This window comes from Sceloporus occidentalis, unplaced genomic scaffold (genome assembly GCF_023333645.1).
Source record: "Sceloporus occidentalis isolate IW3139 unplaced genomic scaffold, rSceOcc1.0.p SCAF_3, whole genome shotgun sequence".
NCBI lineage: Eukaryota > Metazoa > Chordata > Lepidosauria > Squamata > Phrynosomatidae > Sceloporus > Sceloporus occidentalis.
This window is the reverse complement of record NW_028316983.1, coordinates 212,395,520-212,467,608: the sequence shown is the minus strand read 5'-3', so window position 1 is coordinate 212,467,608 and position 72,089 is coordinate 212,395,520. Positions and strand designations below refer to the sequence as shown.

The following is a 72,089-nucleotide window of genomic DNA, read 5'->3' as shown; positions in this document are numbered from 1 at the left end:
GGCCCATGCTCCTTATTCCATTCATTCATTAGGGCAACAATTTTAAATCAATTAATTGAGTAATGATTTTTATTTTTAATTAACTAAAATGTGCCCCTCACTAACCAAGATGCAAATATTTTAAGGCTATATTAAATTAAATGAATGATATTCTTGTTAATAACATGTTATTGCTCATAAAACTAGTATCTTTAAAAAGCAGCCTATTAAGGGAGGCACCTTCCCTTCTCTCTTCTTCTAATCATGGTGACTGCTACAGTGTTTAAAAGCAAACTACACTTCTTTCTTGAGAATTACTGTTTCCATATGCACATATATGCAAACTGAATTTTCCAAGTACAATTCTATATGTGCCTCCTAAAAAAAGAGGAAGCCGTTCATATGGTGTTTGTTTGTGTGTGCCTTCAAGTTGCCTGTTGGCACATGGCTACCCCATGAATTTCACAGGGCTTTCTTAGGCAAAGAACACTCAGAGGTGATTTTGTCAGTTCTTTCCACTAAATGATTCCCAAACTTTGGTTCTCTTGTGTTTTGGACTTCAGTGTCCAGAAGCTCCAGCCAGCTTGGTCAAAGTCAGGAATTCTGGGAGCTGAAATCCAAAATATCAGGAGCTGTCAAATATAATCAACAGCACTTAGAATTCACTAACGATCTCCTGTCAACCTGCTAACTAGGGCTGACCCTGCTTAGCATCCAAGGTCAGACAGGACACAGTGCCTTTACTGCCAGGTAAGTGTGCAGAAACCTACAGACTAAAAGCTATGAATTTGGGGCCAGTATAGACTGCCCCAAAAGGATGGGCTGGCCCCTCGGAAGGACACTGCAGCTGCCAAACTTCGCGGCGTCCCTGTGCAGTAAAAAGAACCCAGTTCTTCTGGGTTCTTTTTGCAGCACCCGGCTTAAGTCACAAGCGTGCTCTCTTGATGTAAGTGATGTGCAGCAATATGCAGACACTGCGCGGTGGCGACGTCATCATGGCAGTGCCTGTGTGGATGGGATGCTGCCATGAAGCTGTCACCATGACATACTAGGGTTAGGGACTGTGCAATTGGTGCATAGTTCCTAACCCTAGAATCACTGCTGCCATGCCACAAAGCGCCCGTCTGTATTGGGCCTTAGTCAAGTAAGGTTTCTTAACAGAATGACAGTTCAATGCCTTAAAAATAATTACCTCCTTGTTTTGTACTAATAATTGCTAAAGTGTATGAATTCATATTTACCTATAAACATCTCTTGAACAGATGGGGAATTCTCTCTCTCTCTCTCTCTCTCTCTTTAATACACTGTTTCAGAACCAATCAAGACATTTAGGAGATTACAGAGGTGATGTTGCTGTGAAATAGCACAACTACTGCAACCTCAATAATGCAACTGAAACAAGTTTTTCTGCATTACTGTATCAATCCAGATTTGCACTTGGTTGCTAACAGTTGCATAACTCATGTCCACTTTGTGGAAGAGGGTGAATTGTGAATTGTGAATTGGAATTGAAAGTTCTTTGAAAGTTGCAAAAGGAATGGGAAATGCAGAGAAAAGAAAAAACATAAGGTGGCTGAGTGGGCAGAGATTTGGAAACCTTACAAATAGCAAACCTACATATTTCTGAGGAAGAGTTTCCTCAGAAACAGAGGCACATACAGTTCAAGAATTCACCCTCTATTATAATTCAGAATAAGTGCCAATGGTTTTCATTCATCTAAAACTGCACTCTTTGAGGAATTGTGCATAAGTAGATTAAGTGGTGGGCAGACCAAGTCATCTTTCAGATTTCTTCCATGAACTTTTTTTGATGACTGAATTTGCATTCAAGCAGAATTGATAGTGTACTCTTCATGGAACAAGGCTAACTAAAAATTGTTGGGATGATTTATCACAGAGGTGGACAACCTCTGTGTTGGACTTAACTCCTCTCATCCCTTGAATGCTGGTTAGGGTGGATGGGAGTTACTATCCAAGAATGACTGAAAGGCCTCACATTCCACCCATGTGTCCACACATTGCTTACCCTTGGTTTAGCAGCTGATAATTACAGTAAGCCCTTGGTATATGCTGGGATTTGGTTCCAGGACACCTGTGAACACCAAAATCCATGGATTCTCGAGTCCCATTAAATGCAAGGTGTAGGAAAACGTTGTCCCTTAAATCCAGTTATCATTATCAAGTTTATTCTACATAAACCAATCAGGCTTTTGCATACAATGATAAAACAATCCAATACCATATTAAAGTTAAATTGATAATAAAACATTCAAAATAAGGCTGAGCTTATAGTTACTAGACAATTTTAAAGTTTCTCTTTTTGTCAGAGCTAACTTGATGTTCTTGGTTATTTGATAGGACACATAGGGCGCATTCCCACTTACATTTAAACCAGTTTCTGATTTGCCTTCGATCTGTAATGGTAAATCGATTCCAAAAGGTCTGTCATTCCCACTATGAAAGCATTTTTTTCATTATCCCCTTGTAATCATTTCCTTTTTGGCACGATTGTCATCCCCACTGATTTGTGCCACTTCAAAATGCATGTCAATCATTTGTGCACCATCAGTGATGTAAGTGGTAGCCCGGGCAGCCCAGCTTGGGAACTCTTTCTCTCTACATATATATTTATTTAAATAAATTGATAGAAGATTCAATTCATTGGTTTTACAACTACTTGCCTCACTGACTGCAGGTAGTTGCAAAATCAATGAATTGAATCTTCTATCAATTTTATTTAAAAAATCATAACAATAACCATGCTCCCATCGGTCACAGTAATCATTTCTTATTATTAAAAAATGTCAGGTTTTTTTTGGAGGGAACAGAGTCTCTGATATGAATAATAGGAGGATGGAGGTACTGAGTCAAAATACAAAGAACATTCCAGAAAAAAATGATACAAATCTTCTGTCTGTCTACACGGACACATATGGGCACTGTCTATTGTTGTTAAGTATGCCACCATATTGCCCTGTAACTTCCATTAGATGCAAAGTATTTAATCTGCACTTAGTTAGAAGGATCTTGAGGTTGCATAGGCAAGAAAAGGCAAAACAAGGGGGCTTGCCTCTTATATAAAATGGTGAAAATCAAGGTTTGCTTTTTTGAATATATATATATATATATATATATATATAGAAATATTTTCAAGCTGTGGATGACTGAATTTGTGGATAAAGAATCCATCAGTAGAAAGGGTCGACTGCACTTAACTTCAGTATATCAGGTTCTGAAATCTTGTTTCATGTATTTCTTTTGTTTGACTGGCTGATCGACTGTTTGACCAAATTTATATAGCCTAAAAGTATAATGGCATGACTGCTGGACTCTAGAGACCAGTGTTCGATTCCCTGCTCAACCATGAAACCTACTGGATGACCTTGGGCAAGTCACACATTCAGAGTCTCAGGGGAACACAATGTCAAATCTCCTCTGACCAAATCTTGCTAAGAAAACCCCATGATAGGGTCACCATAAGTCAAAAATGACTTGAAGGCACACAACAACAATAACAACAACAAACATTTTCAGCCACTATTTCAAGTAACAGAATGCTCCAGCTACCTTTGTTATAATAAGACATCATAATGCAGGAGCCCTTTCAGATTATAGCACTACAATTTGACTTAAACTGCTATGGCCTCAAACTATAGAATTCATGAATTTGAAGTCTGGTGCAGCACTGGAGAATTCTATTATTGTTGTTGTTATTATTATTATTTTCTTATATCCTGCCTTTCTCCCAATATAGGGACTCAATTTAAAAATTGTCTGAGAATTTTACATATCCCTCCCTGAACTACAGATCCCAAGATTCCATAGGAATCATGCCAATTAAAGTATAATTGTAGCACTATAGTTTTGTAGTGTGAAAGGGCCCCAGATCTCAAGAGCATCGCATATCCTCCTCGGACCAATTTGACAGGAACAGTCCCAATTAATCCTCTGTCATCCCACTTTTGAGATGCTTTTAAAGGAGTTTTTCTCTCATCCTCCCACTTTCCCCTTTTGTCCTTGGCTTGCTTCAATTGCTGCAAAGTGGGTTCAAAGGACAAAAGTAGTTTGCACATATGGAAGTGGGAGTGAGGGGCAGAATCTTGCCCTTCCCGGGAGGCTCAGACAAATGCAAACTATTGCAGCCTTTCCTTGCTTGTGTGTTCCTATTTATTAATAATTTTTGCCATGTTGACTATACTCTGATGTTTTCATCTGTGAAATGTTGGAGGGTATGACACACACACCCAACAGCCCCGCTCAAATTAATGAATTACATACAGGAATTTGAACACATAATCTGCAGAGTAGCATCATGGCAACATATTTGTGAAATATGCATAGAAATGAAATTCTAAGTACTGTAGCTATAACCTCAAAGAGAAGGCCAAAATTGAACTTTGTGGTGTAATATGGATTAAAAGGTCTCTTTTATTGCTAGTGCATTAATATGCTTTAAGATCTGTAAAGACAGTAATGCCTATATTATGTTTGGATTAATTTCAGCAGTAAACCCCCCCCCCCCCCTTTGGAAGCATTATAAAACAAACAACTTGAATTGAAACAACCATTCATTCCTTTGGTTTTTCCATGAAAAGCATTTTTCAAAACATAATTTGCTATTCGGCTCATATACTCCATGGCTTATACAGTATATTTATGCTTAGGAACCTAGGGGATTATTTTATACTGAGTCACACCATTAGCTCAGTATTGTCAACTGGCAGCAGCTCTCCAGAATTTCAGGTAGGATTTTTTTTTGTCGCCTTACCTGTAGACCCCTGTTATTTGTTGGTAGTTTCCCAAGGAAGTATTAACCAGGTGTATGGTTAACATAGTCTCTACAGACTGGTGTTATATGCTGGCGTGCGGGTGTGGCGTATGTACCCTGGCTGCCCCCATACTGGTGTCATGTTACATGCCCAACTGTATGGTGAGGGGTGGTCATAGCACTCCATTGGTGCAGCATTTAAATGTGCTGCCCCAAAGAAGCACTGAAAAGCCATTGCTACAGTGGCTAAAGCATCCTTTCCACAGCATGAAAAGGACCCTCTTTATGCAGCTTCTTTTTGCACCGCGGAAAGGTGAGATCAGGGCCGTGGTATGTAGTTGCCGTGTCCCCGATCTGGTGAGGAAAGGGGTGGATGCAAGCCACTCCAAAAGGGGAGGGGTTTTTTGAGTTCCTTCAGGCCCTTCCACACAACATAATTACAGCACTTTGATGCCACTGTAACTGCCATGGTTCTATTCTGTGGAATGCTGGGATTTGTAGCTTAGGCATAGATATTTAGAATTCTCAGCCAGAAAGCTCTCATGCTTCAAGCAATAAACCCCATAATTCCATAGGATGTACCAATGCCAGTTAAAATGGAATCAAAGTACTATAATTGTGTAGTGCCAAAGGACCCACAGATTGAGACAGATGTGCACATTATGTGTGACATTGACAGTACAGTGGACTCTTCACATGTGTTGGGATACAGTTCCAGGGAGTCCTGCAGATTGGGGGGGGGGGGGGAATGGACCCTCAAGGGTCATATTATTCAATGGGAGGCAATGTGCATGTGTCCACATTAGTGCATCCCTGTGCATGTGCCACCACTGAATAATATGGGCTGTCATGAGTCACAAACTCTCCAATCCATGATGAGGCAGATCCACTACCTAAACCATCTCTGCACGGAATAGTGCAATGAAGAATTCTCAGACAAAGCAGAACAAGACTGCCCAGATGGTTGATTAATCCTACTACAGGAAAGAATATCCAAACAAACATAGAATTTCCATCCATAGATGATTTACCAAGGAATCTGAATCTGGCAGCCATGTTGGCACATTTCTCTCTTCAACCACCTAGAGAAATAAAGCTAAAAACAACCATGGGTTACTCCTGTGGCCTCTTATAAGAAAGACAAACCTGGCCACAAAGTTCTACTGGGTTTGAGTAACATAGTAAACACACTGCAAATGGAACCACATAGGCTTGTCCAAAAATCCAAACATTTCTTGTATTGTATTGTATTGATTTTATTTCTATGTGCCCTTTCTCTCAAAACACACTGGGCCCTTGTTATCTGCTGGGGTTTGGTTCGAGGATCCACCCAACTCGGAAAACAAAATCTGTGGCTGCTCAAGCTCCATTAAATACAATGGCATACTAAAATGGTGTCCATTATACAAAATGGAAAAATCAAGGTTTGCTTTTCCAAATGTATATATATTTAAAATATTTTCAAACCGTGGATGCTTAAATCTGTGGATAAACAAAAATCCATGGATATTGAGGGCTGACTGTATGACACAAGGTGGTTCCCAGAAATAATCACTTAAAATCAGAACAATAATTTTTAAGAAAAAATTAAAATCATTACATAAAATAACATAAAATTATTTAACAGACATACAAAGCTTTAAAAGAAAGGTAAAGCACTCTAATTAAAAAGCTTCCCTGCTTATAAATTAAAATCCTGCTGAAACAAAGGGGTCTTTGCTTGCTGATAAAAGGAAAGCAGAGAGGAGGCCAGCATAGCCTCTCATGTAAGGGAGTCCCAGAGGGTGGGAGCAGCTACCAAGAAGGCTCTTTTTTGTGTCCTCACCAAACAAACCTGTGATGGTGGTGGGACTTAGAGAATGCCTTTCCCTGAAGATCTTAGCATCCTTGCAAGTTTGTATGGGGAGATACCATCTTTCAGATAGTATGGACCTAAGCCATATAGGGCTTTATAGAACATGACAAACACTTTGAATTCTGCCCAGAAAGAAACCAGTAGTTGTGAAGCTGTTTTAACAAGGGGTTTATATGCTGTCTGCAGCATTCAAACCTGCTGAAGTTTCTGAAGAGTTTCCAAAGGCAGCTTCATGTAGAGTGTGTTGCAATGATCCAAATGGAATATAATCAAAGCATGTGTCACCATGGCAAGATCAGACATCTCAAGGAATGAATGCAGCTGCTGCACTAGTTTTAGCTATGCAAATGCCCTCCTGATCACTGCTGAAACATGGACATCCAGGTTCAGAGGTGAGTCGAGGAGAACATCCAAGTTGCGATCTTGAGATTTCAGCACAGGCAGAGTCCCTATTCCCTGATCTGCCTTACAACTAACATGTGTATGACCACCACTTAGCACAATTCTCCCTTTCTACTTTTTGTTGTTAAGAGTACAAGATTGTTCAAATTGATTATATATACAGTTGTAAACATAAAAACATCTTTGCATTTTTAATAATAATAATAATAATAATAATAATAATAAACAATTTTTTTAATTGTTCTGTGCCTCAGGTTGTTTTTGACTTATGGTAACTCTACGGCATACCTATCAAAAACAAGGTTGTTGTGGGAGGTTTTGCAAGATTTGTTCAGAAGGGTTTTACCATTGCATTCCTCTGTGGCTGATAGTGTATGATGTACCCAAAGTCACCCAATGGGTTTCCATGGCTGGGGCAGGATTACTAACCATGATCTTCTGCAGTCCTAGTCAAATGTTCAAACCACTACACCATGCTGGCTCACTTGCATATAATCTCTAGCCTTTTCCCCTCTTTAGTGGTAGCAGCATTTTTCAAATACAGAAGCAAAATGCAAAAAAGAGTACTTTACATGTGGAAATATATTCTCAAGTGTATTTGGCTACAGCCAGCATGTGATTTAAATGTCTATTAACATTTGTTCCTCCCAAGAGTATTTCTAGTAGTCCAGAATGGCATTGCTTCCCTGAAATATTTAGGACACAGACTAAACATTTCTCAGGCTTTGTGAAACTCATGCAGCCTCTTGTTGCTTAGTTTCCAGCTATGTCTTTTTCTTTACTTAACTCTCATCTTCCTGTTTATAGTTATCTGGAGGACCTGATCCAGTCATGTTCTACTCAACTAAGGTAAAAAAAACCCCCACATTTCTACAAATTATAACTTTATTGATGACAAATAGATGAACAAAGGGTGGCAGTAACAAACCACAGAAACTATTCTCATATCCCTTCAGCTGAATTCTGATGTATCCTCAAGGGCATCAGATGCTCTTAAGGTCCAGATGCAGACCTGCCAGCATCACACAGATGAAAACCAAATTCAGATCCACATTAGCAAAGAAATCAATATCGACCTCAATTCCACTGCTGTAGGAACACATGTCATACTGTACTACCATTTTCATAGGGTACTTCAATGTGATTTTTAAAAAAGCTTCCTTTTAATTCTGTAGTTTCCAGGAAATACTGGTTTTCCCTTGTTGTTTGAAAGGTGTGTTCTTCTGAATCAGTGTGTCATTGGAGGGCAGGGTGTAGTTGGGGGGAAGGACAGATTGGTGAGTGGCATCCTTCCTGACCTTCTGGCAAATGTGTTCTGCTTGTGAATGCCTGGAGATGCTGGCTTGGCTGGCTTGGTATTTAGGTAATCTGAAGGTAATTGCCTGTGAAGAAATAACATGGCACGATCTTCCAACTGCTAATAGATGAAAGGGAAATGTGTTTCTCATTATTCAGCTATAGATCAACCTGAAGACTTTCCAAATTTGCAGAAAATTTCTTTTCTACTGTTGTAACCAACTTTACATTTCTTGCCCACCTCTTTCTATGCCCCCCTCCACCTTTTTCCTGTTCCTCACCCCCTTGAAATTTGAGAACCCTTGAGAAATATGGAACTGGTGTTTCTGATCTCGCAGCAACAGTCCTGCATGTTGATCTACCTCAAGTTCAGCCTCAACACCCTACCTAAATATTAAACCAATGGATTGATTAATGTGTGTGTGTGTGTGTGGGGGGGGGGGTTGTGTAGACATTTTCAAAGTTCCCTCGCCTATTCATAATCACTCACTGGGGTGCAAAGGGTGGAATTGGACTGGATGGGGTAGCCATTGAACGAGAGAGCAAGGTGGGAGGTTCAATTGGCAGACCAATAAGAAAAGCTATTGGCTGATAGGTGTCATGCATACGAGGAAAGAAAAATGAAGAAGACACTGTAAATGTGTGGCCAAAAATAAGTCAATGCAGTGATCACATGGAACTGGTGGGACATTCCCTTTTGTTCTAAAGTGAGTTGGGGTGGGAGAGATGATATGACTATCAGTACACATTTGGTATATATAATAATGGTTGAATATGACACTGAAAGGAGTCAAACTGGTACAGAATGATACATAGGGGAGCTGAATTATTTGGCTAATGTGGATCTGGATAGGACACATGTGACCAAGCAACATCACACTGTGGTCAAGATGGGAAAAGTTATTAATGAGAAGAACACAAAAGCTAGAAGAGGTTGCAACAGTGTGCTTTTGCCTGAGCTTAGAGTGAAGGGCAAGATAGCAATAGCAAGTGCAAACACCTGACAGTAAGAGCTGTTTGACAGTTTAACACACTCCCTCAGAGAGTGGTGGAATCTCCTTCTTTGGAGGTCTGGATGGCCATCTGTTGGGGAAGCTTTAATTGTGGTTTTCTGCATGGCAGAGGTTGGACTGGATGGCCCTTGTAATCTCTTCCATCTCTATGATTCTATGATTTCTGTACTGCTTATCAGTGCACTTAAGCACTCCCTGAGCAGTTTACAATGTATAAGCTAATTGCCCCCAACAAGCTGGGTACTCATTTTACCAACCAATGGAAGGGTGCAAGGCTGAGTGGACCCTGGAGCCCTGCCTGGGATCGAACTCACAACCTTGTGGCTGTGAATGGCTGTAGTGCCAGCATTTAACCACTGCACTATCAGATCCCACCCCTCCCATGCTAAGTTCATTGCGTGTGAACTACTTTTTCACTTTGAACTCATTTTTCAGCAGCTGAATTAAGCTGAGAACAAAGGGAGAAAGTGGGAGAAGGAAAGAGAAAGTAAGGCATTTTAAAAGCAGCTGAAAAAATTGATTGGCAGAGGGTTAATTGGTAGTGTCCCTGCCAAAATAGGCTTTTCAAGTTCTCAAAGAAAGCGCCAGTGTTCCCCACCCTGACCTTGGGGGGGGGGGAAGAAACAAAGGTCTCATAGTTGGGCATTATATACCCTAATAGTTCTGGATTTGTAGAAGTTATGGTGACACAGGTTTGAGAAAGTAGATAGATCCCCCTCTTCCTTCCCTTTTCCACACAAGACTGAGTAGGAAGATTCCTGCTCACAGTGCTTTCTATTAGTACAGAAGTCAAAAGAGCCTCACAGCAGCTGCATTTCTGTTTACATTTATACTTAATCTCTCTTTACTGAATACACAGAAGTCAAGTAGGGTGCAATAAAGCTTTGACCCCACTAAAGTGGGCCTTAAGCCTTAAGCAAGCTAAAATATACACACTTGGTTGTATTACAACAAATGTGTATGTATGGATGAGAAGCTCAACTAGAAAACGTCTAGCCAGTCTTCCACAAATGCAATACACTACACCATTTTCTTTGCAATTCCCCCTGCACACATACTAATAAAAGACATCTCTACATAGGGCTAATGTATCAGGAGCTAGAAATATTTATTGCCATTTACTTTTAAAAGTAAATGAATTTTTGTTGTTCCAGACCACTTTCTAGTAATTCCAGCATCAAATGCAGCATTTTCCTTCCATCTTTGAATTGCTTTATTTCAAATTTCAAGGCATTTCAGAACAAATAAAATCTCATCTTCTCCTCCTTTCTCTATTTATATATTTTGTCTTACAGCATACAGTATCACAAAAATAATGCTACCTTTGCACTGTAAGTCACATGGGGGGGGGGGGAATTAAAATTCAGAGAGGAGAAAATTTGCCCTTCAAACTAATTAACAAATTGTAAGCCACTCTGATAGCCTTGGCTGAAGAGCGGGGTATGAATAAATAAGTATTATTATTATTATTATTATTATTATTATTATTATTATTGGCTCATCTTTGGCAAAACATGCTCCTGGTTTATTTTATTTTTTTAAAGAACCCTAATGCAGATCCAAGAAAATTGCTACAAAAAGAATGCAGGGGTGGCAACAATAGGCAAAACCCAAGCAGCTATATTGTGAGAATTCACGTTTCTTTAGACCAGTGGTCCCCAAACATTTGGGGGGACTTTGGCGACAAACCTAGTGCCTCTCAATGCCTATTTATTTATATTAGGTATACTGTTCTACTGCACATTCAAAACAACCAATCTCAGTTGCTGCTCTCTTTGCACCTGGTCAACTAAACTAAACATCTGGCTGAACAGCAACCAAGAAGCTTCTCACCCATGCCATCATTTGCAATTAAAGGATTTGTACAGTGGTTTTAAGGCACCTGAAAAGAGAGGTTTCATGTAAGCCTAATCCCCTCCATGATCCTAAAAGCTTCTGGTTCCCCTTGCCTTTTTTGCATGACAGTACTTTGAATGAAGCCCCCGCTGCCACCTCCTTTCCCCTCACTGCAACCTGCTGTCCCCTTGGACCTTTCTACCACCCCTTAGGGGGTCAGTACCACCCACTTTGGGAATAACTGCTTTAGATCAATCTGGGAGAGCCTGAAGCTGAACCCCCACCCCAAACACATACACTTTCTCCCTATTATTCAAACCATTTTCATTTTATTTTGCCAGGCATTTTAAAGCCCCCCCCCCCTTTTTTTTTAAAAAACATTGACATCATCTGGCCTGCTTCATCAGTGACCTCATTGACAGTTTCTGTCCCATCTGTTGTAGGGCTCTTGTTTTAACTTGTACCCTATAGAGGAAATCCAGATGTGAGCAGCAAAGTGGGAGGTATCGGTATGCTGTATTGTCTTGCTGTCTCAGATTTCTTCAAGTGATATGAAGAAATCTCTGGCTCCGCAACAAGTTTGCAAAATAGTGGACTGACTCCTGTATGAACAGCTAGATGGTTTTGAAGTTGCATATGCAGGATATACATTTAACTGATGGATAGATAAATTGAAAGATAACAGTAACCAGACATGCAGAAACTGCTTAAGCAATGCATTTCCCCATCATCTTATCTCCATACTTTTTTTAAAAAAAGCACCATCTGCTTAGTAACTTGAGGTCATGATGTTGCCATAAAAGGCTACTGGAGAAGGAGAAATTTTAAAAATATATTGGCAAAGTTACTTGCTACCTGCTTTCTTCATGACTTACCAGTAACATGTTTCGGGATTTGCAAAGTGAAATTAAAGAGGGGGGAAATTATAAAGCAAATAATTCAGATGTCACCTAAATTGGCTATTCTGTCTATAAACTCCATTTGTAAAAAACTTTGCTCAATTTCCTATACCTTGCACATGACTTTCACTGTCTATAGCTAATATCTATAGACATGAGTAGAGTCTGCCTGGGATCTTTGCAAACTCTCATCTGATGACACCCTTGAAGCGGGAACTGCACTGCTTACAAGATAAGTTGGAGATTGATTTTGGTGGTGGCACTCTCAGAACAGAACTGTACAACAATCATAAATGTGAATTGCGATGCCGCAATTCTGACGTACACCATTATTGTTCACTCACAGGATGCCAGCCTATGTGGTAGTCAAGAGTTTTATGGGGCATCAGCACCCTTTGGCAGAGAAGGCTAAAGACCTTGTAAAGTTACAATCCCAGGATCCCATAAGCCATTAAAGGGCAGGGAAGAGATGTACAGTTAGAGCACCTACATTGAAGGAAGCCTATTTAAAACAAACAAAAACACACACAAAAAAAAATCTTGTGATTATTGTTACTTTCCTTGGCATTTATCAAGGACCCTGTGTACAGCCAGCTATATTTTACTCTCTGACATGAATGCCAACTTGAAGTCTATGGTGCTAAAGCAATTTTACTTAATTGACATTGGGATAAATGTAATTTTTAAAAAAGACATAGAGCCCAAACAGACAGGCCAAAATAAAGCTGCTTTGGGTCACTTTAGAGGTATGCTGTTTAAATTACACACACACCTTAAAAGGCCAGAAGCTGCACCAAAGCTGCGATCCAGTCCTTAGGACTGTAGCAGGGCTTTGGCATGGCTTCCAGCCTCTTAGGATGCATGCATCATTTAAACAACAAACACTCCAAAGTGACTCGAAGCAGCTTTATTTTGGTCTGCCTATCAGGCCCATAGTAACAGGTTTCTTATTTCTGTTTTAGCTTTATGGAGTAGAAATGAAAAACAGTTTTCAAATTATAATAACAGAAGAAAAATAGTAGTCTCTACTTTGATGTTGCATTTCTTTGGGATTTTTAATATAATTTGTAAGAATAGTTTGGTTTTCTGCTATGTCCCCTGGACTTTTCATCAGTATGTCCATTAAGGATTTCCAATATCACCATATTAAGGTGTTGCAGGGATCTGAAAAATAAACGTACACAAAATTTCTTTAATCTTTAATCAGAGTATTCACTTGGTATTTTGGTGCTGACATTTAAATCAATGATATTGAGTAGTCCTGACATCTAGTGGCTACAACGAAACATCACACAGGATTTTAAAGAATAGTATAATGTGATGTAGTGATTTGAGTATTGGACTACGATTCTGGAGACCAGGGTTCAATTCCCAGCTCAGCCATGAAACCCACTGGGTGACCTGGGATAAGCCACATGCTCTCAGCCTTAGGGAAAGGCAATGGCAAACCTCCTCGAAACAAATCTTGCCAAATGAACCCCATGATAAGTTCACCTTAGCATTACCATGGCGGGTTACAGACCGCCCGTTTGGGGCGGCGTGCACCCGCCCCTTTCCCCGCTGTATCGGGGCCTCAGCTGCCAGACCGGCAGCCTCCAAGGCCTCGATCCGCCGCTTTCCAGGCTGTGGGGAGGCTGCAAAAGGCCGCTTCCAGACTGCCTGGAAAGGGGTGTCCTTGGGGCTTCAAGCCCCAAGGACACCTGGCCATGGCGGGGAGGAGGAGAAAGGGGCCGCTTGGCCCCTTTCTCCTCTGCGTCACTGGCGCAGCCGTCTGAAGGCTGCACTCAGCGACGCAAACCCAGAAGGAGCTCCGAAACGGAGCTCCTTACGAGGTCACGGAAAGGGCACCCTAGGCGCCCTGGCGCAGCCCCAATAGGTCACAACCACGCCGCCTCATTTGGAGGCGGCGCGGTTGTGACGTAGTGATGGCGGCGGCCGTGTGGAACGGCCGCTGCCATTTTCTACGTGCGGAGCATGTACAAGGGTTAGGGGGGTGCGGAAGCACCGCCCCTTCCTAACCCTAGTACGCGCTCTGTGCGTACTTTCTGGCAGTCTGTAACCCGCCCATAAGTCAGAAATAACTTGTAGACATGCAACGACAACAAAGCAGAAAACGTTGATCTGGTGTTAAAAGAAAGAAAGAAAGAAAATTAGCAACAAAATATGGCATAAGAGGAAAAGAGGATGGTTACCTCAAAAGGGGAATAAATTTGAGGTTTCCTCTGCAATATAGAGAAACAAAATGATTGGTTTGAATGATTTGCTGTGTGACCCTATATATTTCCGCACTTTTGTAATTTGAGAAGTCCAGGTCAAACTACATTTGTCACATTTTTTACGGAAGCACTCCTTAAAGTGGTGTAAGATGTTCTTTCTTTCATAGGAGGTAATGTTCCTTGCCTATATGTTTGCATTTAATTTTATGAATGGTCAGTGAAAGGTAAACATGGACTTAATTTTCACGAGTATTATCACATTACAATAGTATGCCAGCATGCTGGCATGGCAGTACCGGCAGCAAGCTCCCTGTACTGCATGATGCTTTATGTGTCCTGGTATCATACCATCCTTGTACCATTGTGTCAAATCCACATTTTTGCTAATAACGATGTATAGCATTATAGACTGTTTAGAATATTATATAAATGTTATAATAATCCTTATAACAAATGTTTAATTAGTAATAATGGTTATTGTAGTCACAGCTCAAACAAGATACCATAGAAGTTAGAAAAAGAAAAGAAAGCAAAAAGATAATCCATTAATACAGTAACAAGTTTAATAAAAGGTCAGGTTATTTACTTTTCCTACTCCTAATCTTCATTGAGTTGAGCAAAAAAAAACCTCTGGCTACACTCTTCAAAAATAAAGGAAGATAGATTGTCAAGACAGTAGGAGGCAATATTTACAAAGGAACATCCAGAAAAAGCTACTAACAGAGGAGAGATTAACCAATCTGTGCAATTATTATACAAAATACAGTGGGGGAAAAAACATGCTCAGCTGTTTCCAGTACTCTTGCTCCACACAGACATTTTCACTCATTAGCTGCAATTCCATTAAATCAACTATCTAATAATGCTGATGGTAACACATTGAAGTGACAAACCTTTAAGGTAGGCCTATGTTATTCTCCTTTCTTTGCCTAAGATTACCTTGCAGCTAAGGTGAGACCTGAACTCTACTCACAACTCACTCGCTCTTGGTAATTATTGTTGTCCACATGAATTCCCCATCATCACTAATGGAAGTAAATATGTTGAAATGAAACAGATACAGGAAACGCTTTTTGTTTGCTTGCTTGTTTGTTTGTTTAATGGAAACCTGAAGGGGTTAGACAATAAGAGTCACTAATGTAATTTCTTTCAGAATTGTTTTCATTTTGAATTTGCTCCACTGGCTCTGGAATAAAATCTAACTATGCATCAGTGTGTTTGGAATAAGTATAACCAAAGAAAAAACAGTTACTAATTTTCAACATTCTTGGATAAATGTGGGTTCTTTAAATGGAATGATAGGAATTAGTTTTTTGTGGGTTTTTCGGGCTATGTGGCCACGTTCTAGCAGAGTTTCTTTCTGACGTTTCGCCAGCATCTGTGGCTGGCATCTTCAGAGAAACGTCAGAAAGAAACTCTGCTAGAACATGGCCACATAGCCCGAAAAACTCACAGAAAACTATGGATGCCGGCCATGAAAGCCTTCGACTTTACAATGATAGGAATTGTTTATCTGTACTAATAGGAATTTGGAACTTTTCAAATATCCCATTCCAGACACACCTCACCATTCTATTGGAAGGTATAAAACAACATCAGAGATCTATTACAACAACTTTCCTCAAGCCTCTGCCCTACAGATGTGTTCGCCTACAACCCTCATCATCACCAGGCAGCGCTGATGTCTGGTTGATGATAGTTGCAGTCCAATACATGTAAAGGGCAGGAAGTTGGAAGAGGCTGCAATATAATATTGTGGTTTCTATGCATTCATTTTCTGTGTCTTTTTTTTTAATTGAAGGTGGGTGCCACTGAGAAATCAACTGCAAGGTTCCACAAGTCACCACCAGTCTCTAGCTTTGAAATTTTAAATGTTAAATCAGTAGTTTAACATTACAGCTTTTAACCCAAGGCTTTGTGTGCTGATCGTGGTAGCAGACAGAACACAACAGCAAGTGTGCAAACATATGCTGTCTATTCCATTGCTGATGACAATGAGCAATATTGAGGGGCGTCTGGAAGTGCCACCCCAAGGCAACCCTAGCATGTGACTTGTATGACTTGCCCAAGGTCACCCAGTGGGTTTTATGACTGAGCTGGGGATCAAACCCTATCTCCAGAGTCATAGTCCAGCACTCAAACCACTACAACACTACCTTGTGCTGGATCGGGATTCCAGGAACTGTAATCCAAATAAGTAACCTTCCCTAGCTTTGATATGAGTAATACATTGCTTGTATTCTGTTCTCTGAACACCTAAATACATAAAAACATGAATATAAATATGGGCTACTTTCCATTTCCAAGTTGGATTCCTTTAAAATGGAGTCAGTGGGTAAAGGAGTTCAGGAGCTGATAGATGAGACAAAAACACTACAATTTAGATTACAGTGAATGTTTCCTAGTTCTTTTTTTTTAAGTAGGTGGTGTCCTATTTTCATCACTATTAAAGAATGCTTTATTTTAGTCTATACAGCCCTTGAAAAGCTACACCTGTGCCTTTATGACAAGACCTGAGGAAAGGGATATAACAAATGAGGGCTGTGTAAATATTGTAAAACCTCTGAAATGGTGTTGGCCCTCATCCAAGTGGTATTCTGGTTCATTTTTTCAAAGTTTTTCCTTAAGTAGAACTATAATTACTGAATGATACTGGGACAAAACAATCATTCAGAATCTTGTGTGTACGTGTCAAGCATAAGGACACAAAAATGACCACTTAGCCTGACTTCCTTTCCTGGAACATTATGTCACATAGCAACAGAAGCAATGTACCTTTCAAAGAGAACAAAAAGAGTAGTCTAAAAGGATGGCTGTTTTCTGAAACCAGAGGCAGTGGAGGGAGGCTTTGTCTAATGGCCACCTTTCTCCAAATTCTGGCCATTTCACCCATAGGATATGGCAGCCGTCATCACTCTTCCCATTTCTGGCTTTGTTTCTGTATTCAGAAAGTCATTGCTAAAATGAGCTGCCTCTTGTCAGCATATGTTCAATTATTTTTATTTATTTTAATTACATTTACTCTAGTTATCTAAGCAATGAAATGTTCCATTGTTGTTGTGTGTAATGTCATTTCCAACTTATGGCAATTCTAAGGCAATTCTGTCAAAGTATTTTCTTGATAGATTTGTTGGGGGGGGGTTACTATTGCCTCTCTCTGAGGGTGAGAGAGTGTGACTTGTCTAATGTCATCCAGTAGTTTTTCATGGTCAAGCAGATTCAAATCCTAGTCTCCTAGAGTTCTAGTCAAACGCTCAAACCCCTATACCACGATGATTCACTTGTATATTTTCTCTCTCATTTCCTCCCTTTTAGTGGTAGCAGAACTTTCAAAAGAGGTATCCCTTAGATGTGGCAACAAAAACCTTGTTAATTGTTTGGTTTAAAAGCTCTCTACCATTTGTGCTAGATTTTTGTTAGAATGTGGGAACATTTTTTTTAAACGATGCCTCCCATACTCCCTCAACTTCTCATTGGAGATGGTCATAAAAGTGTATCTTTTGTTGAACTGATTTTTCCAGCTTGGGGGGAAAAAAAACATTTTTATGACATCTCCTGTGAGAAGAGAACTGAAGTACTGTGATGTCATGCAGTAAGGCATGGAGAAAGCCACTACTCTTCGGCTCCATTTCCACTTTGGAGATTATTGCATATCGTTCTCAGAACGTTCTGCATCGTAATGTGATGAGAACGTTCCTGGAATGGATATTACCGCATTGAGTAAACTGGAACGTAATCAGAACATGATTGGAACACATTTTACCGCACAGCTCTTTCTTTTTCTTGAAACCGTTCCCAGAACATATTCCACCAAGGTCCATTCAAGCTGAGAGAAATCCATTCTCTCATTCCTCCGTCTCCTGATTGGCTGAAAGAATGACAGGAAGGGAGGCAGGGAGGCGAATGACTGCAGTGAGGGAAGGGGTGTGTGTGTGTGTGTGTGAAAGGGAAAGAAGGAGGGAGGGAAGGTAGGGAAGTTGGGACAAGGGAGAGAAGAGGAAAGGAGGGAAAGATAGAGAAAGAGAGAGGGAAAGAGGGGACCAGGGCAGAGAACAAGAGGGAGAGGGTCTGGCTCTTTGCTATGGAATTCTGGGAGTTTGCTTGTTTTTGTGTGGTGCTCCAAACAGAGGAGCTTTTGTGGGTTCCTTCCTGGAGGGAAGGAGGAGAAGGTCCTGGGCATCCCTGCCATCCCTGCCTCCTGGAGGCTGCCAGCACAGGAGCCCCGCTGGACATGACACCAGAGGCACCCGCAGAAGCAGCCAGACCCTCTCCCTCTTGCTCTCTTTTCCCCATCACACACACACACACACACACACACACACACACACACTGATTGGCTGAAAGAATGACAGGCAGGGAGGCGAGCGACTGCAGTGAGGGAAGGTGTGTGTGTGTGAGGGGGGAAAGAAGGAGGGAGGGAAGGGAGGGAAATTGGGACAAGGGAGAGAAGAGGAAAGGAGGAAAAGAGAGAGAAAGAGAGAGGGAAAGAGGGGACCAGGGCAGAGAACAAGAGGGAGAGGGTCTGGCTCTTTGCTATGGAATTCTGGGAGTTTGCTTGCTTTTGTGTGGTGCTCCAAACAGAGGAGCTTTTGTGGGTTCCTTCCTGGAGGGAAGGAGGAGAAGGCTCACCTGCCTGCCTCCCTGCCTCCCTGCCTGTCATTCTTTCAGCCAATCAGGAGACGGAGGAATGAGAGAACGGATTTGAGAACAGATAAGAATACCGCACAGACCTCTGTTGGAACGTTCTCAGAACGTTACAGCTCGCTGGGAACACATTTAATCCGTCCCCTCCTGGAACACATGTAGAACACATTTAGAACGTTCTGAGAACCCGATTGGAACACATACGTGCCGTATTCTTAAATGTGTTCCGTTCTCATCGCGTTCTCAGAACGTTCTGAGAACGCAGTGCGGTATTCTCCTTTGTTTTCTTGTGTGATAAGACTCTCACTAATGAATGGGTAACCTAGAGTTACACGTTAATAACCAAATCATATTCATAATCCTTATGTGTTCAGTAGTGTAAAGAAAACACAGGAATCGTAAATGTCCCCGAGTCCTATCTTACTGGGCATTATTGTTGTAATATGTATGTGTCTCATTTGTTCTTTTAAATTAATGTATGTTTGAACTGATGTGTTTTCAACTGATGTTGTGTATTTGTTAATCAGTTGTTGTTCCCCATCTTGATCCAAGGGGAGAGGTGGGTAAGAAATAATAATAAAAATTATTGGGATTTTGTTGTTGTTGTTATATTGGCCAACATTCTAGATCACTACTTAACTAACTACTTAACTAAGTAGCTGTTCTAAAGTCTCAGACACTATCTACATTTAAATAAATAAATAAATAAATAAATAAATAAATAATTTCTCACAGAACCCCTAGTGACCGCTTAGTCAACACTGGTTGAGAAGCCATGCCCTAGCCTGTCCCATTGGCAGAACATGCTTAAAGGCCCACCTAATATTAATAGTAACTTTCTTTTGAGAACGTAAACCATTAAAAGATACCAAGATGTGCCAGAATTATAGCAAAGGCAAACATTCCATAAAGGTGGAAAGGAGACAGACTTGAGTCACATGCGACAAAGGAACTACTAGAGGAAGTGAGGGCTATGATGAGTGATTTATTACATTTGGCAGTCTTTCTTTGGCTAGTATATCAAACAAGCATCAATTTGTATTTTAAGAAGTGGCAGTAACCACTACTGGGTTCTATTCTTGTAGCAATCTAAAGAGTCGGCTATAACAATAACATAACAAAGGAACTGCGTCAACAGCTCTGTGTTTTAATAAACAAAGTCTGTATTTTGTTTGTGATAGTGTCCAATTTATTAAATGAAGGGTGGAATATGTACAGCTTTTCTTTGGGAAAAATGTTTAAAACAAAGAATGATAAATCCTACTAGCCATGCAATAAAGAACATCCATAAGCAATATGCCATTTGAATTTCCACTTTGGTAAGATAGAAATTATGATGCTACGTTTTGACTCCTTTGCTAAACTTAATGAAACCAAGTGCTTCCCTTGCTTCTCCCCAAAACCTAAACACGTCTACCATCTCTGACTCAGTGCAGTTCTCTAGAAGAAATAAGAACTGCATCTAAAGATGATCTCTTTATCAGTAGAAAAGCCCAAGCTGTTTCTGTGGATTCCATTGGATGCGCTACAATTTTTGCTTCTGTAGTTAATCTAGGATTTTTGTTGGAGTTTTTTTTTTTTTTTTGGGGGGGGGGGGCGTTGCCAGCTCTGTTTGTTAACCCTTGAAATAAGGTGAGGCTTACCTAGCTGTGAGTGAACCTACTGTAGAGCTGAACTCAAGAGAACATTAGAAGTCATTACAGGTCTTAGAACTTTTAACCAATGATGCATCACCAGATAGACCCCTTTCAGTGGGTTATGGGACTGCAGAAAAATCTCTAGGGATGGCTGTTGGTGATGTCACAGAGCAGAAGGGAAGGAGCTAACTAAATAAATATATAATCCCCCTGGAGTGTTTGCTAGCTGGAACTTTATTGACATCAATTAAGCTTTGCAAACTGAAGCAAACTGTATAACTAGCTAGAAGAGCATTTCTTTTCTAAGAAAAGATAAATACAGACACATGGCTTGTGTCAAACCCTTGCTTCTGGCCTAATGCTAACCACACAAGAACTAGAGAATTTGCATTCTTAAATCCGCCCTGGAGATTTAAGTGGCTTCTTGAAATCTGGTAGCCTTATAGTACATGTAAAAGGGATCTAGGAGCCACATGGTAGATCACATGCTGAACATGAGTCAGCAGTGTGATGTGGCAGTTTAAAAAGCCAATATGATTCCAGCCTACATCAATAAAGTGTTCTAGATCAAGGGAAGTAACAATGGCGCAGTACAGACCACTGAGAAATGGCAGCTTGCCGACGCCTGTTTTTACTCCAGAGGGACGGCACAGCTCCGAAACTGCGTGCCGTCACTCCAGAGTAAAAAGAATGTGGAAAAACTGGGTTCTTTTTGCACCGCCAGAGTTACATCACAAGTGTGCCAATGGCGCACTTGTGACATAACTGGCGTAGTGTGACGTGCAGACGCTATGCATCCATTACATCATAATGGTGGCACCCGTGTACACAGGATGTCACCATTACTGTGCTGCCGGCATGTATTAGGGTTAGGGACCATGCCAATGTTACTCTATTCTGCTTTGGTTAGCCCTCACCTGGAATACTATTTCTTGTTTTGGGCACGACAATTCAAGAAAGACGTTGACAAGTTGGAATGTGTCCAGGGAAGGGCAACCAAAATGGTAAAAGTTTTGGAAACCATGTCCAGTGAGGAGAGCTGATTATGTGTAGCCTGGAAAAGACAAGGTTAAGAGGTGACATTATGATCATGTTTAAATATTTGAAGGGATCTCATATTGAAGATGGAACAAGCCTGTTTTCTGCTGCTCCAGAGTCCAGAGACTAGTAGTAGGACACAGAAAAATGGATTCAAACTTCAGGAAAAGGATTACGCGTAACCATTAGGAAGAACTTTTTGACAGTAAGGGCTGTTTGACAGTGGAATATGCTACCTGGGAGTGTGGTGGAGTCCTCTTGTTTGGAGATTTTTGAACAAAGGCTGGATGACCATCTGTTGGGAATGCTTTGATGATGTCTTCCTGCATGGTTGGACTGGATGGCCTTTGAGGTCTCTTCCAACTCTATGATTCTATTATTCTCTCTGTTTTGCTCTTCGCAGCATGCTCAGCTGCTGTTTACCTCAAATCATCCCACTGAAATTGGTACAAAATGTGTGGGGAAAGTGTTAGCTCCAGAGTTTGATCAATTCAGGGCCTGAACAGACAGGCCAAAATAAAGCTGCTTCAGGTCACTTTGGAAGTATGCGATTTAAATGCTGCATGCATCCTAAGAGGCCGGAAGTTGCGCCAAAGCCACACTCCAGTCCTAAGGACTGGAGTGCAGCTTTAGCACAGCTTCTGGCCTCTTAAAATGTGTGTGTCATTTAAACAGCATACAGTGGTGCCTCGGGTTACGAAATTAATTCGTTCCGCTGTCAATTTCGTAACCCGAAAGGCTTTCGCAAGCCGAATCCCCATAGGCGCTAATGGGGAAAAGCCGCGATTCCGTGTGAAATCGCGCAGAAAAGCACCAAAAGTTTTTTCGTAACCCGAAAAAACTTTCTTAACCCGGAAAATTTTTTTTAAATTAATTTTTTTCGTATCCTGAAAATTTCGTAACCTGGGTATTTCGTATCCCGAGGTACCACTGTACCTCCAAAGTGACCCAAAGCAGCTTTATTTTGGCCTGTCTGTTCGGGCCCTTAGTCTCTCCTTGTGCCTTTTTATTTTTCTGTCATCTTTCTGCTTACTTCTGTTAAGCAAGTTTTTCATGCCATGTGATAGAACATGCTACCAATTGTAGAATAAGAAACTGTTTTCAAATACACTCATCCCTCCCCGTTGGGATCTGCAGTTTTGGTCCTTCACAGACAGCAAGCAGAGAGGGACAAAATGGGGCACATGCCTGGGTTGTGCATTCAGAAGCACATGCGGGAGCATGCCTCCATTATAACCAATGGGGCTTGAACATCTGGGATATTTCTGATATTCGTGGAGAGGGGGGTGTCTGGAATGGATCCCCCGTGAAATGGGAGAGATGAGTGTACTTAACAAGAGACAGAGGTACAAAAAGTAGTATTACTCTATTTTGGTTGTAAATAGGGTTGCCATGTCCTGGGAACAAGCGGGACATTCACAGTTTTTGAGGGAGTGGCACAGTCCCAGCCCGCTTCCCTCTTTGTCCCGGGTGGCCGGGGCTCCAGCTCTCGACTCATGCCTGGCCCTGCCTCACCTCCTTGCTGCCTTGCGCGCTCGGCGCACGCGCTCCAACAACACTCAGTGGAGGAGCAGAGGCTCAAGCTCCTCCAACTGGCCAGCCTGAAGAAGAGGAGGAGCTTCAGCCTCTGGTCCTCCATTGAGTTTGGAGCGCGCACACTGAGCACGCAAGGGAGCAAGAAGGTGAGGCAGGGCCGGCGGCTGCCTGGTCCCGGGATGGAGCCCAAGAGGAGAAGGAAGCCTCGCAGCAGCGAGGCTCCCCTTCCCTCTTGGGCTCCGAGGGCCAGGAGGCCCCTGGACGGAGGCCAGGAGGGAAAGGAAGCTTCGCCACGGCGAGGCTCCCCTTCCCTCTTCGGCTCTGAGGGCCAGGCCACCCCTGGATGGAGCCCAGGAGGGAAAAGAAGCCTTGCCACGGCGAGGCTCCCCTTCCTTCTTCAGCTCCGAGGGCTGGGTGGCCCCTGAACGGAGCCCAGGAAGGAAAGGAAGCCTCGCCACGGTAAGGCTCCCCTTCCCTCTTTGGCTCTAGCAGCTGGAGGGGGGGTTAGGAAGGAGAGAGGCTTTTAGGCCTCTCTGCTGGCTGGGGGGGTTGGGGCCTGTTCCTCTCTTCTTCTTCCTCACTTCTTCCTCTCATTCTTCTTCCTCCTCCTCTTCTTCTCCCCCTTCTTCCTCCTCTGTTGTTGTTGTTGTTGTTGTTGCTGTGTGCTTTCAACTCCTTTACAACTTATGGTGACCTTGGCAAGTTTCTTCCGGGGGGGTTGCCTTTAGCTTCCCCAGAGAGGCTGAGTTTGACTTGCTGCCCAAAGTCACCCAGTGCGTTTCCATGGCTGAGATGGGATTTGAACCCTGGTCTCCCATTGTCCTAGGCCACTACACCATGCTGCTGGACCCTCTGCATTTAAAAGTACAGTACTCAGTTGTTATTTATTATTGTGTAGTTGTTTTCCACCTTATGGATACCTTAAAGCAAACCTATCCTGGGGTTTGCTTGGCAAGGTTTGTTCAGAGGAGTTTTGCCATGGCCTTCTGCTGAGGAGGCTGAGAGAGTGTGACTTGCTTGAGCTTGAGGTCACCCAGTAGGCAGGGAATCGAACCCTGGTCTCCAGAATCCTAGTCCACCACACAAAGCTGCATCCCAAACTTCTATCCAGGACAAATGTCAAAATGTCCTCCATTTTGAGCATGCCTAAGAAGCATGTGTTTATATGAATGCTTTTTGGTTTATTTATTTATTTATTTATTTATTTATTTATTTATTGCTTTTTAGTTGTTCGTGTCCCCCATTTACAAAATGCGTCCGACATTTGGGAGCAAAATTTGTCCTACATTTGTCCTACATTTTTTTACATTTGTCCCGGTTTGGAGGTAGACAGTTATGGCAACCCTAGTTGTAAAGAGTTGCAAATTTGGCAGCTGTGCAATTTATCCAAGCTCAGATACAGGGAAGTAGCTAATTTGTGTTTGCATAATATATGTTGAGATGGTGCAGATCTGCATGAGATTTTTGTGAATTGTGCTTGTACTGTGGGAAAATGTAATTGCAGCATTTCCCAAATAATTTTCTTTTAATTATGATCTAGAAGAATGGTTCATCCAAAAAAAAAAACAACAACAGAGAGCCAAACAAGCAAGCAAAAAACCCAAAAAAACCCCAAATCCTCCAGTGACAGTAGTGCTTGGCCAAACATGCCCAGAAATCTCCAGGTAAGGCTTGGCTGGCACAAAACAACTGAGTGATTCAAAAGCACTGGAAGGAAATGAATAGATGCAAATACATAACAACAAGATTTATACAGATTTTATCTTCAAGAACCTGTAAGGCAGAGTGCTTTCAGTGCTTTATTGAGCACTCATTCTGTCTCATTCAATGAATTTGAATTTGAACAGAGTCTGGATGATAACATCTGTTTCTATACCTACCGTGTTTTCCGATTCCATTTAGACTTTGTTAGCCATCTCTCCTTCCCAAAGTCCAACTTTCTTTCCCACCTGTTCTTTTTAATTACACTCATAGCTCCATATTTGCGTATTTGATTAATATGTTCTCTCTAGGAATATCTAGGTCCTCCAGTGAACCTCTATGGTCAACTTTAACTAAACGTTGCACTGAAAGACCTAGAGATTCCTAGGGAGAATACTAGGCATTTGTAGCTCCTCCAGTGCAGTTCTATGATCAGTCTCTGTTGGACGTTGACCACAGCACTGCAACTGGAGAGGTGTCCTCTCAGGTAAAAACCTTATGTTTTTGATGTTTGTGATTTTTCATATTCACGGGGGCTTGTGACCCTAATCCTAGTGAATATGGAGGGAAAAGCATATACTCTAAAACAGAGACATCTGAGAAGCTGCGTGATTTCTACCCTTGATCTAACAAGAGCCAAGAAAAGGTATCTTTGGCATGGTACAGACCGCCAACAAGCAGCGTACCGGTGCTGATTTGGGGGTTAGGGACCGCACAGCAACCGCACGGTCCCTAACCCTACTACGTATTGGCAGCATAACAATGGCGGCACTCTGTGTACACGGGGTGGCACCATTGTTACGTAAGTGCCACGCTGCATCCTCACATTGTCACCTGGCGCTTATGTAATGAGTGCACCAGTGGCGCATTTGTTACGTCACCCATGCAGCTTAAAAAGAAGCTAGTTTTTCTAGGTTCTTTTTCCTCCGTAGGGAAGCCACAGTGTTTGGTGACTGCGGCTTCCCTGTGGAGGCAAATAGGCCACCGACAGGCCCCCCTTTTGGGGTGGTCTCTACCAGGCCTTTGAAAACTTTGGTCTGTTTTCTGAAGGTCCTTTCTCTATACATCATACTCCCTTCCTCTACACCTTGTATGTGAGAAAGATGGAGAGATATGTCAGCAGGTGCATATTTAGGAAAAAGTTTTATCTTTAAACCACTTCATGATCAGAAACCCAGCCACTTTGTGTAGCCTCTTCACTAGAAAAGATTGGAGTCAGATTCTGTTATTGCGATCCCTCTGCGTTCTTTCCAAATTCCAATAACATAGCCTCTTCTGCTTGTCCAAATAAATACTGTAGAGATGTTTGATGAGACAGAAGAGGGTCAAAAGTGTCGGAAGCAGCAGCAGAGAAACACTGGACAAGATACAGAAGGAGGTATGCCCTGAATAAGGGCGTGTGCATGCACTTACCATATTTTCTTTTCTTTTTCTACAGTAAGGTTGTGGAATCCTTCCTCACACACCCACCCAGTAATCAAAATTATATTCATAACCACACTACTAATAATCACCAAATGTTTGGAAAAGAGGAAGAGGAGATGAAATGATGACAGAATGAGAACAAAGATATCAGTTTGCCATGAATCCATAGACTATTTTCATGCACTGAAGTAACAATTTAACAAATGTATTCTGACTCATTAGCATTTTTTAAACTATTGTTCACATCAGCATGAAGAAACAGAAGCTGGTTCACTCCTTTGTGGACTATAATTTTTCAGGTAAGAGAACTGTGTAAAATGTTGACACCGCTGCAGCATAAAAGCTTCTTGTGTGTTGAAAAAGGAGATATCTAAGAAGAAACCACTCCAGTGACACATTAGCTTTCAGACATTCAAGGAGTGTGTATGAAATGTTGTGTTTATATTAGGGATTAATTAAAAGTGTTGGTTTTCACTTCGAAACTAAACTAATCCACAGTGGGCAGCTCCTTATTCTAGGGCTCTTTCGTGCTACATAGTTATAGGGCTATTGTTCTATTTTTACTGCCATGACAACATCCTATGGAATTCTGGGATTTGTTGTTTTGTTGTTACATAAGTTAAAGTCATTTCTTACTTATGGCAATCCCATGAGTTTTTTCTGCAGCTGAATGTGTGTGTGACTAACCCAAAGTCTCCCAGTGGGTTTTCATAACCAAAGAGAAAATTGAATTCTGGTCTCCAATCATTGTCCAGTGCTGAAACCACTATATTACATTGCATCTCATTTGCAATTTAGGGAGGGGTGATTAGAATTCTTAGCCAGAAAGCTGACAGAAAACTCAGTATTCCATAGAATGTACTCATGGCAGCTGAAGAAGTGCTAGTTTTCTAATGTTATAACTGTATAGTGTAAAAGGGCCTATGTTGCAATAAAGCGAAGAGCTTATTTATGATTTATTTGACTTACTATAATGCTCCACTTGCTTTAAGTGTAAATAGTAGAAGTTGCCTTTGTACACATAATTTTATATTTATGTTTCTCATATATTTCTGATTGTTTTGTTGACTGGTCTATATGACTGTTAATATTATACAATATATGCTGACAATTCTACAACAAGCAGAGCCAAACCCAATGACAGGTTACTGCTGGATGGTCTTCACAGAGTGAAGCTCTCCTGAAGTAAACATTATGTTCATTTGTTGTTTGAAATATACATGAACAATAGAAAAGGCACACCCTCTAGAATAATTTATAAAAATATACTAAATGGGGTTCATGTGATAGAATCATAGAATCATGTGATGATCATTTGCCTAACCTGAAGCCCATCAATGGTGTATACATTCCAAAGATTTCACCTTTGATGTATAGACAGGAAGAATTCCATCATCCAGAATAGTTTATTTTTCAGAGTTGCCTCTTAAGATGCTGGAGCCAAACAAACCACCCTTCTATATCCTGACTTAATCAGATCAGAAGCATGCATCACATCAAAGATTTGGCCCAAATCAGATATCATGAGTACAAAATGCATGAGGCTATTAAGTAATGCTTTCATTAGGACCAACCACTGTTCACAACAATTTTTAGTTTTTGAATGATTTTTGCATTGATCTATAGTATGAAAGGCCTCAAATCTTTTCTCAGTTGATCTTAATAGTCATCAAAACTTTTCAAGGATAGCTAAAAAGTGAAGTTAGGTTCAATTTTGCCAAATAAAAAGGAACTTCATGTAGGGTAAAAAGACACATTGATTAAGTCATGACCAATGATGGGTCTAAACTGCAAACTGCATTATTTCTGCAATGCAGATGCAGTCACATACCAAGAAAAACAGCCTAATAAGACCTGCCTGTCTGCCTGTGACTCTATCCCATAAAGCTGTGGTGGGGAACATGAATCCTGCAGCCATGCATCACACAGGACCTTACCACACAGGGCACAAAAGTAGGGTCAGTTCGCATTGGTTGATGTGTATTCGTGTTATATTGCATTGGTGTTTCACACCTGTGAGCTCAGAATACGTATTGACCAATGCGATATAACGTGAATATGCTTTGGCCAATGCGTATTCACGGCGGGGTTCCGAACTGAAGGCAGCCGGCTCCTCTGTTTTGCGAGTCCGCAAAATTAGTGGATTCACGGGATCTGTATTGATGGCCAGTGCAAAACCTCTGCTGCTTTGGCTGGTGTGTACATCCAATCCACTGGTTCTCCTGAAGACCACCGGGTTACAAATTTCCCATGATGCTGCGCTGGAATTTCCCCCATCTCCTTCCGTTGGCCCTTTCCCCTTTCAGGACAACCGCCGGAGCTGGGGAGCGATTTTTCCACTGACCGAGATAAAGCAGAAACCTTTTGTATCGGGGGGGGGGGGGGGGGAATAAGCATTCAGCGTTTTTATTACATTAGTATTGTCGCGTTATAACTCCGGCGCATGTATATATGTATCTGTCTATACATGTAAACATATGCATGCACAGGCACAAACACATATCTATATAGGCCCCCTTGCATATTCAAATGTGCACACGTGTACATACATGTATGTGTATACAAATATCTGCATATATATGTTAATAGATAGATAGATAGATAGATAGATAGATAGATAGATAGAGATATATGAATATATAAATACATATATAGATAGATGTGTCAAGCATTAAGTCTTGGTCTGTACCAATGATTTTTTTTTTATACATAGAAAGACGCAAGCAGATGCAGGCATATACTGCTAACTCTCCTCATTAGTATACATGTCAACATGTGTGGGTGTGTACATATATGTATACACTTAGGTCTATTGCTATGTGCGTGTGTGTGTGTATTCGTAATATGCTGAAATTTCCTGACATGTCTCTTTGCATCTACACATGTGCAAATATGTATGTGTGTGTGTGTGTGTGTTTGTGTGTGGGGGCTCATGTATGTTTGTGTTTGGATAGATAGATAGATAGATAGATAGATAGATAGATAGATAGATATACACACACACACACAAAGATGTGTGTGTGTAAGCATATACATGCAGCATTACACTTTCGGCTGCTCCACAGTTTGTGTGTGTGTGTGTGTGTGTGTGTGTGTATATGTATATGTGTGTATATATGTATATGTATGTATGTACACACACACACACACACACACAGAGACAGCTGTGTGTGTACATATATAAATACGGCTTCACACTTTTGGCAATACCACTATGTGTATATGTGTGTATATCTATGTGTGTGTGTGTGTGTGTGTCTGTATACACACACACACATATATATATACAAACACTCAAGCAGACAGATGTGTGTGTACACATATAAATACGGCATCACACTTTTGTCTGTGGCACAGTGTGTTTTTGTATATATATATATGTGTGTTTGTGTGTGTGTGTGTATATATAAACCTCATACAGACAAATGTGTTTGTACACATAAAAAAAGGCATCTCACTTTGGCTGTACCACTATCTGTATATATATAAGTGAGAGCCATTAGGGCTGAAGGGCGGGATATAAATACCTAAATAAATAAATAAATAAATAAATGTGTATGTGTGTGTGTGTATATATATATATATATATATTTGTGTGCATACACACACGGTGCATACCCCTTTTGTAAGTGGCTAAAGGCAGCAAACCTCATTCTTCACCCCGGAAGTTAAAAATGTTGCGCCCCATTCAGAGCCCCACAAGGCTGCCGATGCGAATTGGCCAATACACATTGTATTGGGTTGGTGTGGTAATCCAATCTGCACTTGCCTCACTTTGCCTGAATACGCATTGGCCGATTCGCAAAACCTCGATTCGGAAGGCCGCCCAGGTGTGAAACAACAATGCGATATGACGCGAATACGAATCGGCAAAGCGTATTCAGAGAGCGCGGGTGTGAATGAACGATGCAATATAATGTGAATACGCATCGACCAATGCAAACTGACCCTACTTCTGTGCTCAAAAAATCCCTGTGTGGTAAGGTCCACAGTGATTTCTACCTGATCAGCATCCACCGGAACAAAAAGTGCAAACAAAGGCCCATGTGATAGTTGCAGTCATATCACATCTGCTTGGGGCAATCACACAGAGAGGCAGCTGTGAACATAAAGGGTCAGGAGTGCATATCTCAGAATTTTGTTCAGCCATTAGCCTGCATAGATATTACTTCAGCAGATTCAAACTGTCCTATATTACAATTGGCCCTTCATTTTTGCGGGGGATCTGTTCCGGGCACCCACCTACACCCCCCACAAAAACGGAGGCTCATGCATATTCAAGCCCCATAAGCTTGAATGAGGCATGCCCCATTACAAATAGCAGAGGTCGCCCCTGTGCGGATTTTCAAGGGCATAGATCCGAGATCTGTGGGTTAATTAGGGGAGACTGTATATGTTCCAGGCAAGCAGTCTCTGAAGATGCCATCCACAGATGCTGGTGAAACGTCAGGAAGAAACTCTTCTAGAACATGGCCACATAGGCCAAAAAAACCACTAAAAACTATGTATATGTATAGTTTTACCACTTTGCAGAGATAACTGTTACGACCACCTCCACAAGAAAAAATGCATCAAGGGACACATCTGTACTCCCACCTGTCTTTTTCTGTGGTTTTTATAGAAACCTAACACATAATTGGTCCCTGTAGTTGCCGAGGGATCCCATGTGCTCCAGTAGAATCCTAAAATAAAATCAGTTGTGATTGCTGCAGACTAACATCAAGCAAGGAATACTTCAGCAACATTGTATATATTCATGACTGGCAATACACAGCTAGGTCTTGATGTGAATGATTTGCATTATCTTATTCTATGCTATGATGTTTGGGGAGTGAAGGGAAAAATTTATGTGGGGGAGCAGAGTTCTTGTTGAGGGCAATGCCCTCATTTTGCTTTCCCTCCACAGATACATCCCTGCAGCATGTCTATGCATGTTTACTTGGAAGTAAATTCCACTTCATAGAATGGAGGGTTGCTTCCTGGCAAATGTGCAAAGAACTGAATGGAACTTAATAAGGATTCAAACATTAATAGTGAGTGTCTGTATTTTATTAAATATTAAATGCAGAGCTTTAGAAGTTACCTATAATTCCTCAGAGCCATTGTGGCTGGCTTTGTGACCACCAGAAAGTCTACTAGAGTCGCATTCAACATGTAAGCTTTAATGGATGTCTGTGAAACAATAATTGTATCTTTTCCAGGCATCCAAACTCCAGAATGACTATCTCATGAGTGAGGTTTCATGCTTGAACAGAATAGGTAGGATGGAAGAACCCAGGCTGTCTGAATACAACTAGATTCCCGACTGACCTTTCTTGCATTTTTAAGCCCCAAAGCTGGCAATGGAAGCCACTAAACATAGGTAAAGATGGCCATCAGGCAACCAGAAGTGGGTGTTCAGGGCCACACTCCTCCCACTCAACTGAGAGTATTTTTGTGCACAATGCATCTTTTGATTGCAGTTCAGAGATGACCTAACTATGGAGCATGGGCTGCATTTGTTCCCCACACTGGCTTTTTGGCCCCAATAATTGATCAACTGCCATTTCTGGACTAGAGGCTTCCCAAAGTGGCAGATAACTGAAATAAATTTGCACAACAACAACAACAAAAACATCCCACAAATAGCACATGACAACCAGACATTACTTTCCTTTGCATCTGCAGCTGACTTCAGAGTCAGGGCAGCTGGCCATGGAAACAATTGTCCCCATCAGTTTCTGCAGTTGTCCACTCCTGTTTAAGGGGAACCAATAGTATCATGACATATTTTCTACACAATGGACTGATGCTGGAGGAAGTTACAGCAAGGTAAATGGTATCTCATTTACTCTTCCCCATACACAAATGCACACGCACTAAAAGAAGAATGAATCTTTCAGCAAGCAATCAATCAGCACATTCACAAGAGGCATAAAATGCAACCCAGAGTTGTCATTAAAAAGGCTTACAAAGAGGCCTGTGGAAAAGATGTATGGGAATGAAGCCTCACTAGGACCATCTGAAGCCCAATGAGAAGTATGAGAAAGAGATACTTACATCATCAAGAGCTTCGTACACTTTCAACCATAACTTACCACTGACAGCAGTGGTGGGCAAAATGCAACCCTCTAATTATTGTTGGACTGCAACACCTGGAATTATTTGTCATTTGCAGTCCTACATCTGGAGAGTCTCACTCACTTTTCCCATCCCTAACTTAGAGGCTGTTCCCCATCCACCTGTCACATACACACATAAGCAGGACAAAAATAATTCATAGAACTGAGTGTGTGGCATTTCACACTCACAGTGGAGTAATAGAAATCTGACTCTCAATTAGTGTACACTTATAAAGCAGGGGTGAAGATTGAGGTCCCTCCAGATCTTGGTGGCCCATAACTCCCAGTATCCCTTATCATTGGCTATGCTGGCTATGGCTCATGAAAGTACATGTTCAACAATGTCTGCAGGACCATACATTGTCCATCCCTGTTCAAAAGACTAGAAGCCTTTAATCCATCTGGCAGCCAATATGAACAAATGAGTGAAAATGCTATTTGTCCTTATGACTCCAAGTATAAGCTCTTTCACTGAGGAGTACCATTAAAGCCAGCTAGACCTCTGGGAAAACTAACTTAAAATCACAGCACATGTGTACCTAGCATTCTCGTGAGAATGTATCTTAACCAGAAACTAAGAAATTCTTCCCATGCATAACTTGTCTAACTGGAATTTTGTATAACTTTTCAGGGAGTAGAAAAAGTACTCTAAAATTACAACACAGAACATCTGTACTTGAAATTCTCAGCTTTAATAGTTTTAGTAGTTACACCAAGAACTCAAAATTTAATTGTATACAGTACTGATTTCCCAAAAAAGCTTTTTAAAAAATAGGGTGGGGGGGGGGGAAGAGATGGGAAATATGGAGTGTTGTCTAGTTTTGTTCTAGGAACTGAACTGTATGTCATTAAGCTCCCAAATTCAACATGGAAGCCAGTGTCTTCATACTTTCTGGTACACCCGGGTACATTTGACACCATCCATGACACATTCCTGAAAAACAAAGAAGGTTCATTCATTAAATCTTTCTTCAAACTGCTGCAGAAAGAGGCAATGCAGTTGGATACTTATTATGCCTGAATCATGTTATGTTCTAGGCATTGTGTACAAATCTGGAAAGCAAAACAGGAGAAATTTTCTCCTTACCACAACAAGTTTCCCATCGACTATCTTTCTTGTTATCGTGGTCTCTTTGCCATCCCACTGCTGGTGCTGGGTCAATACATTGTTATCATCTAAGGTGATAAGGGTCTGTAAAAAAATAAGAATGCTGGTACTTAGCAGAGTTCTTAGTGAACTGATTTCAAACTTTGGCCTTGAGACAAGGCAAGTTCCCATGCTTCAAGCTATACAGTGCAAAGTAGGGAGGGAACAGTCTGTTTATATGGGTGAGAAAAGGTCTGCCCTCCTCACACTCCCATTATTCATCATGCAAGATGGATAAAAGATTACTATTTTGCCCAGGTGGTAACCTATGACACTGGAAATGTGAATTACATGTGTTTGTCTGATCATAAGCATTTGCTTACAATTTGGGGGGAAATTTACATGCTCAGGTTTGTAACTGGGTGTGGAAAGTACCTCTCACAAAAACAAAAGGAAACAGAATGCAAATGCAATATGCAGTATATACATAACAAACTAACCAGGTCTGCGAACCTTACTCTTCATAATTTTTATTATGGCCTACTTCTGTCTCTCTACACACCCCAAGTTCTTCACCATAAACTCCCTAGAGAGTTCAGGTTCTTCCTTACTTCATGGACTCCACACACTTCTAATGGCTATGTAATCTGTAACAAGGTAAGAATAAAAAAAAAAATATCTGAAACACCGCAATCTGCACAAATTCTTCTCTCATGAGAACCAAAACAAAGAACTCATTAGTTCAGACAACAAATCAAGTACACCCTTTAAGCCCCAAAATGTTTGTTTTAAAAATGAGTATGTGGACAGACTGACCTATACTGTTGTCCATTTTTTGTGACAGACCTATACAATTGTACATTTTCCTCTGTAAATCATGATAGTGGCCTTTGACAGAAGCTTGATGTTGGCTAGGTAGAAGCAGTCTAAACAAAGGCAAGGCACAATATCAAAATGATGCCACAATCCACAGGTAAATCATTAAAGCAAAGAAGAAAAATTTCAGGCTCTACAGATATTTTGGATGCCAACTCACAGTTTCCAGACAACTGGCTAGGATTCTCCTGGGGCAGCCCAGAGTATCCCTAGCTTCACAGCTCCCATGATGAACCCGTGTAACCTGGCTCTCCATTTCCACACCTTAGCAGATGTCTGCATGAGTGTCCCACTGTGGTCAAAATGAGGTGCCCAATGACAAGCAACCTTCAGCAGCAGTGGTTGCACTGGGTGGCCCAGTGGGATGCCCATGCAGATAGGCATCATACTGTTCCCAGAATTTCTAGAGCAATACATTTTTTAAAAAAGCTTGTTGAATGTGTTATACCCTAGTTCTGATGAGGAACATGCTGGACATCATCCGGACTGCTCGCACCAAAACCATGGTTCAGGCTACGTCTCATCCGAACAAGACAATGCCAGAACAGGGTGGGTGAGAATGAGCCTTTTGGCCTCTGCTGACAAGGCCATAGTCAGCAGTAAAGGATTGTGTGAGTTTGGGTCTCTAGAATATCTGTAGAGCCAAAGATATCCCAACACTACACTAAATGCTTGTACAACTTCTAACACTTTTAATGGAGCCTGTGTAGAACTCCCTCACTGATTGTGCCAGTGACTTGTTTGAAGGAGAAGTCTTTCAACTTGGCAAGTATATTTTACTACAAAAATGAGCGCTTATTGGCTTTAACCAGAACCCAGGTCTCCCATGCTGTTACCATAAATGATACCTCATTATGGTATCACTGTTTTACTTTGCTTCATGATGAAGCTGCCTCTGAGAATTGTGGGGGTCCTATTCCCAACATTCTATGCTCAAGCTGAGGAGTATTTCATTTTGTTAAACTTTTAAAAATTAAAAAAAAGAAAGGAAATGCAAGAGCAGTTTGTGTACAGTTAAAAACTGTGTAGGATGGCAAGTGTTGCACCTTTTAGAACTCAAGTCTAGTACTACACCTAGAAGCAGATACAGAACAAGTTTGGGAACTATCATAATGGGAGGTAAGAGAAAGGTCCTGACAAGATGCCATCACTCTGCACTGTCTGCCAGGGCCTACACAGACATATTCTTGGCATTTGTTCTTACTGTAATTTGACACATGCACCAGGCGTTTTGAAATCAGACTAGTCTCATGCTTTCTTGATAAACACTGACATGAAAGGGATGCAGGAACAAGGTTATGCTTGTCTGAAAGAGAAGTCTTTGAGCTTGGCAAGCATATTTTACTATAAAACTTAGGGCTTTTTGGCTTTAACCAGAAGCATGGCACTCCCAGGGAAAATCCACTGAGTCATTCAGGCAGGGTCTGTGACTTCACTGTTTGGAGAGATGTACGAGGAGATATGAATCAGATGTCATAATTCCATGGCATTGTAGAAAAGCATGTTCTTTTGCTGCCCAAATATATGAAACTGGGCCATCATGTCACAGCTTTTCACACATCAGGAGTGAAGTGTATGTGTTTTGTAAGATGCACTGATAAAAGGAGAAAGTATGGGTACATTAGGGGGGGAAACCCACCTATTTGGTGGTTTTTAATATTTTTCTTGGTATTATTGCAACTTATCGAGGGTGTTTTAATCCAACTATGAATATTGTTTTGTTAAATACTGAAGTGTTTGGTGAGATACAAAGTGCTTGGTTCAGAAATAATGCTAACCCGAGCACGAATGAGTTAAAGCAAATTCTGAGTTCACACATTCCCCTACATTGCTCTGGCCTAATCACAAGATGATATTTCAAAGTTTTCATTTCAATTAGTGACAGTTTGCTATGTCAGCTAAACTCAAGTCGTGGGTATACGACTTGAGTTTAAGAATTGTTATTTTGAAAGAAGGCAACTTCAAGACATCATTTATGAGCTGGATTATTTCAGTAAGCCATTGTTAAGATTAATCAAAATTTAGGGTTCAATTTAGGGGAAAGGTTTGGGGGGTTTGGACTACAACTTCCAGAATCTCCCAGCCAGCATAACCAGTGCGGTTCTGGGAGTTAAACTCTCCTACTTTTTGTTCAGAGGGCTATTCACTGCAATTAATCTAACATGGAAGTAGAAACTTCTGATCTCCTCCTCACAGCCATGCCAATAGAATTGAGGGACAACACAGGTTAGCTCTTGTAATGTTAAACCATAGTTAAGTATTACATCTAAAGGATGCCGTTACCACTGTTTGTTTACAGCACAGGTATAAAAGCAAAGGAGCTGTCTTTTCAATCCTCAGAGTGACCATTTCATGAATGTTTTTCCGGCTTCACTGCCTCTTCCTCCATATTTGGACTGACTTTGAAGTTTTTGCCTCCATAGTTTGGGGCCACTGTCAAGGCTTGTACCCATCTGTGTCTGTCAAGATATTATTATTATTATTAACCTTTATTTATGAAGCGCTGTAAATGTACACAGCGCTGTACAAAGCTTAGCAGCTAATATCTTCATCTAAATTCCCTCTGCATCCAAAGTGTGAACTTTTCAGGATTGCTCACCTGGGACTTGTGCTAATGTCATTTTACCATTATCTACCATCAGCCCTAATCAACATCACCTGTGGCTGAAGATGATGGAGTTGCAGTAAAAAAAATTCCTACCATAGAAATAAAAACTTTAATGTAAAAATGGTAACTGGTACCATCCAAACCACCAGTAAAGGAACAGTGAGGGAAAAATTACATCATGAGGAGCTAACTTGTTCATGTGACAAAACTCATAAGCAAAGGCTCTAATCTGAAATTGCCACAGCTTTCCACTGTATATTCAGTGGCATGTGCTGATGTCAACAGATATTTTCAAACCAGTTCAATATGCCCTCTGAATCATTGTTTCTTTTCCTTTTGAGCTTAGTAAAACTATTTCTGGACTACAGCTCCCAGAATTCCTCGACTAGAACAGCAAATAGCAAAGCTGGAGTAGTTTGAGCCGTAGCTCAAAAACAACCCCTATCCCCAGTTCTGCCTTTACCTGAGTTTTCCGGCCATCTAGCGTATCTTCTTCAAACTTCTCTCCCAGTTTGAAGCAGAACTCTGATGTCTTGAAAGTGCTTTCTGTTTTCACCGTATATTTATCTCCCTCCCTGCTGATGGTGATGTCTGGCTTAGCCATGCTTCCCAGCTTCCTCATGGGCATGCTCACACCTGCCAAAGAAACAGAAAGGAACCTATTAGATAGGGTCAGCAAAGAACAGGCATGAAGCCACATGCAAAAAGAATTAGTTAACTTTTTAATGAGAATTCAAAGATACTGTGTTAGTTTGTAGAATCAATATGTGGAAAGATCTTGTAGCACTTTGAGACTAACTGAAATAAAGAAATTGGCAGCATGAGAGCGCTGCCAATTTCTTTCTTTCACTTAATCTCAAAAGTGCTACAAGATCTCTCCACATACTTTTTAATGAGAAAGGAGCAATCTGCTGAATCATCTGAGCCATTGCAGTACCTCAGGTAATAGGTTGCATATTAAAGACATTTTAATTTAATTCTTCCCAACAGGTCTTTCTCAAGAACTCACCATATTACAACAGGAGTTTTGCTCAAGGTATGATTACATTATACTATATTGACCTTCAGAAAGTGGATTTAATTCAAAATTGGGGGGACATGTGTATCCACTGCAATGCAGTAAGCTTAAAAAGAAATCTTGTGATATCAAAATATTTATTTTCTTCAACAGAATCTACTGAGACCAACTTCTGAAAAGAGAGGAAAATTTAAATACAAATTGGGAACTGTAATCCTTACAGTCAAACTCTGGTGAAATCAACAGGAATGACTTCTTAAAAATAAAGATGAAAGAAAGCAATCAGCAGGAGTTGGCACAACATTTGGCTTTTAGCAGAACCCATACATTATCTTACTGGACTTAACTACAGGGCTCCTGTTTCCATTATCTTCAGACAGATTTTGACATTATGCAGATTTCATGCCCTGATATTCAGGTTCTCAAATTCTACCTCAAGTCTATTAGTAAGGAGAATAAATCTTCATGTTCATACATGCTTATTCATCACTTGATGGGTGAAACTTCAAATTATGACTTTTACCACACAATATTAATTACAAATAGATTTCACAGCAACTCAGAAGACAGTGAGTTTCAGTAGTGAATGAATCATCAAGAGTGTATCAGCAAATGACGAATGAGTACTGAGACAAGTCCACACACTCTCAATTGGCCCAGCACTTTTAAGTAAAGCCTCAACATCCTGAACTGACAGCAGAATTGCCAAAAAGTTTTCTTCTTCTTCCTGCTCCCCAAAGAAAACGTACAGTAACAAACATCACTCTGAGTTGATGGTGAAGTAGCCTCACCATGGCCTCTATTTGTTGGACAAGAACTGAGTGGACCACTAATCTGGAAAGATTGGTGTGTAAAGTGTGAGAAAGTGTGGAAGTCTCACACTATTTGTGATTCTGTAAGTCAAATATAGCACACCAGTGTTTGACAACCCACTCACACACCCTGCAACTGAGTTTCAGATTATTCCATTGACAATTCTTGTTTTTTTCTGCCACTCAGTGTGGCATATTGTGCTTATTCTGTAGTACTTATTTTTGCAGTCCTTGCATGAACAAGCCATAATGTTGAACAAACATTGTTGTCTTCAGCACCCAAAAGGAAGTCTCTAGTCTTTAAGGATACAAATATAGGTATAGAGTGCCATAAAGGTTACAATCTACCTCTTTGGCCCAAAGGAGCAGAAAAAGAATATTTTTTTTATAGAATGCGCAAAGACATGCAACTTTATGTTTTTTGTTTATTTTATACAGGCCATAAATGTATCTTGAGCTGCAAAATGCTGGCCACTGGTACTGAATTTAGCACAAAATGTGCACAACCCTGTCTAAGAGCCATCACTGAACTATGTCTGCGTTTTAGTGAAAGTAATCCACAAGGACAGACAGAAGAGAGATTCTAACAAAACAGCCGGATGTTAATCAGGGATCTGTTATTATTTCCATTTTCCGCCTCAGCTAGAGCTACTGCTTTCCAAACATAGCTTAAACTTGGCAAATCTATCAACACAGCACAAAACTATTCATTGTTAATCTGGTTAATGTACCATTTAATTTATTTGGTGAGATAATCAGGCCACATTTTCTCCTTGTGGCCATGGGTTCAGGAAGATTAATCGAGCTGGTAACGTTCCAGTCTTGCAGCAAGACTTGGAATATTAAAGTGTAATGTTTAGATATTAATTGGGTACTCTGTGAATGAGAACCAGCATGGCACAGTGGTGTGAGTGTTAGACTACAACTCTGGAGACCAAGGTTGATTCCCACCTTGGCCATGAAACTCACTGGGTGACCTTGGGCAAGCCACATGCTCTCAGCCTCAAGGGGAGGCAATGGCAAACCTCCTCTGAACAAATTTTGCCAGGAAAGCCCCAGGACAGGTTTGCCTTAGAGTCGCTGTAAATCGGAAATGATTTGAAGGCACACAACAACTCTATGGAAATTAGGGTACTTGCTGTACAATTTCCCTCTGTAGTTGCACAGCAGTCTAGACAGAGAGCATGTCGGTTGGGTTGGGCTCTCCAGCTTTCATTTTTCCACTCCCTTGACTAAGCTGGCTGGTGCTGATGAGAATGCAGTCCAACAAAATAGGGAGAGCCACACTGAATTATAGTATTTAAGAGTTGTTGCCAGCTGCTCTCCTTCTAGAATCAGGCAAAATCTCTGGGAAGTAGCAGCTCTGTCTCACTCACTGCCCCCTCCACCTCTTAGAGTTCTCCCTCTTTTCTTAAACCTCCCTCCTCCTTCCCCATCACTCACTCATACGCAAACTGTGTTTTGTGCAAAATGTCTGGGATCTTCCTCCAGCCCCCACTCAGCAGTTTGAAACAAACACCCATTTGTCTGCCTGTTGCTAAAAGCAAACCAGAGGATTCCTCTGCAGACCTTGGACAGAGCATTCAGTCTCCCAGGAGCTGAGAAAATGAGTCACACAGCTCCTAATCCCAGATCCTCTCATGAACTACAAGTGAAAGACATGTCATTCCCACAGAGGAAAATTCATTCATTCCCATTTTCGCTCCAGAGTTCTCCTGCCCTTTACTATCTGTGTGCGCATTGTCTGTACATCACTTGGAGAAAGAGTGGGGTGCGCATACTTAGGGGAGGAAAGAGCATTTAGGAAATGCATGACACTTAACAGAATTGTACACACGCAAGACACAAACACTGCAGGCACCAAACCACAAACAGAGGTGATGGCAAGCAGGGAAGGGAGGGAGAGACAGAATCTTTTCAGCCACAATCAATAATTCATTTAATTCAAAGCAGCCATTTTAAGAGACAAGGCAACTATGTCAGTGGGATCTGTAGCAAAGCCTTTGGCTCCAGTCCCTACGTTTATTTACCCATGCACAAAACCCAAATATTCAGGCTGATTACCCAGTTATTATTATTATTATCATTAACATTTATTTATGGAGCACTGTAAAATTTGCACAGTGCTTCACACAGTCAGAATCAAAATACAATAAAATAACAAGAACAGATAACGAAAAACCTGCCATGAGGCGTACAATCTTAAACAACATCAACGTACAAAATGAAAGCATCTCTAAAAGAACACAATATAACCAAACAGGATTGCAGTGGGACTCTCTGGCTGTGTATTGTATAGACCTTGTGAACATAAAGCTCACCCACTTAGTTATGTGCTTCACTCGTTATTCTCCCAACATCCTCACACATCCATTCTACTCATTCCCACATTTTGCCCCATCACAAAGTTTAAAACTGCAGTTTTAAATGCCTGTCTTCATTTATGTTCCCTTTCTGCCCAGGCACCCAGGGCCTCCTCCCCTTACCCAGGCTGACCAGGTGTCTTCTAACAGGAAAGGAGGACAAAATGGAGGACACGGTTAGGAAAATGGAGGACAAGACCAAAGGAAAAAAAGCTTGAAACACTCATAGCGATGTGAATGCATGGCTCTTGGTCATGCTCAAAATGGAGAACTTTTGGGGCATTCCTCCTGGACAGGAAGTTGAAATGTAGGACAGGCCCTAGAAAAGGAGGACGTCAGGTCACTCTGGACATGGCCAAAGAAAAGCTAAAAACACTCCGAAGAAATAGAAACGCGTGCTCAAAATGGAGGACACTTTGGAATTCTTCCTGGATAGAAGGAGGTGGAAATGGAGGACAGGTCAGCGGGAAAAGGAGGACGCCTGGTTGTTGTTTTTTCCCCCACTGCAAAAAATGGAGGACATGCCCAAATGAAAAAGTTTAAAAGACTCCTAGAAATCCAAAGTCCTGCTCAAAAGGGAGGACGTTTGGGAACTCCTTCCCGGGCAGAAGGAGGTGAAGAAATGGAGGACGGGCCCTGGGAAAGGAGGACGCCCGGCCACCAAGGAGGACAAGGCACCCCAAAAAAAGGATGGCCATTTACAAAAAATGGAGAAGAGGCGCCCCTAAAAGCTAAAGACCCTCCCATGGCTAGAAAGTCTGCAGTGATGCTCCAAAGGGGATGGAGGACAGGTCCGGGAAGAAGGAAGGAAGGAAGGAGGGCAAAAGGAGGCCGGGGGGGGGGGGCTGGTCCCTGGCCCCTTCCTTACCCAGGGTCTTCATGTACTCGTCGAAGCCTTCGCTGGAGAGGAGGCGCCATTTGCCGAGGAAGGCGTCTGGGTTGGGCATGGCTGGAGCCTGGGATGGAGGGAGCAGCAGAGGAAGGCCAAGGCAGAGGAGGAGGAGGAGGAGGAGGAGGGCCCCTGGTTGCTGGGGCCAGGGCTGGCCAGGGAGGCCTTGATATAGCCGGCCAGAGCATGTGCTCCCGCCCAGGGCCAATGGGCAGAAGCAACGTCAGGGATGCCGCCCTGCTGCAGACAGGATGAGAAAGAAGGAGAGAAAGAGAGAGAGAGAGAGAGAGAGGAGGCCCCTGGTCTTCCCTTCTCCTCAGCCAGGATGGCTCAGCAGAGGGAGCAGGGGGCCTCCCCACAAAGGAGGACATGGAGGACAGCCCAGAAGGGGGAAAGGGAGGGCAGGACCCAGGGAAAGCGCCCAAGCAAAGCCATGCCAATTGCAGGCTCCTCTGTCTTGGCTCCTGGGCAGAAGGGGGCCGGGAGGGAAAGGAGGGCCAAGCAGAAGCTCAAAACACGCCTAGAAAGATAAAGACAGGCTTCTTAAGTCCTGGGAAAGGAGGACTGGTCTAGTCACCCTGTCCTCACCATCAAGGAGGACAAGGCACTGCAAAATGGAGGGCATTCCAGAAAAAATGGAGGACAGGACCCAAGAAAAGTGAAAAACACTCCTAGAAATAGACATGTATGCTTCTTCTTGTTGTTGTGTGCCTTCAAGTCCTTTCCGACTTATGGTGACTCTATTATAGGGTTTTCTTGGCAGGTTTCTTCAGAAGGGCTTTGCCATTGCCACCCTCTGAGGCTGAGAGAGTGTGTAACTTGCCCAGGGTCACCCAGTGGGTTCAATGGCCGAGCTGGGAATCCAACCCTGCGCTCCAGAAGTCCTACTCCAAGCCTCAAACCAAGTCCTTTCACATTAGTTGTGTATTTACACAGTGGCCACATGGGTAATGTCCTGTGGGCATATTTGCCCCATAAACACTGCTATTGGGTTTCTGTTGCATTTATATGAAATCATATCAAAGATCAAGAAATATTAAAAACATGATGATGAGGGCAGGCTTTAGGATCCCCAACAGATAACCCAATAGCACTGTGTTTGGGGCAAATATGCCCATAGGACATTATCCATGTGGCCACTGTGTAAATACACAACCAATGTGAAAGGATTTAACAGTTTTGTAGACCAAAATGGTATAAGTTGTCCCATTTCAGTACTTGTAAAAGCACTTTTGTAATCTATGCAATCCAGTGTAAATGCAAAAATATATATGTGGGTAGAACATTGAGATCTATCAAACAAAAAATAGAAGAACATCCGTCCAATTTGAGAAATAAAAGAATAAGGACACCTCTGATTAATCACTTTGAACAAATGAAACATGGAGCAATTCACATAAACCTTTGGGTACTGGAGTGATAAATAATAAAAATGAGAATTGTTTAAAGAAGAAAGAGGTAGAGTGGGTTTTGAAACTTCTAATGTAACATCAGGGCAACCTACAGTTTTTAGGTGTTTCAAAGGAAAGCATCCCAATAATGATTCAGTATTGTTTTTAGTATATCCTCTTAGTGAATGCTGTTTGAATTCCTGCGACAGTTGAAAGAATAGATCAAGACAAACATTTGCACAATGAAGCTGTCTGGCAACAGACACACAAGATAGCCTTCCCACACATCACATGGCTTACACAATTACCTGTTGCAGGATATTGTCACGGCCACCAGCATAAATGTCTTTCGAACAAAACTATAGAAATATATGGAAGTAAGGTTAATTGTTATTAAGGTATTGATTATAAAATTTAAAAAATAATTTGTTGCAAGGCTGTTTATTATAAAGTCACTGCCAAGACTTAATTATATATTTGTTCACATGGTTTTTAATTAGGGTTTATTATGCTTTTGGAATGTTAATAATAAGTCTTTATTATATATTTGTTAATGAAGCTGTAGTATGACCCTATTATAACGTTGCTAATGTTTATTAAAGTGGTGAACTTGTATTTTTCAGCGGCTGGCAGCCTTGATACCAGGCTGGATTCACACACTGCTGGATTTCAAACACAGCGGAAGGGGTCACAGGTTGCTCTGTCCTCAAATGGGACAGATTCATGACAGGGATGTAGCCAAGGGGGGGGGGGTTCTTGGGGTCCGGACCCCCCCCCCCTTCCATTAGAAAAATGAATGGTGTGTGCTGCTGCACCGGCACACTCAAGCCCCATTATAATGGTGGCACTTAGTCTGGACCCCCCCCCTTCCCAAAATCCTAGCTACGTCCCTGTTCATGAGTATCTATTACTTCTAGTGGCAGCTAAGGTGGGTCGCACATATCAAAGATAGGGTACTGAATTTTAAACTTTCTGATCTTAGAAAATTCCACTCAGCTCAGGAGGTTCATGGTGAGATCATCTACTGCCTGTTCCTATCCTATGTTTTCCCTGTAATTTCTGGATCTCAGCAATAAGGAGAGCACCAATGTTTCTTCAAGTACTTTGTTGTTGTGGTTTTATTAACCTTTTTTATAACATAAAAAGTACAACATACATACTAAGAATTTCCCTTTAACCCATTCATGACCTATTAGGATCCGTTCTTAATACTATATTATATACCTGAAAAGTGTAGGGACATATTCAAATTAATTAAGCAGTTTAATTTACCTTAGCAATCATTCCTACAGTCTTTTTGTCTTACAATTGGTCCTACAATCATTCATATCCCATTCATTTCATTGACTTCCTAATTCAGTCAAATATAGTGAAACCAGTTTCTGTCTACATTTCTTGTAATGTCTTTAATTTTATATCCTATCATAAACTCCTGTCCCTGAGAAATTAAGCAATTTAATGTCTTTTCATTTTCTTCTATTTTTTCCTTATAACTATATGTTTGGTTTTGAATTCAGTGTCTTTTCCATTCCTTTCATGTATTTCAAACTAGTCCTTAAGTAGTGTACCTGCACCATACGAGGGCTTGCCATACGTGGATTTGAGTTTATGCGTATGGCAACCAGCGGGGGACAAAATGGTGCTCAGCATGGGAATGCACCGTCATAGCAAATTAAGGGATTTAACCTTATGTGGTTTTCCCCATACGTCCAGAACAGATTCCCCTGCGTATAGGAAGGGGCCACTGTATCTTTCAGGAGCTTATCTGCATTCCTTCCCATAAAATGGCAATGTCCTTCCAGTTTTCCTCATAGCTTTTTATTGAATTAATATTTAGGTGATTTGTTATTTTATCCATTGTTGCCATATCCATTCGTTTTAAAACTCCAATCCTCAGTATTAGGAGTGTCCTGATCTTTCAGGCTTTTAGCATATATGATTCTTGCCACTGTCACCATATACTGTAAAGAAGAACTTTTCCATATTTCTTTTCTACTTCTGTATCTATTTTTGTTAGTATAGTTAATAGATAGAGTTTTGGTGCCAGTGTGAAATTGGTCTTTAAATTAAGTACCTTGAAATAGGAATGGTTGCTGATTTTCTGTGAAACTGAAGCTGTCACCTACAGATCTGAGTGGCTGGAAATCAAAGCAAGGAGCATGCTAATGTGATTGAAGACAACTAGTATGTTTATTATTTAAAAGACATCATGGGAGGATATTGCATTATCCAAACCCATGATCACTTTTCGTAACATCTTTACTCGCTGCCCTGCCCCAGTGATTCAGTTGTTAATTATATTATTAAGAACATGCAATGCAATAAAGTCACTTGAACTCTTGGCATATATGAAAGACCCAAAGTGTCTCTGTGTAGCTGTAATATGGATTTCACCACAACCCTATAAACACACAGAGAGAGTGCTTCCACTGCCAGAGAATAAGAATTAAATGACCTTACAGTCAAAGCATACTGGGGCAGCTAGCTTTTATTTAGTGCAGAACTTGGCAGTAGGTATGGGCAAAAATTAAAATAAGATAAACTTCTTTGGTCAATATTAATAACCAATATTATGGGGATGGGTCCTTCTTTTAAATAAGAGTTAAGATACACTACATACATTGGTGGATAAGTCGACTCAGGATTTTTAGGTCAATTTTTTGACCTAAATTTCTAGACTTATACATGAGTATATACAGTAACTCAAATCAGAGCCTGTGTCCTAAATCTATATATTTGTTTTGGTTTATCTAACCATAGTGCTATCACATAACATAGTTGCAAAACTTGCTAAACACTTCATTTTGTGATTTTGCACTGAAAGATATAACTTGTTTAAGGCTAATTCACCTCTCCTTTACATCTCACTCTCCAGGCAAATAGAAACTGGAACCTGTTTGGAAAGGAATTCCTGAATCCATCACCACCCAAGTAGGATGTTACCTGAATGAGCAGAACAGAATTAGCCTGCCTTTGCAGACTCACATTTATGTGCAAGTATGTCTGATGTGGTGGTGGCCGCCTAGAGAGCAGACTGGCCCACAAATTGCTTTTGATTCAAAATCCACATCAGGCATACGTATATACTGAGAGATGGTGTGCTTGTGATTCAAAATAGTCAGTGTATGCTGAGAGACATATGCATGGGTCTTTAAGTATATAAGAAATACCTGGATGGATCAGGTCCAACTACTGGAACATATTGTTTCCAAACACAATGGCCAACCAAGCACTAGTGGCTCAAGGTGTGGGTGGGAGAAGGCCTCACTCTGCCATTTGTTTCATGGTAAACCTGCTCAAACTATGGGCTGTCCCTAAAACCAGAGGTATCCACAAGGAGACTCAAAAGAGTTAGAAAGCTGTTTTAACTTTTGTACTCCACAATCTTTTAGCTGTTTTGTTTTCATTTATATTGTAAACTGTTGGGAGGAAGGTAGGATAGAAATCAGATTAAATCAGTTAATAAATGGAGTGGTCTCTTTACTGTTCTGTCGCAGCAACTGATACTGAATGTGAAGATTCTCTTCAATTTATGGGTATAATCCACTAATTGAAGGGAAGAGGCTGTACTACTACATCTTGTGATAGTCAGTTCCAAAAAATGATTATGCATTAGTCCAGGAGTGGGAATCATGTGGCTCTCCAGATGTTCTTGGACTATAACTCCCAGCTGGGCTAGCAAGCATTACCAGTGATAAAGAATGCTGGGAGTTGTAATCCAAAAATATTTGATACCCACTTCTGAATTAGGTAAAGAGGTCCTTTCTTCTGTTTCTCCTGAATCTATTTTAAATCCATTGATTGAGCTTAACTTCTAATATTTGGGGTCTGATGAGAAATTATCTATCTACCTTATATCCTATGTCTTTTCTAAGGAACTCAAGGTAGCATACATGGTCCTCCTTCCCTTTTTATCCTTACAATAGCCTTGCAAAGTAAGTTAGGCTGAGAAATAGTGACTAGCCTAAAATCACCCAGTGTGCTTGTTACGAGTAGGTATTTGAATCCAGGTGTCCATCCTCCTGTTCCAACACTTTAACAAATACTGTATAAGCATCCTCTCTCTTTCTCTTTTTTTTCTATACTGTGCGCAGAAGTTTGTTGGACTGCAGTAACAACTCCCCATCTCCAGGCTGCATAACTATGAATACATACTAGGGCTGGCATGTTTTGCTGTCTGAAGCAAAAGACAAAGTGACACCTCTCCTCATTCCTGGTAAATAAGCTGACCTGAATGGCAACTTAAACTTCATCAGAGGAGAACAACAGTAACCTCCACCATACTGGAGAGGGACAGGGTCATGGGGTGGAGTGTGCAGAGCAGGCTGCATGTTGTCTTACTCCATGTCGCCACTTCCTGCCCCTCAGCATTTACTACCTAAAGTGGCTGTCTCCCTCTCCATAATAATATGGCTGGCACAGCTGCTAAGTATGTCAAATGAAATGTGTGGGGCTTACTTCTGGGTAGACATGGTCAAGAGGACTGCACTTTTAGGCCTAAATGTAATTGCTAGTTCCAACCAGAATAGTGCCATTCAGTCAGTGGGATTTAACGTTATTGTCAATTTACCATTCAGCAATTCATTCAATCAAACAAATTACTCTACATGGGACTAACAATTGGGTTGGGCCTTAGTCTTGTCTTCTCTGTATTAAAATTTCCCTGTTGCTTTAGTCTTTCTTTGTAAGGAAGGTGCTCTGAATCCTTTGATCATTTTGACTGCAGAGTTCATATTCTTCAAGCAAAGAGTAGCTCAAACTAGGTTGTACTTTGATATTTATATAAAAGGAGCACCAGTAGGGTGTTTCTTTTTGTCAGTCCCTTTCTTAACAATGATTAGTATGGAATTGCCTTTTTCATATCTCCTTCACACTCAGTTTCATTGAGCAATCCATCCTAACCTCAAGATCTCTCTTCTAGTTAGTCATCATGTGTGTGTGCGCGCGTGTGTGCGTGCAGTGGTAGGACTTTGGGCCCATTGCCCAAACACCTCTCAAGGCAGTTTCTACTGCCATGTCCCAAATGAGAGTGCAAAAATACAGTCTGTTGTTCTAATACACATCTTTTTTTTAAGGTTCTAGCAGTTTTCATCTCCACCAAGTCTCAGTCAACCACTCAAGATCCAGCTATCCCAAAACACTTTGCATTATAAAGGGGATAGCTCATAAGAATGTATTATTGCTCTGAAAGTCTACCACCACAAGTCCAATTTCCACAAGTTGCCATTGAAATTGAAGCCAATCATGGATGGAAGGTTGTGTAGGATGGCAAATGACATCATCAACCTTGTTAAAAGAGTGTTGGGACTTCAGGCTTGTTAGTCTTGGATATTTTACCTTGTTAGGCCTGGTTAGTTATAGAATCAGTTGGAAGAGACCCCATGGGCCATCCAGTCCAACTCCCTGCCATGCAGGAAAACACAACCATTCCCAACAGATGGCCTTCCGGCCTCTGTTTAAAGACCTCCAAAGGAGACTCCACCATTCTCTGAAGGAGTGTGTTCCACTGTCAAACAGCTCTTACAGCTCTTACTGTCAGGCTGTTCTTCCTAATTTTGAGGTGGAATCGCTTTTCCTGTAATTTGTATCCATTGCTCTGGATCCTATTCTCTGGAGTAGCAGAAAACAAGTTTGCTCCATTCTCAATATCCTTTTTGACTTGTGGTATCCAGAACTGGATGCAGTATTCCAGGTGAGGCCTGCCAAGCCAAAGCATAATAGAATGATACTATTACTTCCCTTGATCTAGACACTATACTTCTCTTGATGCAGCCTAAAATCTTATTGGCTTTTTAGCTGCCATGTCACAGTGTTGACTCTGTAGTCCTACCTTACTTTAAAGCAGATTGGAGGAATGGCTCTTCAAATGTTGTTGGACTGTCGTTTTCATCAGCTGTAGCCTCTGCTGCCAATAGTGAAGGATCATTTTAAATCAGGAACTTGGACATGAAACCCAGTGGATGACCTTGGGTGAGCCATATGCTCTCAGCCTCAGTGGAAGACAATGGCAAATCTTGCCAAGAAAACCCCATGATAGGGTCTCTATAAGTCAGACCATACATCAACAACAACAATTGGGCAATATTCCTCCCTCCAAATATTTGAACTTGCAGTTCTGTTCATCCTCACCCACTATGACCAATGGGAAAGGGCTGTGGAAACTGTAGTCCAAAACATCTGGGCAGATAAAGGTTTTCCACCTCCATTTTAAAACTTTGTGTGGGGGTTATTTGGTAGCTTACTCTGCTCTTATATTTACTAGCACATCATCTTCATTAGCTGGCATGAATTCCAACTGTTACGAACTTTTTAAATAACTTCCAAATGTTGTGGAGACATTTGAACCTTTTGACTCTTCCTTTCCGCTTCTTTTTAATTGGTTTCATCATTCTTGAGACATTTCCTCTTTTGAAATCTTATGCAAGTGCTTTGGACTTTCTTGGCACGTTTCCACAGATCTTTATGTCAATGTTCAATAGGACTGTCGTCACTTTTCCCAATTGGTTCAGCAATCTGCAGAAGTGTTTCTTAATTAACCAGGCCTATCTTGGTGCCATGATTTGGTTCTTATAAGACCACATTAATTAGGGCAGCTTTGGGCAACATGTGCCCCCTGGCTGTTTTTTCAAGGTGCCCCCTTGCCATCGCTGTTTTGTTGTTGTGTGCTTTCAGGCCATTTCCGATTTATAGATACCCTAAGGTGACTCTATCACAGGTGTTCCTGGCAAGATTTGTTCAGTGGGAGTTAGCCCTTGCTTTCCTCTGAGGCTGAGAGAGTGTGACACATCCAAGGTCACCTAATGGGTTTTCATGGCTGAGTGAAGCATCAAATCCTGGTCTTGAGAGTCTTACTCCAACACACAAACTACTTTACCATACTGGCTCCTGCCATTGCTGTTGTCATTATTTAATTCTTGCTGCAACAGTGGTGGCATACATCCATGTAGTTTCCCCCCCTTTAAAACAGGACACACATTCTTCACACCTAGCTTTTAAAAGTGGAATCATGCTGTCAGTAATGCAATTCCTATTATAAAAAAAAAGTTGTGGAAGATACATACACTGTTTTGAAGGCAAAAAAACCAACACCCCACTTATTTTTCCTACTGCATCTATGGAAAATTCAGCTGCCTTATCCTTCCAGTAAGTCTCTGCTGATGTTGCCCACTCTTAGCTGGAAATGTTGTCTCTTTGTTGTGAGCAAAGCATGTATTTTCCACGTCACTGTAACAGTTTGGATGACTTCCTGATCTCTTTGTCCATCTCACAATAATATTTAGCTGGGATAGAAGTAGATAATAGATGCCCAGTACCTGGCCTAGTGTCACCAGCTGGCATTACTGGGAAGCTGCCAAGGACTCAGCAATGCTGAAGCTGCATCCCTTTTCCCAGCACTCCAAATAAGCTCCCCCACAAAAAAAAAAAAAAAAAAAGAAAGAAAGAAAAGAAACACCACTACAATTATCCACAGTGCTCTGGAGCAACACTCTGGGGTGTAATGCACAATCATGCTTATTAGGAGGAACATGACTTCAGCCTCTGCCATCATTTTGTTACAGTAGGGTGTGCACACCCATCCCTTGCCTCTGGCAGAAAAAAAGGAAGAAAGAAATATAGGAATGACTAGTATATAAGTCCTGCCAGCATGGGAAGACCCAACAGTGCAGCCCTGTTGAGCATTCCATCACATTTGGAGATGGCCCTGCCCAATACCTGATAGTATTTGTAGCTTCCACCAACCACAATTTTGAGGAGGATTCTGATCCTCTTTAAATTTTTCTCATCTACCATACTCCATGCTTTTTTTAAACTTAAAAAAAATCTAGCTTCAGTACACTCTTACCTGTTGTTTCTATGGAGTCTGTTATTGTTGTGGGTCTTCAAGTACTTACCAACTTAATGGCAACTCTAAAGCAAATCTATCACAAGGTTTTCTGAGGCTGAGACTCGCCCAATGTCACCTAGTGGGTTTCTATGCCTGAGCAGGGAATCAAACCCTGGTCTCCAGGGTCATAGTCTAATGTTCAAACCCATTGCCAGAGTCAATATATATGGACAATATAGCCCATTTATTTTCCCTCATCCATCAAATTTCTAAAATGTCCCCCTTATCTATACATAAAATTCTCTGGATCCCACATCTTGAAATATAGAATGTAAACACTTACATGTTGGGAAGCATCAGCTCAGACAGACAGAAACATGCATGTTCCCAACATATATTTCCAATACTTATAGTGTGATGTAGTTATGGGGCAGCTGGCCACACATGCAACCCATCTGTGCATTCAATTTTGTATGTGCAATGTAGTGTATGCAATAGAACATGCATAGCTTTCAAAGAGATAGCCATGTTTGTTCAGAATGAAATGTAAAAAGAAGGGGTGAAGGAATCCAGCAGCACATTTGAGACTAGTTGATTTTAGCATGAGTTTTTTATAGAACTTATATGAACAGAAGCTGGAATGCCCCAATCTGACATCAAGCCTATAATCTGATCATTTAGCCCCTTCTCTTTGAACAGAGAATTCTGTGTAGACAGTGCTTGGGAAAGTTATTTTAAACTACAACTCCCAAGTTGATACATATATTTATTTTATTAGTTGCATTTGCAGCCTTTCTGCTAATAAAATCAAAGTGATGTATGTAGCTTTCCCCACCTCACTTTATTCTCTCAACAATGCTATGAGGAGGGTAAGCAGAGCCATATTCCCTAGTGCAGGGGTTGGCAAACTACAGCCCGCGGGCCGAATCCGGCCCGCCGAGGACTTGGGACTGGCCCCGGCCCGGTCCTGCCGCCGATTGCCACCCACACCGCAGCTTCCACGCCGCTCTGGGTGCCCGCGGGGTCTCGCTGCCCTCCTCCACCGCGCATGGCCATGCGGAGGAGGCGGAGGAAGAGGAAGGCAGCGAGGCCTGGGGTGGAGGAGGTGAAGGTGGAGGCGGCGCCTCCTGAGTGCGACCACGCCACCCTCCCCACCTCCCTGCGGCCTCCTCCCTCCTTCTCGTCCTCTGTGGAGGCCGAAACCTCCGCACAAGCCGGGAAGGAGTGCGCGGGGCCGCCAGTCTCCATCTTGGCCTCTGTGGAGGCCGAAGCCTCTGCAGAGGCCAGGAAGGAGCGCGCGGGGCCACCGGTGATCGCCGCGATCACCGGCGGCCTCCTCCTTCCTTATTTAATTATTTATTTTTGGGCTTCAGCCCAACAGTTGTCTGAGGGACAGCAACCCGGCCCCCGGATCAAAAAGGTTGCCTACCCCTGCCCTAGTGGTTCCCCAGTGAATTTCTTGACTCAGGGCTTTATAACATGAGGCTTTTCTCCTACTAAAATAGCATTGTCTCTAAATATGCTATGCAGTTGCTATACTCTCTTTCTGATTGTGCATTAGGGAACCTTTTTGGGATTGCAGCCTTCATTCACACATCACTTGGGATTGCCCACCCAGTACCTCAAAGACATTATCCCTGCCCCTTTTCCAGTTTAGAACACATGCACAGAGATACCCCCCACTGGAATATAAATGAAAACAGACATGTTTACTGTAAAAAGTCCCTTTTCCCTTAAAAAGGGGGGCTTTCTGATTAGAAAAAATCAAATAAGTGCTTTTTAAAACTCTTAACTTAATTTTTTAAACTTAAACTTTTAAACTATAAGACTCTTTTCACTTCTTTTTCCAGGCATATGTAAGTGTGTGTATGTATGTGAGAGAGAGATTGGGAGAGAGAGAAAGAGAGAGAGGGGTTTATCACATGGGAGGAATTTCTCTTAATTTCAAATGAAAAGAAAGTGAGGCCAGAACACATTCATGTGAATTTGCTATTTCAGCGAATTTACGTGAATTCGAATTCCATTCGAACTGACTTCCCATTGCCCGAAAATAGCTTGCCATTGCCCGAAATTGCATGTGGTAGTCTATCACACAATAACGTTAAACCCCACGATTGTGTTTGGATTGCCATTGGATTATACTTCCAATTTCCCTTGTCTGATAACGTCCAGAGACTCCAGAACAGGGTAGTGCACAAACTTTTGGCTTCTCTGGCAAGCTCCAGTTATGGGGGCGGTCATTCACTAATGGATTTTTTTTTTCTATAAAGAAAACAAGTTTCTCAGTTGAAAGGAATTCAAATTGAAATAAAATTGAAATTTCCACCCCTTCTCCATCTCACCTAATCACAAGGCACTTAAGCTGTACCCTAACCACCCAAAATCAGCATTAAAGTGCAATTGAACTTTCGTGCTAGAAATCATAGCAGAAGAGTAGCAGGAAAGGAGATAATTAATAGATTTTTTGTGTTAAAAAGAAGAAACACTTTCAAAATGATCTCCCACTTGAGAACAACAGAAGAGGAATGGCATCATGTGATGAGTCCCAACTAAAGATGCTATTATCCTGTTGTGATCTTGGGCAAATCACACACTCTCAACCCCAGAAACTCCCATGATAGGTTTACCTTAGGGTTGTCATAATTCAGAAACAACTTGAAGGCATACAACAACAAATTGCAATTTACCTGCCTTGTGTGATAATGCTCTCAATGTATCTCCAAAATCCAACTCCAGCACTCCAATCACTAGACTACTCTGATTATTATGTGTATGTTCTGATTTCTGGTTGTTTCCTAACTGCTTGGTGTTTTTTTACACCAATTTTTACATTAAAGATGATTCTTGATTTTGAAACAGTGGGACTCATTAACCCCAACACTCGTTTCATTTGCTGTGAATTACTTTTGGTATTCCAAAGAAAGAAATATTTTAAAAGAGAGAAAGCAGAGGTCTATTTTCTCTTGTTATTTTTGAGGCACCAAATGTATATAGCTGGCTGTCCACATTTGCGGCTTTGACTTTTGCAGATTTGATTATTTGTGGTTTTGATTAATATGTTCTCTCTAGGAATCGCTGGGTCTCTAGCACAATCTGCTGGAAATCGATCTTAGAGTTGTGCTGGGGAATCTAGAAGTTCCTAGAGAAAATATTTCTCTAGACATTTGTAGGTCCTCCAGCATGACTTCTGACAAATGAGTTGCACTGATGGACCTGGATATTCCTAGAGAGGTGTTCATTTAGGTAAAAAAGAATAGTGGTTTTTTTATTTGAGTTTTTTCCACATTCATAGGGGTCCTTCGCCCCTAACATCAGTGAATGTGAAGGAACACCGTATTTAGAAATAGAAGTGTTAATGTAAACGAATAACTCACAAAGAGCTTCAAAATGTTACTTTTAGGCCTATAGCATCAGAATCCCCCAGCCAGAATGACAATAATTCGAAGATGTGGGGAGTTGTAATACCCAAAGTAACTTTTCCAAGCTCTGAACATGACAATGAAGGAAAATTCTATTTTGAACTACAGCTGTACCATATTTCCATCAACTGTGGTCTAAGGATTAGGGTAATAGACTAAGACTTGGGAGTTACACAAAGAGTCAAGAAATTCACTGGAAACCAGTGGAGAGGTTGTTCACAGTCTCTCCTTCCCCACAGGTTTGTTGTGAGGATAAAATAAAACCACATCCATTACCTTGAGTTCATTGGCAGAAAGATAGGCTATAAAGGCAACTAATAAATATATGTACAAACCACACACAAGCACACCAAGTAAGTTAGACTAATGAAGCTGGGTAAATTCTCTTAATTCCGACCTTCAGGGTTTAAACCCACATTATTTGTGACAGATCAAACCAATCTTAGAAAGTCACAAAATATTATCAAGAGGTTGTCTGCACCTATTTAAGACGTTAGAAGATTGAACAGTATTTTGGCGGCCTACTTATTTCCCTTGAGCGCGCAGCTAATTGCAAAGCTGAAGCACAAGTTCAGAAATTTGCCCTTTTTTCAGACAATGTTAGGTGTGGTGAGCTATTATCTACAGCATGAATTTGGAACCAGATTTGAACCAGTTTAACTGTCAGGTATTCCTTCAGGGGAGCCTGAGAATTCATTCAAAAACTGATAATGCTCAAGAGGTACAATAATATCTAAAGGCACCCTTACAAAACTAGGGTTCTAATGACTGTTGTTGTTGTTGTTGTTGTGTACCTTAAAGTCATGGCAACCCTAACCCTACCCTATCAGGGGGGTTTCTTGGCAAATTTCTTCAGAGGGAGTTTGCCATTGCCATCCTCTGAGGATGAGAGAGTGTTACTTGCTCAAGCCACCCATGAGTTTACATGGTTGAGATGCTATTTGAACCCTGGTCTCCAGTCACAGTCCCATGCTCAAACCACTACACCATGCTAGCTTTAAAGACTACATTAGAATAAGTCATGATAATGGAATGGGTACAAATTTGCAGTCTAGATCATGGAGGGGCAAAGTGTAACCTTGAGGTTGCAAGTGGCCCAAAAGGTTTTGTTATGGCCAACTTTCTTCTGGACTCCCCAAAAATGGACTCTAGCCAAAAATGGTGGATTGCCTCTCCCAGAACATCTAGAAGCAGTTCACCTTTCAAACAGATCACAGGGGGCTGTACTCTTTGATTTTTTTTAATGCCAATGTCCATTTTTCAAACCAGTAGAGGGTGCGGTCACTTCCAGCTTTGGGGCATGTGAACAGTACCTCTGACTCTTGCAATAGCCGGTTGTTTGAGTGTTGGACCTGAAATCTGGGAGGCCAGGGTATGAATTCCTAACCAGATAGCAAACCCCCTTGGGCAAGTCACCCTCTTTCAGCCTTGGAGGAAGGCATTAACAAACCTCTGAATAAATCTTGCCAAGAAACCCCTATGATATGGTCACCAAGAACTAAATATAGAGACTGAGAGTCAGTGTGGTGTAGTGGTTTGAGTGTTGGGTTAGGACTCTGTGAGACTAGGGTTCAAATGTCAACACAGCCATGGAAACCCACTGGGTAACCTCAGGCAAGTCACACACTTTCTTAGCCTCAAAGGAAGACAATGGTGGGGAAAAACCCTCTAAAATCTTGCAAAAAAAAAAAAACACGATAGGATCGTCAGAAATGACTTGAAGGCATACAACAACAGTAACAACCTGTGTATCATGTTACCCCTCTTGCCATCCTTTCTCTTACCCAGCTGTTAAAAGTACAGGAGTCTTACAATGGACACAAAACCCTGAACACTGGTTGTAATGTAATTAGCAAAATCCACTGAATTCCTCACAGCTATGAATGGATCAATGTTAATAATTCATACAGCTAGATGGATTTTATTGTGGATTGCCTCTAGGAAATGTACCATCATACCTGGATTTATGATTTATTCTGCTTTAGGATAACTTTTCTTATAGCAAATTGCTGTTGTTGCTTTGCTGCTGGATGGTGAGGATACCACAATAGCAATAATCACATTTCCTGAAATTCTTAAAAGTCAATAGATTCAGCAGACTATATGGATTGAAATGCTGGACTAGACTCTGGTAGACCAGGGTTCAAATCCCCACTCAGCCATGAAACCCACTGTGTGACTTTGGGGAAGTCACACTCTCTCACCCTTAGAAACAGCAATGGCAAACCTCCTCTGAATAAAACTTGCAGGGAGTATAGGGTTGAGATAGTCTGAAGTTAGTATGAAGGCACATAGCAACAAATGGCTCCTGGAGTGTGCCACAGACAGACAACTGGCCTCTGGACTTGCCACAGTTGCTGACCTTCTAATCTTGACAGATTATAACACAGTGCTTGCCTCAAATTTTATACATTCCACTTTTTCAGTTGCTTTGAAAATGTCCCAATTTCTCTTGCCTCCTCCCACTTCCCCCCTTTGTTCTCAGATGCAAACTACGTTCAAAGTGGCAATAGTAGTTTTTTCTCAATTAACTCACTTTTGAGGGGGAGGAATCTTGCCTCTCCTTGTAAGCTCAGGTAGAAGCAAACTGCTACAGTTTCCTAGCTTGTGTGTACTTCTTCATTAATCACCTTTGCCATCTTGGACACACTGTGCCATTCCTTGGACACATGTGTCCTGATTTTTATTTGTGAAAAGTTGGAGGGCATGCATTCAGGCAGAAAAACTGAAGGGTAAATTATTTATCTAGAAGCATTTGGTGTTGCCAATGACAGCCCACCTCTCTTAAGCTTAGTTTCCTGAATTCACTTCTAACTTGACATCAAACATTTGTTTGGCAGGGACTCACCATGTATTAGAATTTGTGGAGCATGACAAGGAGCTATCAAACACTGTTTTAACAAGATTGCTTTCCTTTCAGTGGTGTCACTCTCATATAGTAAAGAGAACCTCCCATCAACTTCAGAGATTGATTCAAAAGACGGAAACTAAGTTGCTCTGCTGCCATCACTTTCTGTTCAAAGTGTCTAAGAGAGTAAGAGGAGAGGGAAGCAATTGTTTGCAGTCTAAGCCTTGTCACTAATGATCTTCTTGCAGTTACCCCTCCTATCCCCAAAGTGGCCCTATCCCATCAATTAGTAATCTAAGTTGTAACAGCTAATCAGAGCATGGAAGCATTAGAGTTTTGTTTTTTACTCCTAGGTGGCATTGCCCATGGACATGCTCACTACTGGATTCCAGGCTTTGTATATAAAGCATGATGAAAATTCACAACAAGGAAGTTTGGTGGCTGGAATCCCTTACCAGACATCAGGCTCATTCGGGGAAAAAGCACCACTCACTCATCATTAAATATAAAAGCAAAAGTAGAAAAGGTGTTTCCCTTACACTGCACATTTCAGTCACAGTCAGGAAAGTCAAGACTGTGGTTAGCTGGTGGCAAAGATCAATCGAAGGTGGCCACCCTGACATTTCTTGCCAGCCCTGCTCTAGCAAGGGTGTGATGTCTTTTCAATATAATAATGGTTTTGATCCCTGTTATTATTGCACTTTGTAGTGGGAAGCATTTTATGTTCCAACCAATTATTAAAGTTCCCCTTCATGAGCCTCTGGGTTTAATTTGGGAGGCACTGGCATGAAATTCCAATCTGATAAGAGCTTGTGGAGCACAGTAGGTAAAAGACTAAGCTACAAATCAGAAGCCTATGCTTTGGATCTTGTAACTCCCATGAATTCACTGACTAGGATCCAAAACACACTGCAAAAATAATCCAATTTTAGAGCACTTAACTGCCCTGGCTCAATGCTAAGGAATTTTGGGAACTGTAGTTTTCTGAGACATTTAGCCTTCTGGGAGGTCTGATGCCTCAATAAACTATAATTCCCAGAATTCCCTAGCACTGAGCCAAGGCAGTCAAAGCAGTCTCAAACTGGATTATTTCTGCAGTGTGTTTTGGCCCTAGATTAATTTAGGCAGGCTTTTCACTTTCAGCCTTGGTTCCTCCACTGGCAACATTATTGTTGTTGTTTGTGTGCCTTCAAGTCATTTCCAACTTATAGCAATATAGGGTGAAATAATGACTTACTTATCGTACTTTTAAAAATGATTACTAGTCAATAACGAGTATGAAACACCTTGTTGCACTATAAAACATCTGGAGTATGTCTTATTACTGTGGTCATTATTAGTTTTCTTTTAATTTTATGCTAATTTGAAAAAGGAGATTTGAAAATTCAGTCTATTTATATATTACAGTAATAAAAATATTTATATCCTGCTAGTGAGTCTTCAACATAGGTTTCTACTCGTTATTGTAAATAACTGACAATGTCAGCCCACAGTTACTTGTGTCTGTCACAGGAAAGCCTTTATCATGCTTTATCAAAATATGTTCAATAGTCCCTTCTGTTGAGCTGTATAATGTGTAAAGCTAGATTTTTCTCCTTAATTTCCTTATTTCTTTGCATACACAGTAAATTATCAGATCTGCAGTCACAGGTCGTTTTATAACATGAACCAGAAGAACAAGCTTCTTGGTTTTAGCGGCATGAGTTAATGCCAGCAAAATGAGAAAAGGCTTGTGTAGGCAATTTTGGTTTTGAAACAAGGAAGTAATCTCTGCTTCTCTTTCAGTGATGAGACAGAATCCCTTGTGATCATCACAATCATTCACACATAGTGAACTCATGTTGGCTGAGTGAAAGCAAGATTGCTGATATGTGTTAATATGTGTTGTTACATTAGCATTTACTTAGGGTGACTCTATGGAGATTCTGTTAGCAAAAAGAGGGTGTTCAAAACATAAAGGTATCAGCTTCCACTGCTGGAAAGGGAAGAGTTGCATAATTATATATATACTTGTAAAGTGATAGAAAAAAATAAATTTTTGAAAATTGCAAATCATTGTGATCAGAACTTCCAGGATTCATGAAATTCAGGTGTTAGTAGAGCTTATAAAGTTTAAAAAAACAAAAAATCACCTCTGGAAGGCTGATATTCTCTGCTTTTGCCCAATTAAAATCTGGAGTTGCTCCATCAAGTTTCTCTCTGGAGATGATGCATAAAGAAGCAAATCAGCTAGTCAAATAGTCCTCTTTGGGGGATGGATATCTAAAAATGTCTCACAGCAATGAAGACGTTGTAGGTGGTCCTCTTGATAGCTTTCAATTCAAAACTATTCTGACTTTGATGGCCTTTTTAAATGAAATGATATCATTTGGCCCATTTATTACCAAAGCATTTTCATAATATTAAACTTGGACTTTCTGTATTATTCTTTGTTTTCATTGTAAGTGGAAAGAAGTTTACACAGCTGCATTCAAAAATATTAGGTCTTGCTGAGAAAATATGTGCTTCATTTCCTAGCCAGTTCAAATCACTTGTATTTAAAACTATTTGGGTTACAGATCTAAATATACACTTCTAAGAAGTCCCAGAGATCTCAGTAGGACTTCCTTCTGAGTAAATACACATCAGAGAGCATTCTGTTCCTGGGCCTACTTTAAGTAGATACTAGCTCACTTTAAGTTGTGGGAATAAAAGCTAGCCTGTTCATCTATTTGTAAAGACTGTAAGATACCTATCTCAAAAAATTGCAAATTGGGAGATTTCTGAGGGCTCTGAAGTGAGTGGAGCTGAGGCTTTATGGCACTTCAAAGGCCAAAGTTTTGTTTGAAGACATCAGTGTCATTTCTGAGATAGCTATCAAGCATTAAATTCTCCCAAATCTTTCTTGTCAGCTTTGCCTTGCAAGTTTTCCCAGAAATCATTGACATCTGCCAGTCCTATAGAGAATACAGGTTCTGTTAAGCATACAAGCATACAAACTGTTTAAGAGGGTATCTAGCACACAAATAATGTTAAGCCAGCACAGCCTGGAGGAGATAGTACAATAGCAGCTTGGGGCAACAAAACAACTGTTTACTTTCCAGAAATGTGGAAATGTCCAAGTTGCTGCCATTGGTGAGGAATACAGGATATGGCTTTATATAAAATCAGATCATTGGGCCATCCAAGTTTGGTAGTACAGTACTGTATCTACCATTAGAGATGGGCAAAGTCCATTCCTCAAGAAGCTGTTGGACTGAAAGTCATGGAAGCCCTAATCCTAGTTACAGCAATGAGGATGGTGGGGGCTGTAATCCAACCACATCAGTAGGGCCACCCTTTTGTCCATGCTCTTACCTGTATTGATGAACAGCGGCTGTCAAGACAGGATTCATACAATCATAGAGTTGGAAGAGACCACAAGGGCCATTCAGACCAACCCCCGCCATGCAGGAATTCTCAATCAAAGCATACCCAACAGATGGCTATCCAACCTGTTTAAAGACCTCCAGGGAAGGAGACTTCACTTCAATCCAACGGAGTGTGTTCCACTGTTGAACAGCTCTTACTGTCAGGAAGTTCCTCCTAACATTGAGGTGGAATCTCTTTTCCTGTAGCTTGCATCCATTGCTCCGGGTCTTTCTCACTGGGGCAACAGAAAACAAGCTTGCTCCATTCTCAACATGACACCCCTTCAAATATATAAACATCAGTATGACATCCATTCAAATATTTAAACAAATGTTGATTATCTGTTTACCAGGGATTGAACTTGAGGCCCTTTGAATGTATCTCTTACTCTTATGTAAGGCATGTACCTCTTACTCATACAAGAACAATTCTGTATATAAAATGGATAGGTTCCAGTTAACTTATCCCACTAAGAGAATAGTTTTCATCAGTGGAATGAAGAAGGGATGAAAATCCCCTTTATCTTTCCTTTACAGGCCACTTTGTTGTTGTGTGCCTTCAAGCCATTTCTGATTTATGGTGACCATGAAAAAAAACTCTTATGGGGTATTCTTGGCAAGTTTCTTTAGAGGGGGTTTGCCTTTGCCATTGCTATTCTCTGAGGCTGAGGGAGTGTGACTCGCAGCCCCCTGTGCACTCTCCAAATTCTGTTCTAGACTGCTGCCCTCCAGAACTGATGTTGGGCAAACACAGGGGGACAGTGCAGTAAGGTGTCAAGATTTCACCCACAATCATAGTGCCTACACACTTTATCAGCAAACAATTTTTCACATCTTAAAAACTATTAATAGGAGAACAGTTTCAGGGTGACTCAATTTAGATTGGGGAGGTGTTACTTAGTAGGGTGTGAAGTAGATTGACAATTGCTAAATGATAAAATACTAGCCTGTTTCCACACTTCTGCTCTTGTGATCCCATCTTTAGGTTTTCACTATACATGTTTCATACAAAAACTAGACTAGTTCACCATAATTTTCTATCAGCCTTATTCTCCTGTACTAACATTTTGGGTAAATGCAACTTTCCATGACTCCTGGCATACACTCAGCAAATGGCCAGAATAGTTTCTGCTGCTTCTTTCTATTAATACTACTTTTTTCTCCTTCTTCCAGAATCAAGACAGCTTCAGTTCATTTTTCAGCAGCCATTCTGGGTGGAGGATTCTTGAAGTTTCTGTCCAAAGTAATTTTCCAAAATGTTGGTAGAAGGGGGTTTCTTTTTAATGTCAGGAGACCAGCCTTGTGGTGTGACTTTAATGGATCTCAAAACTCCCAGACATAGGACAAAAACACCAAACCAGCAAGAAGTTATTGAGAGTAACTGATGTTTAGAGCATCATACTATTTCAGTAGTTGTGTCCCCAAGAATTACAGAGCTTAATGCCCTCTATTACATAATCCCTTAACATTTGATTCCTCCCACCTTTCTATAAACAGAGCAATTATACCTCATTTTAGAATAAAAGGGACCCTTCTGGGCCTAAAATAAAAGAGGTGTGTGTGTGTGTGTGTGTGTGTGTGTGTGTGTGTGTGTGTGTTTAAAAATGGTAAAATTGATCCTTGCACCCCAGGGGGCAAAAAGATTAGGAGCCCTTGAGACCACAAAAACAACCCTGGGGATCTGCAAGTGACCCAGAGACCACAATTTCCATTCCCTTAGATTAGCCAAGCGTTGTGCATACTTAGAAAAGGAATAAAAAACAAAACTGCTGCAATTCCACTTTATTATGTGCCTTTTAGTAAACTATGATTTATGCTGACCTCATCATGTGGTTTTCTTTCCAGGATTTATTCAGAGGAGGTCTGTCCTAGGCTTCCTCTAAGGCTGACTGTGACCTGACCAAAGTCACCCATTTGGTTTGCATGGCTGAGCAAAGATTTGAACCCTTTCCAGAATTCTAGTCCAGAAGGCAAACCACTACACCATTCTGGCTCTCAATACTGCAGTGGTCTTTAAAGAGCCAGCACAAATGTATGGTGCAAACAAGCCTGGACAACTATGTACAGTTACAGCCATTAAAGCCCACAAAGGACACCGTAGAGGTCAAGGTCCAAAGGTAAGTAAAATTATCAAGGGACTGGAGTAATTCCAGTGTCAGGAAAGGTTTCACAATTTGGGGTTATTGAGCCGAGGAAAAAAGTGGGTAAGGAGAGGCATGCAAGAAGTATATAAAATTCCACTTGGTTTGGACAAAGTAGACAGGGAGGGTCTTTTTCACACCATGCTTAAATTTAGAATTCACTGTCACAAGATAACAGTGATAGCTACCAACTTGGACATCTTCAGATGTGGATTAGATACATTCATGGACTGTAGGGCCAATAAGAGTAAAGATGGTTATATATCCCATATCAAAGGGAGCATACCTCTGTGTATAATTTGCCATAGAATATGTGATGGTGGGTGCAGTTGCACTTCTGTCTTGCTGGTGGATTTCCTATAGGCAACTGATTGGCCAATATGTGAACAGAGAGACCTTTCATCTGTTCCAGCATGATCCTTACTATGTTCTTGAAAGTGTAAGTTATCACACATTAAGACTTGGGCATATGGTCCACTCTCTCTCTAGTCTTTGAATAATCCCATCAGTGTGTTGTATGTGGTTTCATCAAAAAGGTCTTCACTGCACCCCACACTCCTAAGAGATAGGTCTAAACATCCAACTCAGAGAATGCTATAAGCCAAAAGGAACAAGGTGCTTCAAAGCCAGTGTGCCTGTACAGGCACACAAATACTCTCTGTACAAGCAGAAATTAGGTAATCAGGGATCATTTATAAACTTTCACATTCTCAAATTCCATGCAGTTTTCATCACCAAGGCACCAAGACAAACAATGTTCAGAAACCTGTTCGATTTCATTATCAAATTTGCTTTTAAAATTATGATCCCCATCTTAAAAAAGAGCAGCAACAGAACACATTACTTGTTCTTTCAATTGACCAAACATAGATCATCTCCACAGGATAACTGTTTTGTTCTGTTTTGTTATGTTATGAGGCATTTCTGAATTGCACAGTTATGTCTAAGGCATTTGCAAAAGAACTAACTTGAAAAAATGAAGATGGTTATTCTGGCAAAACATGACCGTACCAAATTTACAAGGAACAAATCTATATAAATTTACCTAAAATGATCCACGCTGCAAATTTTTCAAATACTTTATTTTTGCCTTGAAAGAGGTTTCATCCAATGGAAGCAACAGATATTATTTGATCAAGTATATGTTCAATTGTTTTTTATGGGCTTTTTGAGCTATGTGGCATGGAAGAGAGTTGGGTGTATATATATATAGTATGTAACCCTGGGTAGGGAGGAGTGATTTCCATGTTAATCTGTGTATTGTTCTGTTGCTGATGGCAAGGCCTCGTCATTTGGAGCCATGGAGAAGAAGATCTGACTGTGTTCCTGAACCATCTGAACAACATCCACCCTAACATCCAATTCACAATGGAAAAAGAAAAGGAAGGAACACTGCCATTTTGGATGTCCTAGTCACTCACATATCGAACCAACGTTTGGGCCACACAATATACAGAAAACCAACATACACAGACAGTTACCTGCACAAGAACTCCAGCCATCTTCCAGGACAAAAAAGAAGCACAACACTGGTAGACCGGGAAAAACACATCTGTGAACCCCACTTCTTGGGAGATGAATTGAAGCACCTGAACAGGGCTCTAAAGGCGAATGGTTATTCCAGCTCAGACATCAGAAGGGCTGCGAGACTTAGAAAAACCCAGCTGAGTGAAGACAAGCAACCACCCAAAAGGAAGGTATTTTTACCATACATTAAAGGGGTCACAGACAGAAGAGGGAAACTGGTGAGGAAACACAACTTCCAAATGGTTTACAAGCCGACCAAGAAAATCCAGAAAATGCTACGCTCAGCCAAGGACCAGAGAGACCCTCTCATAGCCACAGTAGCTTACAGCATACCATGCAGCTGCAGACAAGTCTACATAGGGACCACCAAACGCAGTGTGCAAACAAGAATCAAGGAATATGAGAGACACTGCAGATGGGGTAGGCTGGAAAAATCAGCAGTAGCAGAACCCATTATAAACCATCCTGGACATAAAATGTTGTTTGAAAACACTGAAATTCTGGTCCATGCCAACAACTATCATGTCAGAATGCACAGGGAAGCCATTGAAATAAACAAACACTTGACACTTTCAACACAGGAAAGAGGAAACACTGAAAGTAAACAAGGTTTGGCTTCCAGTCCTGAAAAACAGCAAGATGAGGATTCAACACATGCAAATGAAAAACCACCCAGGGTCAGGGGTTTTCCCAGCAGACAATGATCACTAATTAAACAGATTCCTCTTAATCCTCTTTGCATATCCTCCTACCCTGAGGCCTGGCCATCAACAACAGAACAATACACGGATTAACATGGAAATCACTCCTCCCTACCTAGGGTCACACAGTATATATACCCACTCTCTTCCAGGCCAGCATTCTCTGAAGATGCCAACCACAGATGCTGGCAAAACATCAAGAATAAACTCTTCTAGAACATGGCCACAAAACATAGCCCGAAAACCCCAAAAAAATATGGATGCCAGCCATGAAAGCCTTCAACTTCATATAGGTTCAATTATAAGACAGAGCCTTGCATCAATAATTTGCTTAGGGACAGTAAAATGAGGAAGAGCTAACCCAGTCCTTGCAAACACAATCCTTACAACAAACTGACACCATTTAATAGCTAAAATTGTATATTACTTCCATCTGCTTACAGCTTTATACATCATTTAAACTCATTCCCCTTCCCCTCCATTCGTTTTATCTTTTATTTCCTTATCATGTCTTCTTCACTCTTTTTGAGTAATACTTCACGTATAATTCTTTCCTTCAAATATCTAAGGTTCGATGGATCCAGTATTACCCATTTTTGTCTCTATGGCCTACCAATTATACTAGTTAGAGAATTTTCTTATTTTTCCCTTATCTACAATCGCTTACTGTATCTAAATAACTGCTGTTTCTACAGTATATTTATCTAAAAGTTATATTTACACAATAATTACATTTTTCCATTTATTTTTCAAAAATTCATAGAAAACAGTCCAGTCTTTTCCTGTTTCTTCCTCTGTTTTATTTTTTGTCCAGCATGCTCGCTTGTCCATTTCTGCAACTTCAAGTAATTTCATCACCCATTCTTCTATGGAAGGAGTTTCATCCTGTTTCCAGTGCCTTGCGTAGATTAATCTGGCACATGTAAATAAGTAAAACAACAGTTTTCCAGAGGTCTTGTCTAAATCATTTATTATACCTAAAAGAAATGTTTCTGGTTTGAAATCTATTGGAATTTTTAGCTCTATTACTATTGTTTGGTATATTTTAATCCAAAATTGTTTTGCTATTTTACATGTCCACCACATATGAAAATAAGTGCCAATCTCTGTTCTACATTTCCAGCACATTGGGTTACTTTTCTTGTTCTTACATATATATGAAATCTTCTGTGGGGTCAGGTGCCACCTATATAACATTTTATAGGTGCTCTCTTTTAGCTCTTGATTAACAGTAAATTTTATTCTCTTCCAAATTTTTTGCCATTCCATATATTCTATACTGTGTCCCACATTTTGCGCCCATTTAATCATGCTCTTTCTAATTATTTCTTCTTCAGTATCCCATTCTAACAACATTTTGTAATTTCTAGTTATCATCTTTTTTTCACCTTTATCTATTATTTCTTCCAAATTAGATTTCTTATTATTAACCCCAGTTAACTTTTCATCTATTTTCCATCTCTCTCTGAACTGTCTGTATAGGTACCAATGACAATTGATACCCTCTACCCTCAGCTCTTCTTGGGACTTCAACTCTTTAACTCCCTTTATCTCTTTCAGCAAATCTGTATATTTTATCCATTTGGTCTTAGGTAGTCTTTCCTTGCTGAAGAAGGCTTCATGGGGGGAGCAAAGTAAGGGCAACTTTTGACAGATTCTTAATTTTAATTTTTCCCATACTTTCAAGATAGCCTTCCTTAATATATGGTTTTTGCTTTCTTTGTGTACTTTTTCTTTATTATAAAATAGATACCCATGTATGCCAAATCTCAGGTTGTCTCCCTCTAGAGCTAATAATTTGTCATCCTCCAACGTAATCCACTCCTTAATCCACAATAGCATTGTAGCAAAATAGTATATTGTTAAATTCGGAGGGACATGTATGTAAAAATGTCTGATGTAAGAATTTTGGTTGTTAAAGGGGAGGGGGGAGGGAAAGTTTGGAATGTTATGTATGTGAATGTATATGTTTTATGGAAGTGATATGTTGTTTGTCTTTCTGACATGTTGTGTATAAAACTCAAAAAAATGAATAAAAAAATAGCTAAAATTGTAACCTTTAAATCATATTAGTCAAAAAGTCTAAACAAGATAATACCAGGGCCATTGGTTCTGAAGATTTCAATCAGAGTTTATTTCAACATAACATATTGCACATACAACGTATAGGGTTTGGGGGGATCAGTTCTCTGTTAGGCCTTATCTGTAGCCTAGATTAATAAATTCTTCTTAATAATTAATATTTGTGTAGACAAATAAAGAAGTTGATCAACTCACTGGGACAAACAGAATTTAATATATTGAGCTCTTCTCCCAATTGAAGCCACTGGATGTTTGAATAATAACTACTTTAGTTTTATCTTTAACCAAAGTTTCATAGAAATCATGTGTCAGAACCACTCTGGCTTCTGACCACATTCACCCCAAGTTTCCTTCAGTTATTGGTAAAGTCCTTGTCATCGTCCAGAATAAGGAATTTGCAAGCCATTTTTCATGTGTTCATATTATACATGCTAACTATTCATTTGTTTGGTTTCAGGAACTCTTTTTTTGAGTCTTCTCTTGTGACACAAATTCTTTAGCCATACACCGAGAGTTGAACGCCTGTAACATTTCTCTGATTGTTAAGTTGGCTCCTTTCATAATCAGCCTCTCACCGTCAACTGTAAAGAAAATGATAGTTTACATTTTTACAAAACAAATTTGTGTGTTTGGACAATAATTTTAATGTTTTAAGGTGCTTGTACTATAGTGAAGCTTTCTAAAACTGAAAACGATCAACTGCATAAATATATTTATGACTACCAATCATTCTTTGCATCATGCTTTTCAAAACCAGAAATAGAGCATGGTGATAAAAAGAAAATCTAAGGCCAGGATCCAGAGATTACCCAAAGTACTTCAGCATTGCTATCACAGGTACAAAACAAACTGCAGAAATAATCTTGTTTGAGATCGCTTTAACTGCTCTGCATCAATGCTAGGGAATTCTGGGAACTGTAGTTTTGTGAGATCTTGACCTGTTACAGACTGCCAAAATAAAGCTGCTTTGGGTCTCTTTGGAGGTATGCTATTTAAATGATGCATGGGTCCTAAGAATCCGGAAGCTGCACCAAAGCTGCACTCCAGTGCTTAGGAACGGAGTGTGGCTTTGGCGCGACCTCCGGACTCTTAGGATCCATGCATCATTTAAACAGCATACCACCAAAGAGACCAGAAGCAGCTTTATTTTGGCAGTCTGTAACAGACCATTATCTTGTCAGAGAGCTCTGGGGACACCAGAAACTACAGTTTGCTGGATTCCCTAGCGTTGAGCCAAGACAGTTAAAACAGTCTCTAACTGGATTACTTCTGCAATGTGTTTTGGATCACAAAGAAATATTTGCACTCTCTAGCACTGTGTTCAGGGCCCAGGTATTTATATATCTTTTGTGCTGGCCAAATGGCCGTAATAAAGTTATTATTATAATAAAGTTATTATTATATATCTTTGACGTGAGAACATGAAATTTGGACAATATCAGTTTTTTGTTTGTGCTGATCATGTAAACAAGTATACAGTTGGCCCTCCACATTTGCAGCTTTCACTTTTGTGGATTTGATTATTCACACATTTAATGAATATGTTCTTTCTAGAAATCTCTAGGTTGTCCAGCATGACTCTATAAGATGCTGACCATAGAATCATACTGGAACACCTAAAAATTCCTAGATAAAACCCTTCTCTGGGCATTTGTAGGTCCTCCAGTGCAATTCTATGGTCAACTTCTGCCAGATGTTGGCACAGAGTTGCAATGGAAGACCCAGAGATCCCTAGAGATGTGTTATCTTGGGTAAAAATAAAATAATAGGTTTTTTATTTGTGTGTCCCCCCCCCCCCCACTTTCATGCAGGTTCTGTGCCCCTAACCCCAGTGAATGTTGAGGGCCAACTGTATATGTTTCACAGACTTTAAACTCTAGTAGTTATAACTAAAGAATAAAGAGAGACTAATCAAGCCTAGATCTATTTTATTCAGTACCATGCTTCCGTGATCTTTTACAGATCGTGGAAGTTACTGATAGTCAATTATAGTGATCACAGAACTTGTTATACATGGGATTATATCTATGGAAAGAAAGACAAAGAATTCTCCATCTTCTATCCAGTTTCCTGGGAATAAGCTCTACTGAACTCAGCAGGACCTATTTTTGAAATAAACACGTACAGGATTAGAAGTATGGGCACCACCACACATTACAAATAAAATGCTCTAAATTCATTTCTAACATAAACCTCTGAATCAAATTAGATTTACATAATTGTTGATTTACCAGTCAAGTCTACTCGAGCTGGAACTTGCAAATGAACAAGCTGCCCTGGGCCCTGACATCACTACAAATGTGCACCTGACACCCAAATGCTTTTTTTAAAGTACAATTACACCCTACATTTCCCATCAGAGTACATAGCTTCGTTTATATTTATAACAACACTGGCTTCTTAAAAGCTACAGTGAGCCATCTAGTGGCATTAAATCACACAGTCACAAGAGTTCTCCATCCCTTCCTTCAGTCTCTCAGATCTTTCCTGCTCACATGACAGGTCAGCCAATGCAGAAAGGAACAAAAAAGCAGACAGCAGAACAAAGTTACCACTTTGGAAGAGGCAACATAAAGAAGTCAATTTTTGCAACCTAGCTTTACTAAATTAAAGAAAAGGAGGCTGCAGCCAGGAGAGGGAAGTAATATGGAACGAATGATACTTCTAGTAGGCCCTAACCTAGTCATGATTAATTGGATGTATCACTGGGTCCTAATAACAAAAAACACTGCAGATCCCGCAGACCTGAAGTCTGTCCTTCCTAGAGTGTGGTCCGGTAATTGAAAGCAGCCAGCTCTATAATAAAAACTGATGTACTGAATATATTTTAAAAACCTTGAAGAGATATGTTACATTGAGTGGACTCTTATATTTCGTAAAGTGTGAAAATGGTAGTGGTCAGAGAATGACTTAGAGCAAGATGGCCAAGTTCAATCATTCACATACAGTGAACTGCCACACATATTCTGCTGCATGTCACAGAAATACCATTTCCAGTTTGTTCAAATAACATTTCCCACTAAAACAAGGTGCCCAAGAGCAGGCATCCTGTATTAGAAAAGAACTGCACATGTGGCTGCCTCTAGGATCAGTGGTTCACCTCTAAAATGCAGCACCTGTTCTCAGAGTATCTTGTTTTTGTTTGAAAATATGCTTTTTGTATGTTCGTATTGCTGACTTTGAAACAGATGGCTGCGTGTATGTGTCTTCAAGTCACCTGTCTGCTTATGGCGACCCCCTGAATTTCATGGGGTTTTCTTAGGGAAGGAATACCCAGAGGTGATTTTGCCAGTTCCTTCCTCTGAAATATAGCCTACAACATCTGGTGTTTGTTGCCAGTCTTCTGTCCATGTACTAACCTTCTGTCCATGACTATACATCCAAGATCAGATGAGATCTAATGCTTTTCGGATATTTAGCTAGGGACACATAAATGATTTTGGGAACCAGAGGTGGTCCTCAGGCCCATATTGTTATCCCGATTCTGAAGCTATCAAAGGACCCCCGCTCCTGGACTTGGTTATAAAATAGGATTAGTTTCTTACCAAATGTGATGTCAATTACTGGTTCTGATCCGTCATGTTTTATTTCTGTTTTCACATCACAGTTGACATTGGATGTGTATGCTTTCTTTACATGCAGGCACTGAAGGAAATTTCTGAAAAGAGGTTTTAGAAATACAGATGAGGCTGAATTTTGTCAACCAACTAGCTTATCTACTATCCCTTATAATATTTTGATAGAAATACAAAATATAAATATAGAGGTTATTACTCTAAAGATAGCCCTCCCCTTAATATAGAGTATGAGATCAGGCACTGATCGTTGGGGCTCAAGCCCAAGAACAGATAAAGCAAGCTGTTGTTTTATTGTGTCTTGCTTTCCGATTTATGGTTACCCTAAAATGACCCTATCATGGGGGTTTCTTGATATGATGTTTTCAAGGGGAGATTGGCCATTGCCTTCCCTTGAAGCTGAGAATGTGAGTTTTATGGACAAGTGGGAATCGAACCTGGTCTCCAGAGTCCTAGGCCAACACTCAATCCACTATGCCATGCTGGCTTCTTACAACTCTGAAACACAATTAATTTACCAAGTGATATGTTAAAAAGGAATAAGCCTTATATGTTTAAAACATTCAAATAGGAAATACCTAACTAAATTTTTTTTGGTTTACGGCACAATACAATGATCACCGCCAGATTCCATTTATTTATGATGCTCAGTAACAAAAAATCAGAAAGCACGTGTCTTGTTTAATACGGGTCAGTTCATTAGAATTAAAAAATCATAGTGTTGGAAGAGACCCCCAAGGGCCACCCAGTCCAACCCCCTGCCATGCAGGAACTCTAAATCAAAGCATCCCCGACAGATGGCCATCCAGCCTCAGCTTAAAGACCTCCAAAGAAGGAGACTCCACTACACTCCGAGGAAGGACTGTGCTCCCCTGTCAGGAAGTTCCTCTGAATGTGGAGGTGGAGTCTCTTATCCTGGAGCTTGCATCCATTGCTCCGGGTCCTAGTCGGGAGCAGCAGAAAACAAGCTAGCTCCTTCCTCAACATGACATCCCTTCAAGTATTGGAACAGGGCTATCATATCACCTCTTAACCTTCTTTTCTCCAAGCTAAACATCCCCAGCTCCTTAAGTTGTTCCTCATAGGACACTGTTTCCAGGCCCTTCACCATTTTGTTCGCCCTCCTTTGGACACGCTCCAGTTTCTCAATGTCCTTTTTGAACTGTGGTGCCCAGAACTGGACACAATATTC

The 72,089-nt window shown here is 40.8% G+C and overlaps 2 protein-coding genes across 2 annotated transcripts in view; both read right to left on the bottom strand.

The window, feature by feature from the left end:
* Window positions 1-33,022: 33,022 nt before the first annotated feature.
* On the bottom strand, window positions 33,023-42,139 carry LOC149317447 (fatty acid-binding protein 5-like). The gene is made up of 4 exons (XM_089518911.1): window positions 41,979-42,139; window positions 37,381-37,553; window positions 33,434-33,538; window positions 33,023-33,280 (listed from the first exon to the last, which is right to left on the bottom strand). The coding sequence occupies exons 1-4, from the start codon at window positions 42,055-42,057 to the stop codon at window positions 33,230-33,232; spliced, it is 408 nt and encodes a 135-aa protein (XP_089375037.1). The 5' UTR covers window positions 42,058-42,139; the 3' UTR covers window positions 33,023-33,229.
* A 25,211-nt stretch (window positions 42,140-67,350) lies between these two features.
* Window positions 67,351-72,089, bottom strand: part of MRPL53 (mitochondrial ribosomal protein L53) — a 6,334-nt gene continuing 1,595 nt past the window's right edge. Inside the window, exons 2-3 of the mRNA XM_089518910.1 lie at window positions 70,868-70,980; window positions 67,351-67,903 (exon numbers count right to left, since the gene is read on the bottom strand). Of these exons, the coding sequence (XP_089375036.1) occupies window positions 67,776-67,903; window positions 70,868-70,980 (241 nt within the window). The 3' untranslated portion in view covers window positions 67,351-67,775. The remainder of the gene's footprint in view (window positions 67,904-70,867; window positions 70,981-72,089) is intronic.

Bases quoted from the DNA above. Each gene is read 5' to 3' on its own strand.
- LOC149317447 (XM_089518911.1), bottom strand. From the start codon at position 42,057: ATGCCCAACCCAGACGCCTTCCTCGGCAAATGGCGCCTCCTCTCCAGC. The intron at 37,554-41,978 runs GTAAGGAAGGGG...TTTCTTTGGCAG, and splicing joins CGAGTACATGAAGACCCTGG to GTGTGAGCATGCCCATGAGG. The intron at 33,281-33,433 runs GTAAGGAGAAAA...TTTGTTTTTCAG, and splicing joins TCGATGGGAAACTTGTTGTG to GAATGTGTCATGGATGGTGT.